The sequence below is a fragment of the Eumetopias jubatus genome, unplaced genomic scaffold (assembly GCF_037043125.1).
Source record: "Eumetopias jubatus isolate StellerSeaLion01/CBP00866 unplaced genomic scaffold, mEumJub1_p1.0 scaffold_4, whole genome shotgun sequence".
NCBI classification, from domain to species: domain Eukaryota; kingdom Metazoa; phylum Chordata; class Mammalia; order Carnivora; family Otariidae; genus Eumetopias; species Eumetopias jubatus.
The window spans coordinates 152943067-153015155 of record NW_028274810.1 but is presented as its reverse complement, the minus strand read 5'-3'; the positions used below and the strand labels follow the sequence as shown (position 1 = coordinate 153015155).

At 38.1% G+C, this 72089-nt stretch overlaps 2 protein-coding genes across 3 annotated transcripts in view; one reads left to right on the top strand and one right to left on the bottom strand.

Moving 5' to 3' along the window:
• The first annotated feature begins 14356 nt into the window (after nucleotides 1–14356).
• DECR1 (2,4-dienoyl-CoA reductase 1) lies at nucleotides 14357–57188 on the top strand. The gene is given in 10 exon segments (XM_028108756.2): nucleotides 14357–14459; nucleotides 29893–30095; nucleotides 32370–32427; nucleotides 32553–32639; nucleotides 33623–33768; nucleotides 50082–50183; nucleotides 54226–54298; nucleotides 56280–56426; nucleotides 56870–56932; nucleotides 57035–57188. Coding segments are annotated over 10 exon segments (990 nt in total). The 5' UTR covers nucleotides 14357–14408; the 3' UTR covers nucleotides 57095–57188.
• A 6436-nt stretch (nucleotides 57189–63624) lies between these two features.
• Nucleotides 63625–72089, bottom strand: part of CALB1 (calbindin 1) — a 20833-nt gene continuing 12368 nt past the window's right edge. For both annotated transcript variants that reach the window (XM_028112095.2, XM_028112102.1), the window contains 8 exons: nucleotides 71098–71181; nucleotides 70928–70984; nucleotides 67851–67928; nucleotides 65264–65319; nucleotides 65139–65178; nucleotides 64960–65013; nucleotides 64069–64140; nucleotides 63625–63738 (listed from right to left, as the gene is read on the bottom strand). In XM_028112095.2, coding sequence (XP_027967896.1) covers nucleotides 63625–63738; nucleotides 64069–64140; nucleotides 64960–65013; nucleotides 65139–65178; nucleotides 65264–65319; nucleotides 67851–67928; nucleotides 70928–70984; nucleotides 71098–71181 — 555 coding nt within the window. The remainder of the gene's footprint in view (nucleotides 63739–64068; nucleotides 64141–64959; nucleotides 65014–65138; nucleotides 65179–65263; nucleotides 65320–67850; nucleotides 67929–70927; nucleotides 70985–71097; nucleotides 71182–72089) is intronic.

Here is a 72089-nt window from a genome sequence, read left to right as displayed (position 1 = left end):
CAACGTAACCCTAGGGGTACACTATAAATATTTTTCTATTATTCATTCTAATTGAAAGCAAACACTTTCTAATAAGGTTGGGAAAGAACACAATCATCATATTGATCACCTCAAGCCAGTTACCTGAGGTCATCTGGCTCTGCTCTTGTAAAGATACCACATGTGGTACAGTCGCTCTAATTGGGGTTATTACTTGGTTGAATTGCAGTAGTCTATTGTTTATTCTCCAGGAACTGTTGGGTCTTTGGAGGGACGTGTATGGTGAATTAAATGGAGATACGATGAGAACCAAAAGTGGCATTAATATCTACCATTCTCCTATATTGTTTTTTATTTAATATATTGACTGTGTAATTTCAGAGGCTCCCCTTTCCCACTTTGACAACTCTTATCCCATAGGCCAAGGAACTGATGTGGGTGTTATACTACCTATCAAGTATGTCTGTTCCAATGATGCATTTAGGACTGGGGAAATGATCACCACATAGGCCCATGTGCTTAATGGACCCACTGTATGCCAGATCTGGGCAAAAACTCCATTCATTCATTATTTGCCTCCTTTAGACCTCTACTCTAATTGGGGACCATAATAATACTCAGAGTTCCTAGGTGTCAATAATGATTGTGTCCAGCAATCTTCAAAATGTTTAGGCATTCTCTTTTCTTCAGTGTATGGTTTTCCAAGGGGATGGCCATAGGTCTCTTTGGGGAAGAATTGGGGGTGAGGTGGGGGTGGGAGAAGTCATTACCATACATTCTCACTACGGTGTTTCGGGGTCCTCCCTCCTTGCATTCCTGCCTCTCCTCAGCCACTGGGCTCTGGATTGATGAACTGGCTCAAGTCAGGAACCTGGGGAAGAGACTGAAACTTTTTATTGAGGCTCCTGCTCTCAGGCTTGTGTTCATCCATCCTTGATTTTTTTTTTCATTGAGCACGCTCTTGTTGGCTAGCTTCTGTCTTTTCCCCCAGGGGTGCCATATTGTATTAATCATCTTTACAGCTCTCTCTAGGTCAAGACCGCTGAGTGCCACTCCAATTCTGCCACAGTTGTACCCTTCTGATGGTTAAGTGCTGCCACCTGGCCTCTATTGTTTCAGGATTCTATTATCCTTGTTGCTATCTTTGAACCTAGTTTGGTGATAGCATCTTTTATCATCAGCCATGACCCACAGAGGAGAGCCACCATTGAGCTTCTCAGTGATGGGGTACCCCTCTCACCAGAAAATTCCTAGTCACTTTGACAAATGGAGCATCTGAATCAGAACTTTGTCATCTGGTGCAATTTCCAGCTTTACAGGGGATAGCCACTCTAGCATGCCCACTTGCCTGAGCATTTTGCTCCCCTGCTTCCACCCTCTGGCATGACAATTCTCCTTCTACTTCTCTCAGTGTGGGTCACCACTTTCTTCAAGCTTCTAAGAGCCATCATGGAAGTACAATAGTCATGTTTTCCAGGATCCTTCCCAGGGCATTCATTCTTCTCTTCCTGATGAGTGCTCCCAAATTAATAAACCCTCCCTTATCCAAATTCATTTTCCATTTGCCTCTTGTTCAGCAGCCTCAGAACACAGTCCCCAAAAGTACTCTCCTTGCTCCTGCTGGCACATGTTGATGGCCCTGCTGCTCCTTTACTGTAAAGCCACTCTCTCCTCAGCAGGCCAAGTCCTTCCCCAGCTGGGTTACACTGTCTTAGCCCTTTATTTTTTGGTTGCCAGAAGGGAAGATGGGACAATGTCAAAGTGATAGAGGAAAATGTATCTGTTGCTTGGTAACAACATAGGTCTGATAATCAGAGCTTAGAAAAATTTTGAAAAAGGTAGCAAATTGCTTACTATTCCATGTTCCCTGTTTCCTGTAGCTTACTGGCATCTGCTCTCACCCCCTGTTCTGTTGTAAACAAACCCTGCTCGATTTTTTTAAGTCTTCATGAAAACTTCCCTCTATGTTTTGCTTTATATTAAACATGGCTCTCACCCGAGATCGGTTTTTCTCTACTGGTTCTAGGATAGTTGCTCCAATATCTCTCCTATAGCTACTGACCAATAGGATAACCACCATATTTTTTGGTCAAGAGGATTACTCTTTCTCCCTAAACCTATACCTTAACTTTCCATTTCAGCATCTTACTCTTCTCCAACTTGCAAAATCTCTCCTAGATAGAATCATTATGTGTGAATACCCACCCTTTATGAATCCTGTTCCTGCTACCTATTGCAGACATATCCATGTTACTTGTCCATTTTCATTGAGAAAATTGCCACCTGCGTGAGAGCTTTCTGCTCTGTCCCAGTTCCTGCCATTATTCTTAAATAACTGTAAGACACAAGTGGAAAACTCACTCTACCCATTAGGCTCACATTTCTTTGACTTTCTCAAATCCTATGATTTTCATCTCTACTTCATACACACAACCTCTTCGATGGCCACCCTTTAGATCTCTCCATCACCAGAAACTTCCCCATCTTTAAGATCCTACTTCTGAGTGGAGCTGCCTAGCCTTCTAGGTTTCTTATATACTTGTTCCATAACACCTGCTTCTTGGCTTCATCCAGGTCTCTCATCTCTTGATCCCTCCACTTTCCCTAGGTGATGAGTCTCCTGTCCTCCAGCATATTTGGGCTGGGTACCGGGATCGGAGCTTGAACTACCCTTACTCACAGCTTGGCTTTCAGTACTAGGAGCTGCTCTCAGAACTACTTTTAGTCTCAGAGCTCTCAACTCTGTACCTCACTTGTGTATGAGCCCTAAGAAACCCCAGCCATGAGCCCATTAATTATACAACCATCCTCTATACTAAAGCTTCTGGATTAAAACTGCCTATCTTTGAAAACGTGGAATCAATGAAAATTCATAAGCTCTAATATCAGCTGAACTATAGAACATGACTCATCAGTCCCACTTCCTGCTTTTTAAAAAACCTATTCTCTGGGGCGCCTGGGTGGCTCAGTCAGTTAGGTGGCTGCCTTCAGCTCAGGTCATGATCCCAGAATCCTGGGATCAGGTCCTGCATCACGTTCCTTGCTCAGTGTGGAGTCTGTTTCTCCCTCTTCCTCTGTCTGCCGCTCCCCTTACTTGTGCTCTCTCTCTCTCTCTTTCTTTCTCTCTCTCTGTGTCAAATAAATAAGTAAAATTCTTAGGAAAAAAATTCTCTGAAATGCTGAAGAGCTATTCCACACCTTTGCTAATATCTACTCAGATCTGGTCATCTCCTGGCCTCCTTCAAAGAATATGGTGTTGTATCTTACTGAGGAAATTCCTGTAAGGACCTCTTTACAATTTCTATCCTACTCTGCCCCTATCCTAGTCATAAAAGAAACTTCTTTTCTTTTAAAATCTATACCTACACCTCATCCTTACCCCCTTCTCTCTCATTTCAGGGTATGATTTGACCCTTCAGTTCAGGATCAATTCCTCCATTTGTGCTCAATTTAAATCCATCTGCTCTCATCTATCCCAAGGCCTTGCTTTATCAGTTACCTCCTTCTCCTACATATTTTCCATTTTTCTCTTTGATTCCTTCACCTTATCTTAAAAACATTTAAAAGGCCATGTTGCAGACAAATCAATGGAACAGAATAGAAAACCCAGAAGTGAACCCACAATGCTATAGTCAACTAATCTTCAACAAAGCAGGAAAGAATGTCCAATGGAAAAAAGACAGTCTCTTCAACAAATGGTGTTGGGAAAACTGGACAGCCACATGCAGAGGAATGAAACTGGACCATTTCCTTACACCATACACAAAAATAGACTCAAAATGGATGAAAGACCTCAATGTGAGACAGGAATCCATCAAAATCCTTGAGGAGAACACAGGCAGTAACCTCTTTGGCATTGGCCATAGCAACTTCTTATTAGATAGGTCTGTTGAGGGAAGGGAAACAAAAGCAAAAATAAACTATTGAGACTTCATCAAAATAAAAATCTTCTGCACAGTGAAGGAAACAATCAACAAAACTAAAAGGCAACCTACAGGATGGGAGAAGATATTTGCAAATGACATATCTGATAAAGGGTTAGTATCCAAAATCTATAAAGAACTTATACAACTCAACACCTAAAAAACAAATAATTCAGTTTTTAAAAATGGGCAGAAGACATGAATAGATATTTTTCCAAAGAAGACATCTAGATGACAACAGACACATGAAAAATGTTCAATACCACTTGTCATCAGGTAAATACAAATCAAAACTATAATGAGATATCACCTCACGCTGGTCAGAATGGCTAAAATGAACATAGGGGACAACAGGTGTTGGCAAGGATCTGGAGTAAGGAGAACCCTCTTACATGGTTGGTGGGGATGCAAACTGGTGCAGTCACTCTGGCAAACAGTATGGAGGTTCCTCAAAAAGTTAAAAATAGAACTAACTTATGATCCAACAATTGCACTACTAGGTATTTACCCAGAAAATATAAGAACACTAATTCAGCAGGAGATACCCAGCCTTACATTTATTGCAGCATTATTTACAATAGCCAAATTATGGAAGCAACACAAGTGTCCATCAACAGATGAATTGATAAGGAAGAAGTGGTATGTGTATATGGAATATAATGGAATATTATATGTGATATAGATATGGAATATCATGGAATATTACTCAGCCATAAAAAGAATGAAATCTTGCCATTTGCAACAACATGGAAGGAGTGAGAGACTATTAGGCTAAGCGAAATCAGTCAGAGAAAGACAAATACCATATGGTTTCATTCATATGTGGAATTTAAAAAACAAAACAAATGAATATGGGGGAGGAAGAAAGGAAAACCAAGAAACAGATTCTTAACTTTAGAGAACAAATTGATGGTTACCAGAGTGGGGGTGGGTATGGGAATGGGTTAAATAGGAGATGGGGATTAAGGAGTACACTTATTGTGATGAGAACTGGGTGTTGTATGTGAGTGTTGAATCACTAAATTCTATACCTGAAACTAATATTACACTGTACGTTAACTGGAATTTAAGTAAAAACTTGGAAAAAAAGATAAATAAAAGACCATCTTGTCTTTCCCCCAAATTTCATTAATTTGGCCATTAATTTCTAACTAATGTTATGCTAAAGCATAGGTTTAATGGAGCTAGGATTTTATTGTCTCAGGATCTCTCACACACAGGTAACAATAAAGGTAGCTCAGTCTCCTCTTACATGTAGGTGGGCTTAAATTATATCCACTTTGCAGTATTATTGTTAGCGTTAAATGAGACACTACACTATGCATCATGGGTTCAAACAAACATTGGTTTCCTTTCCTTTCCTTCCTTTCTAGTTCCTTAAGGGTAGGGGCTGTGTGTAAATCATTTTTGGGTCCCTACTGTCTAAATCACTTTTAAATCTCTAATTTTTACCCTAGTGTTGAACACCTGATATAACTGTTTATTGAGTTTAACTACTCATTGAAACACTTTTGCACCTGTGTCTAGTACTTATGTTGAACTGTGAAAGTAGGTGTGGTTTGGAGAAATGAGAAGCATGTGGAGAACCAGTGATGACTCAGCCTGCATCTTTTTTAGTCTGAAGATTACTAGATAGTAAGGAACAAATGAGTTCTATTTTTGTAGCTCAACCCCAATTCTATTTTATTGTAATTAATTTAGTGTAGTAATTCTATTTTATATTTTACTAGAATAAAAAAATTAACTTCTATGTGTCTTAATTGTTTTATCTTTATATGGGAGTAAAATGGTTATCTATCAAGTTAATCTATAAATTATTAGTAGAGTTACCTGAAGCAGCAGTGGATTACTGGAATAAAATTGGCTGTTTAAGTATAATTTATTTTTTAATTGAAAAATAAATGAATGTAAGATCCCAAATTGACAAGTTTAAGACTTGCCTTTACAGAACGAGAAAAAAATAAGCCTTTGTTTGGGATCATGGGTAAGCTTCCCTTCCAGAGGTCATTCAAGAAGCTAATTAATGATTGTAAAGCACTTTGAAAATATGAAGCTTAATATTCACCTAAAATGTGTAAAATTAGATGAGGTACTCAAACACCAGAGATACACTAGAGCTAATATATTAAAGAAAGAATATTATCTATCAGTTTTTTTAAATCGTAATAGCATTTTACAATGACCTTCTTCCTTGATGGTTACATTTCAAGGAGATGGCCCCAGGTGGCCGATAATTACTTTGCCAAATCTAATTTATTTGTAATCACAGATTTTTAGAACTACAAGTGATTTTAGAGATAGTTTACACCAACACCCAGTTTTATGATGAGGAAAATAAAGTTGATGAAAGTTTACTTGCCCAGTAGCAGAAAGCCAGTCTGTAGCAAAATCATGACAAGCATGTCTTCTGCTTCTCAGTGCAGAATCTCTGTAGATCCCTTCAGCAGCAGCAGCCTGGACCACGTCCTCTGAGCACTAACTGTGCACTAAAACTGCAGTAGGTGAATGATGTTAGCCTCTTGTGACCCTTTCAAGTGAGCTCCAGGAGAAACCAAAAACAAGAATCAGAAAATCAGTCAAGTGGAGGCATGAGGGCAATATTTTTATTAAAATATGATAGAAACATAATGAATGTATTAAGATGACCTAAGGGTCTCGCATGTATCTATGTGGAAATCAACAAACCTTGATTTTTACAACTGAACAAATTATACCATGTGATGTGCAGACCATGGAGAACTGCTTGCAAGCACCTCTACCCTCTACCTTTTTTATATATAATTCCCTGTAAACTGACAAGCTTTGGAGCAGTTTTTTTCTGCTGGGCTATAGTACTCAGTAGGATGAGGACTAAAGCATTTACTAACCCACTTTGAGGGTGGCTTTTCTTTCCAGCTGATACTACCATTTAGCAATCCCCCCTGTGCTATGCAGCCAGGAGTGAATGCTGGATGGAAAACCAGAGGTAGGAACATTATCAATTGTTGTTCCCTTTTCTCAGACTCAGACTTGTACCTTTAAGAATGTTACTGGTCTGATGGCCACCTTTTAAAGTACTCATGAGGTCCCCCTTTCAGGTGAGCCTTCCTCCTATTCTTTAGGAGTGAAACAGAAGCTGGTCAAAGGACTGCTCATGCTCTCTCCAAGACAATGCTAAACAACTCTCTGGCCTTTTCTGGAAGACACGGTTCTTTATTACCCTGGCAGTCAGGCCTGAGCTGATGTAACTATGTGACTTTAGACCTGGGCACTAAGGGGTTTGCTGCAGTTTGAATGTCATTGCTATTGGGAAAACTTAATTAAAACAAAATCTTCTGGCACCCCAATAGAGAAGAGAAACTGTTTTATTATTAAATAAGAGTAAACCAGAATCACAATCTGCTAAACAGATAGCTGAGAGAAATCTCGCCCTTTTAAATAGGCAAGCAGATAAAACCCATTCCATACATGTTTTCAAGGTAAACAATGGCTAGTCTTTGAGTAAGAGGACTTGGCAGCATCGTTTGTCACACATAGTTCATCCTAAATTCACTCGGCAATTGGAGTGACCACTGTGTTAGCTAATAACATTTATCCAAAGGACAAATAAACTTCTCAAATCTTTACGACAGGAGATAGTTTTGCAGGTTGAACTAGGAAATGGCTCTATCTTCCTTGATGGTTACATTTCAAGGAGATGGCCCCAGGTCCTGAGAAAGACATGGCTGGGTTGTAAAGGTGGCAGAGCTTTATCTACCCTTTTAAAAAGGATTTACATACATTTCAAGAAAGAATTTATAATGACAATCTTTCTAAAGTAATGTTCTAAAAAAGGGAGTCTTTTCCCTTATTTTCAATAGGGAGAATTGTCTCTTATTGTAATGCGCATTCCCACCTGGACCAGAGGGTTGAGGTCATGGAGGCTCCTTACCCCCTCCCCTGCCCTTGGAATGTGGGTTTGACTTGCCTTTCCTGCTCCCAGAGGCTGCTCTGAGGACATAGCCTTTGATGTGAGGTGATGTTGAAAACGCCTGCAGGTATACACAAGACTGAGCCCAGTTAGGGCCTCTTTATAAGCTTTCTAAGATTTGGAGGGCAGGTGCAGGGACCCATCTGTCTTGCTGTCCATTCACCCAAGACAAGCCTCATATGTAAGTTGCCTTTGCTATTATTAAAATTGCTACCTACTGACATGGAGTGGCCTGTCTCTTTCTTCAGTCTCATCCTGCCTCTGGGACAGGGGGCTGGTTTCTGATCCACTGTTAGAGCTCCCAGGACACCTGGGAGCTTACACTGCTTAATTGCCAAGCTGATTGAAACTGATTGTCACCCTCTTCAACTTCCTCCCCTGAGGCAGAAGCTGTGGGCCTTGGTTTCATCAAAACACAACTTTGTAAACTTATTTTGGACATTTCATATTAGGTGTCTGTAGAACTCTCTTAACAAAAATATGAAACAGCACCGAGCTTAATTTCTAGACAATCTTGAGCAAGGCATTTTGCAGGTATTTTGCTTTTTTTCTTCCATGGGGAGTTTATCTTCTGGGTGATAATCTTGTTGAACTTGGGGCACCTGGGTGGCTCATTCGGTTAAGTGTCTGATTTCAGCTCAGGTTATGATCTCACGGTCCTGGGATGGAGCCCCGCATTGGGCTCCCTGCTCAGCAGGGAGTCTGCTTATCTCTCTTCCTCTCCCTCTGCCCCTCCCCCTGCTCATGCTCTCTCTCTGTCCCTCAAATAAATAAAATCTAAAAAAAAAAAAATTCTTAATAGTTACAGCCTGTGGTTCCAAGAGAAAAAAGAAAAACCATTGTATAGTGGTTTCAGGGTTTCCCTTAACTCTGCGTTACCTACTGCTCAGTCCCGAAGTGCAGGATCATAGTGAGAATTTTCTGTTGTTTTGTATGTGCCAGGCCCTGTTGCAAGTGCTTTAAATATATTATTTCATTTAAACCTGAGTAAAACCTTTTGAAGTTAGCACTCTTAATACCTGCACTTCACAGATAAGGAAATGAAACAGAAAAAGTTCTTAATTGGCTAACTGTGACACATCTAGTGAGCCTTATAGCTCTGCCTGAGGCCCAGGAGTCTGACTCCCACGTCTATGCCCCACTAACACAGAGAACAATGCAATGGCTGACAGCTGGAGCCCCAGAGCCAGCCTGGGTGGCTCAGACTCTGTCACTGTTAGTTATTAGCTTCTCAGTTTGCCTAATTGTTCTGTGTCTCAGTTTCCAAATGGGGATAAGAATAGTATAAACCACAAATGCCTGTGAAGACTAGGACACACGTAGGGTGCTGAGCGCCGCCTGACACACAGAGAAAGTTGAGAAATATTAGCTTTCAGGAGTAATACATCCTCAGGCATTGAAGTCAAACCCCTTGGTTCCTGCCTAATTGAAATAACTCCTTACATTTGGAAGTGGCCTCTTTTTTTCATGCCCCCAGTCTATTCTTTAGTCATGCTGAACAGTGCTACAAGTTCTCTAAATTATATTTATGCCACTGCCTTTACAGGATGGCAACAGCCTCAATGCTTATTCGTTCAGCAAATATTTGTGGAAGGCTCACTATGTACCAAGCTTTTGATAGAAGGGTGGCTTAAAAAAAAGACACTCACCTCCACACCCTAGTATATAAAAGAGAGGGCAAATGATGTGAGGGTTGGTACCTTAGTGGGGGAAGACAAATATGGAAACAAATACTATGAAGACAACAAGCAGTTTTTTGGCCGTCACCGATGGGTTATATATACTACTGAAATGAATGGCAAAAACACATTTTGGGATGTGGATGGAAACATGGTGCCCCCTGAATGGCATCGCTGGCTTCCCTGTATGACCAATGATCCTCCAACAACAAGACAACCTATTGCTCGTAAATTCATCTGGACAAACCATAAGTTCAATGTGAGTGGCACTCCAGAAAAATATGTACCTTATTCTACCACTAGAAAGAAGATTCAAGAGTGGGTCCCACCTTCAACACCTTACAAGTAAAGACACTGGAAAACCGTTTGAACATGTGAAATATGGGGCTCTTCATGCAATTGCACTTTTACTGCTTACTATTCACTTGATTAAAATTGTTTGATTTAAAAAAAAAAGAGCTGCAAAAGGAAAATTCGGAGCTCTATGAAAATATGTAGTAAGGGCAAAGGTGATGGACCTGGAGCTGGTAAACTTTGGGGCCCCTTAAGCATACAGCCCTTCCAAGATGCCAGGGCCATTTATTTTCCAAAATTTGCAAAAGTAAAATATCGTACCATTAGTGGTTAGGATAACTGTTTTCATTCCTACTTTTATTTGTCTTTGTGCCCTGCTCTCTCTTTCCCTCTCAGAATCATGAGAAGGGTCCCAGGTTTTACACAGGCCTTTGGGGAGACCTCTCTGGTATTCAGTTCATAGTGGTTATTTTTTCCCTAGCTGGCTTGTTCTCTTGAAGTCCAACCCTCTGCCAAGGTGTACCAAGCTTGGTGCATAATCAGTTAAGCCAAGTACCCAATGTCTTCCCTGCCTGAGTATATTTTATGGCTCTTCTCCTCTGACTGGTGGTAAAGTGTGGGTCTACCTAAAATGTGTCCAATCGCCTTTCCTTCCCATGTATAGCATGGTGGTTGTGGTAGGCAAAATTTTTAAGAGGTCCCAATAATCGCTACCACCTGGTATTCACCCCAGTTATAATCCCCTCCCTTTGAATACAGATGGGACCTGTGACTTGATTCTAGCCTACAGAATATGGCAAAGGTGAAGGGACTTTGCAGATGTAAGTAAGGTCCTAAATCAGCTGATTTTTAGTTCATCAAAGGAGATTACGATTATTCTGGGAGGGCCTCACTTAATCAGGTGGTTATCCTTAAAAGAGGGACTGGAGCCTCTCTGAGGTGAGAGATTCTCCTTGCAATCTTGATAAAATAAGCAGTCACCCCAAGGAAGCTCATATAGAAAAATTATAAGTGACCTGTAGAAGCTGAGGGTGGCCTCCAGCCAACAGTCAGCAAAAGCTGTGGGCCTCAGTCATACGGGCACAAGGAAATGAATTCTGACAATAACCTGAATGAACTTGGAAGCAGATTCTTCTCCAGGTGAGTCCAGATGAAAACATGGCCTAGTGGACAACTTGATGGCAGTCTTTTGAGAGCCTGACCATACCTGGATAGTCCTAGAGTCTGTCTAGGACTATCTCTGAGCATATCTGGATTTCTGACCCATAGAAAATGTGACATAATGAATATGTATCATTTTAAGACACTAATGCTGTAATATCTCTGTGGAAACAAGATAGATTCCCATCCAAAATTTAGTTTGGATGTTAAGACTGATGATGCCACATACACACACCACACACCACACACCATGAGAATATAAAAATGTTTATTTATGTTTGGGAGGACAGAGCAGCCCTCCTGAGCTGATCTAAAAATGGTTTGACAGAGCAAGTATTATGGGCTCAATTGTGTCCCCTTCAAATTCATATGTTGACGTCCTAACCCCTAATACCTTACAATATGAGAAATAGATCAAATCATCTAGAGATAGGGCTTTAAAGAGATAATAAAGTTAAAATGAGGTCATTATGGTGGCCCCTAATCCGATATGACTGGTGTCCTTATAATAAGGGGAAATTTGGACATAGAAATGTAAAGAAAGAAAACCATGTGGAGACAGTGTAAGAAGGCACCATCTATGAGCCAAGGAGAGAGGCTTCAGAGGAAACCAATCCCACCAACATCTGGATTATCAGATTTCCAGTCCCCAGAATTGTGGAAAAAAAAAAATTCTATTGGTTAAGCCACTGAGTCTGTGCTACTTTATAGTGGCAGCCCTGGAAAATTAATACAGTAAGGAAAAAAGAGTGGCTTGGGGGGTTTTATTGTGGTTAGGGGCTGGTTAGGGGTCAGAGTGTGGGTATCCATGTGTGAGAAGGGGCTTGACTGCAGCGCCAAAGGAGAGAGTTATCTGGGCTTTTCTGTTCACTTGCCCAGCTGACCCAAGACATAAGAGAAAGGGAGGTATGAGCCTTAAAATTTACCAGCAGTCAACATCAACAAATGAGGACAGATTTTTGTTACAGCTAAGGTGGTGGTAATTTGTTACATTCGAACAGGAAAAAAAAATACAGTGGTAAAGAGCTCAGGCTCTAGGGCTTAACTGCTGGAATCCCATCCCAGCCCTACCACTTAAAGGCTGTGGAGCTTGAGGCAAGTTCCTCACCTACCCTGGTTTATGCCTCTGGGAAATAGGGAAAAGAATAATAAGTCTTATAGGGTTGTGAGAATTAAATGAGGGTGGTGGATAGTGTGGCATCCCATTCTTAGGTCCCTTGGGCCTTACCACTTCAAGGCAGCATGTATACCAACTACAGTGCCTACATTTCTTTTCTTGAGATCTTTCACTGAAACCCTGATGCCAAGTCCACAGCAGAGAAGGTCTGGAGAATCAACATCTACACCTAGCAGCCCTCAGCCATTGAAAAAGGAGTGGTGTGTAAATACTCCAGCTCCCTCATTTCTCAGGTGAGATTTCTCTGAGGCAAGTCTGTTAGCCCATTCAGGCTGCTATAACAAAAACCATAGACTGGGTGACTCATAATCAGAAATTTATTGCTCGCAGTTGCAGAAGCAGGAAGTCTGATGCTAGCATGGTCAAGTTCTGGTGAGAGCCCTCTTCTGGGTTGCAGACTGCCCACTTCTCCTTGCATCTTCACATGTTGGAAGGGATGAGTTAGCTCTCTGGGGCGTCTTTTATAAGGGCACTCATCTAATCACTTCCCAAAGACCCCACCTCCTAATACCATCACCTTGAGGGTTAGGGCTTCAAACTATGACTATTCAGTCCATAGCAGCATGTTTTCTCCATCTTCTTCCAGAGTTTCCTCTGTGGTGTTAGCACTAATTGCCCACAGTGTCTGCTAGCTGAATAACTTATCCTGTATTGCCTGCCTCTTTTCCCTACTGGTGATTCCCAAAGTTCCCAAATGAGTCACTTGCACTGGATCCTTGTTCCCTGATCTGCTTTGGGGGGACCTAAGGTGAGACAATGAGTTAATACTGTAAAGGCACTGTCAATGCCCTCCAGCCAGAGTCCACCAGGGACACACCTATGATCAAACCAGTTGGGTTCATTAATTTTTGCAGCAAGGAAGGACACCATAGTTTACCACGGTGTGTCTAAGTAAAAGGGTGTTAGAAACCTGTTACAGGATTTGGACTTTGGTTGGACGACTAAAGAGATGGTGCAAGGAAGTAGGCGGTTCACCCTAGGTTGGATGCTGTCAGAAAGCAAGGGCAATTTATGAAGGAAGATCTGGAGTGGATCTGGAAGGAAGATAAATTTTATCTGGAGTGAAGGGATACTAGAATGAGGTAAAAGCTGTAATTGGTAAAGAAGTAGTCACTCATTTTAGCCACGAGACAGGTTGTTAGGTATTTTGGTGGGTAACAACCGTGATCTTCTCTTTGTGCTTAGACAAAGTTATAAAGTTGGCTTGCTTTGTCTCACCTTCTGATCTCGGAGTCAAGTGGTGAGGTTGGTATTCTGTGAGATGGTTTATATTTAAAAGGAGATTAGCATGGACTACCTGTGAGTGCCAGGCCAGGTTCTGAATGTCTGCTTTATGTTCTTCTTTCTCACCACTTTGTAAACTCTCACTGTCACCTACCATCAGCCTGAGCTTGGGGCTTCACATCCATCCTCTTTCAATCGTCACAATAATGCTGAGTCAGGTATGAAAAGTCACATTTTAGAAGTGAGGAAGAAAATGTGGTCTGAGTTTATGCAGCACGTCAACAGGTACCTGACATTAAGATGGAGAATGATGTACTAAAGGCACGCCTTGGCTTCTAACCTGTGTATTACTCCCTTTGCGAGAAAAGCAAAGGTGGGACCCTAGGTCAAAGCTCAGCTGCCTCTGGGCGATAGGGGGCAGCGTGTCCCGCGGAAAGTCAAAGCCGCCCAGAAGCTGCACGTTTTGTTAGATTTCAAGCGCTTCGCCCCTGGACAAGGGAGGCTGAGTTTTAAATCCAAGATGTTACTACTCTGATGATGTATGATTCAGCGCCACACCAACCACGAATTAGACTAGAGATACGGGGCGCGGGGCGTCGCAGTCACCGAGAACCGCCCCGGCTCCCCTCTCTCCGCTCCAGCCCCGGGCCACCCCAGCTCCCCTCTCCCGGTCCCAGCCCCGGCCCCGCCTCCGCTCTGGCCCCGCCCCCTGCTCCCCGCTCCCCTTTCCGCCCCAGCGCCTCGCGCCCGCCTGGCCCGGCCGAGCTTCCCGCGCCCGCTAGGCCCCGCCCCCGCCCCTTCCCCCCCTCCCCGGCCCGGCCCGGCCCAGATCCCGCCCCCGATCGGCCCCCGCCTGGGCCAGGCCCCCGCCCCGGAGCCCCGATCGCACTCCCGCTCGGCCCCCGCCCCGGCTCCGGCCCCGCCCCCGCTCCCCGGCCCGGCCCGGGTCTGCCCCGGCTCCGTAACCCGGCCCCGCCCCCTGAGCCCTGCGTGTTTCCCAGACCAAGTCCTGGAGGTCCAAGATGGCGCTGCTAGACCGGGTCTTCCTTGTTCGGGGCCACGGTTCTCGGCGGGTAAGGCGACGCTGGAGGGACTGAGGGCCCGGCTCGCCCCCAGCGAGCGCCCTGCCCGTACGGGTCTCTGGGACGGCGCCCGGGGGCGCGCACAGCGAAGCTTCGACCCCGGGATGCGGGAAGCCAGGACAGGGGATTCCGGGGGCGCGGGGACCCGCGAGGGAAGTGGGAGCCGGGGGATTGGGGTTAAGAAGGAGCAAAGTCACATTCTGCTGTCAGAGAAAGTGTGTGTGAAGTGCATGGTGTGGCTCTCAAAGTTTTCATGTCCCTGGAAGCTTCAAAATTGTGTGTAAATAGGTAGAAAGACTGGAGGACACTGCACACGTTGGCCCTTTGAGGGGTGGGAGAGGAACTGGGGTCCGGAGGGAGCACTGGCCTTATATCCTCATATGAGTCCTTGTTTTATGAGGAAAATCCATTCAGGTGTTAGTTGTGCAAATTAAACATATAATACAAACATATTCACTTAATTTTTTTAAGAAAAAAACCCAAACCCAGCTGTCTAGACTCCCCTTCCTAGAGATAAAGCTGGGAGAGTTGTATCTTAGGCTGGCTTCCGCCTCTATCTCCCCCCATGCTTTGGGAGAGGCAACTTTTCGTTTTGTCAACTTATGTATGTCCACTGGACCCAGAGTCTAAATAAATAATGCAAATGAAGACAGCTGGAGAGGATAAGAACGAGAAAGGAAGATATAGAAAAAAGCAGTAATATCCAAGACAGTCCCTTCCCCCAAGCAAATTAAAAAATCTTAATAAACTAAACTAAACCAAAAAGTTCAATTTCCTTAGCCAGGTAGAAATTATTCTGCCAGCCATGAAAAAAAAACCTTTTTTAGTCCAACAGAATGGGCAGCCATGGTGTTCTTTTTTGAAAACCGAAGACAGTAGTTACAAATGTGAACATGAGGAAATAGTATGGGTAAGTCTCTCAAGTAAGAGAACTTTCTTTGAAAAAGTGGTATTTGTTCAACACTAAGGTTTTGTTGATACTGTTTTCCTGTAAAGATTTTGGTTATAAGTCATTGTGAAAGAAACCTGTGTTTTCTGGCCTCTTCTCGAACTTTCTCTGTGTACAACAGCTCTGTGAGGTAGAAGAGCCTTCACATCGTCTCCCCTACCCCTCAACAAATCATTAGGACTGTAGTAATAGGGTCACACAGACCATACCCCAACTCTTCTGACACTATTAGTACAGTATGAGAGGGAGAAAATGAACTCATTTAAAAATTAACTGTAATCTGACAATTTTGAAATTCTTTTGCTTAAGAAAAATAGAAGTTTTGAGAATCAGGGTTCAGAGCCAGCAAAGGCGCCTTTTGGTGTGTTTTGTTTTCCTGGCACATGCCGCCTTGGGTTTGAATTCCTGGGAGAAGCATTTTCACATCTGTGAAGTGGGAGGTTGTTCCAGGGAACATCCTGTTTTTGTGGGCAAATACTAGTTATTACAATTAAAACTCCTAATTTGAGTATATTTGTTACCAAGAACCAAGAGAAATGTTTCATTTGTTAAACGTCATATTTATGAAGTGTTATATTAAAATTGTGCTGTTTAGCTAGTAGGCCTCAATTCAGTGCAACAAACATTTATTTTGATCTCCACAAAGATCATTATAAAACAGTTTGCAAACTGGCTCTGTGCCCGGCCCTGGGGTTGCAAAGATGGAAAAAAAAATGATCTCTGCTCTCAAGTTGCTCTCAGGAAAATGTGCACACATTAAGTTGTTTATCAGGAAATGCTAACTAAGTGCCTATTAAATGTTGGGCATTCTTTGGAGATAACTTGGTTGAAAAGGTATCTGTACTATCGTTAAACCTCATATATATTTTTCAAGCTATGGATAATCATGAGTGGACATGGCAATCAATTTTGTGGAGCAAAATGCCTTTAAGAAAAATAGAATAGAGTATGAAATACCAGAATTCATCTCATGTAATAAGGTTAAGTTTACTTTGTGAAACCTGGTTTTTTTTTTTTAATTTCCCATTCTTCCTTTTGTGGATTAATTATTAATGTCTGTGATGCACACTGCCATACTTCCTTTCCTTTTGTTTTTATCAAGAGATTATAATAACTTTAGGATTTTTATAAAAATGATACCTGACTAATATGAATTCAGGTAATATGGTTAAAAAAAAGTAACACAAGACCCTAAACTGGCCACCCAGAAATAACCAGTCTTGACACTTGGTGAACATCATTCCAGGTGTCTGTGCTGGTAAAAAGGATGGGTGCATAGGCATAGTTTTGCTTGGATGTATTATGTTTGTTTTCCCCTTAGAACTGAATCAACATTGTTTTCATTGTCTTCTAACACTGAATATTGTCAGGGAAAAATGGAAGGCCAGTGGATTTTTTTTTCCTTGTGTGTTTTGAGTTTTCTTTCTTTTTGAGCTTTCCTATCTGAAAAGCTTAAGAAATCTTTCTGTACCCAACCTAAAATTCCAGAATAGAAGCTTCTTGGAGGCAAGGATTTATATCCTCTTTGTTCACTGCTGTATTTCTGGGCCTAAAAGAGTGCCTAGCATAGAGTAAACATGTAATAAATACCTGTTACATGAATGAATGTGTGTACTGTGTTGCAATATAAAGTGTATTTTTTGCTCTGCTTTATAGAATATATAAATGTCTGAAAAACGGTAGTCTAGTAGGTCACACAGGATATGAGTAGACTGAAAATGCAGAGGTACGTTAGAATGCATATATAAACAAAATGGTGTGTGCCTGGAGGAGGCAGGGAAGGCTTCATGGAGGAGGTGGCTTCCGGGGCTGACTTTTAAAGGAGGACTTGGAATATATGGGGCCTCAAATATGATCTAGACCTAAGGAATAGCATATATCAAGAAGTGAGGGAGCATAGCCTATTTCTAAAAAAAAAAAAAAAAGTGGCTTAATATTGTGGAGTTTAAAATACAGGGTCAGAGAAGAGTGCAGTGGAGATGAGACTGGAGAGGTTGCTGGGGTCAGGGCATGGTGGGCTTCACTCATATGGCAAACTGAGCATTTACTATGTGCTAGGCAGGGTACTAGAGATATGAGGATGAGAAAGAGCTGATTCCTGCTCTCGGGAAGCTTATAATAGAATGACATTATGGTATAATATGGTAAGTATTATGATGAGTGTTCTTGATCTCAGAAGAGGTCCAAAAATAAAGCATCTCTCTTCTCCAGTTTGGAAAACAAAGAGTAAAGATAGAGGCCAAAGTATCATGTATTACCATTCCATGTGAGAGCCAACTGGCCCTGTTAACTGGACTTTCTGAATTAGGCAGACTTGCTGCCTCAGAAGGACAGTAGAATTGCTCTCTGAGGGCAGCTAACTCTCAAGAGGAGGAAGGCTGAAGGCCTAGTCGTGCCCAATTATTGTCTCAAAATGTACCAGTCAGATAAACTATCTCTGGGGACCAGGAAACTAAGGGTGTGGAAAGAAGCCCAGACTTACACTAACTGAGCTCCCCTCTGGGAAGGAAACGTCAGGACTGGGGAAGAAGCATTTCCCACTCCCAGTGGGAGGAGTGTACAATTTTTATGGAATATATTTTGGGGTACACATCTAGGCTGAGACCTGAAGGATGAACAGGAGTTAGCTGAGGGGAGGAATATGAGAAAGTACTAGGTGGGAGAGTGGCTTGTGTAAAGGGCCAGGCTAAAGTGTATAGGTAGAGAGTAGGGAGGCAGGTGGGGAGAGGCTAATGAAGCTAATGAGCAGCCAGTGTGCCACATTAAAGAGTGAGAGCTTTGTCCTGACAGCATGGGAGTGGGGGTAAAAACAGAGGCATGTAATCAGATCTGGGTATTCCTCTCTTCATGGTGGCCTCAGATAAGGAATGGCTGTAGATGCAGAGAAACTCAAAGTCAAGTGATATTTAGGAGGTAAATTGAGAGGCCTTGGCAATTAGGAGGATTGGGCCATATTGAGGTGATATAGCACCATCACAATTGTGAGCAGGGAAGTAATAATTATCAGGTAAGACTTAAGATAGGGAGACGGGAAGTCAAAAGTGATAGGAGTCTGTACTATGGGCAGCATTAGAGCTATGTAGGACTAAAACAAACTGGACTTTGTGGTTTGGATGTACTCTATGAAATTAAGCCCAGATTTCTGTCTTTGGCCCTTAAGCTAAGGGCCATGCCACTGAGAGAGGGCACTTACCAGGGGAACTGGTTACAGGGATGGAGATAAGAATGTTAATTCTGTCTGGGAGTGTTAGGGAAGGCATCGGAACTCTTAGAACTACCTTTGAATGATGAATGTTGAGTGATGTGGGGATCGATTTGGTATAGATAGGAAGGTAGGAAACAGTTTATGTTTGGGGAACCCTGTGTATTTTGTTTTCCTGAGTGCAGATTTCAAGGGGGTAAAGCAGAGGGAAAAGAGGCTGGAGAGATGGACAAGAGTCAAGTCACAAGGACTTGACATGCTGTGTGAAGCTAAGGAATCGACTTCATGCAGCTACCAGGGAGCTATAGGTCGATCTTAAGGTGAAAAGTAGCATGAGCAGATTTGCAGTATTCTGGAGGGCAGCATCGCAGACGGGCTGGAGAGGGGAGACACTGGAGGCCAGAGACAAGAGATGACAAAGTATGACCTCTGTATTTGTGGGTGACAGGAGATACGGACCTGTGAAGTCAAGTGGTGGATAGAGAGGAAAGATACCGACTGGGAGGTAAAATATGTGGGACTGGAGATGAATTGGATGTATCAGGCGAAGAGAAAGAGGCCTTGAAGGAGTCACTAGAGGGAGTCCCATAGATGAATGGTGGTTTCAGAGCTCAAATATGCATGTGAAGAAATTTCAAAACAAACTTCCTCCCAAAACTATAAAGCTAATTTTAGAATATTAAAAAATATGTACATCTACACAAAGATCATTATAAAACACATCAAAAGGGGAGGGAATTTCTAAAGTTAGGGTTGTCTACAGCCCATAATAAAAGGCATTCCATCAAGGTCTGGCAACCCTTTGTTTTAAAGAAAATTCCAGGTAGAAAATGATTAGCATTCTCAGCTATCCTATGCTGTTCTCTCCCTGAGGTGATGATTCACCTTGGAATCAGAAATGCCTGGGTAACCTTCAGTTTGTTTCCTGGAGTGGTGGGGGATGGGAGGGATGGGGTGGCTGGGTGATAGACATTGGGGAGGGTATGTGCTATGGTGAGCGTTGTGAATTGTGTAAGACTGATGAATCACAGACCTGTACCTCTGAAACAAATAATACATTATATGTTAAAAAAAAGAGAAGATAGCAGGAAGGGAAAAATGAAGGGGTGGAATCGGAGACGAACCATGAGAGACCATGGACTCTGAAAACAAACTGAGGGTTCTAGAGGGGGGTGGTGTGGGGGGTGGGTTAGCCTGGTGATGGGTATTAAAGAGGGCATGTACTGAATGGAGCATTGGGTGTTATATGCAAACAATGAATCATGGAACACTATATCAAAAACTAATGATGTAATGTATGGTGATTAACATAAAAAAAAAGAAATGCCTGGGTAAATATAAGTAAGTTAAGAGTAATGGGACAACTATACTTTGGTCCCTTCCAGTCTGGAGAAACACCCACGCTGCATTGCATCAGTGGTAGAACTGCAGGCTTTGGCAATTATTGAATAATGTTGCCGTTTACATTTAGCCCTGAGTTATTTTCTGTGCTCCAAAACTGTATTTCCAACCGCAGGTTAGGTGTGTTCACCTGAATGTCCCACAGGTGTTGCAGGTATGGCGTCTCTAATACAAAACTCAATGTCTTCAATCCTCCAACTTGGCTCTTCCTATGTCAATCCTGTCATTTATAGCAGCACCCAACAAGTAGCCATGTCAACTCTCCCTTCTTGCTCACCACTTCCAGCTGGTTGGCTTCTGAATTCAGGCTGGACTACATTTTAAATTTGTGTGGAAAGTGTTGTCTTTATTTCTCCTGCCCTTGTTACTTCAACCCTAGACCAACACCTGTCTGACTGGTCTCTGTTTCCTTTTAGCTCAGAGTTAAATCTTACTTTCTAAAACACAAAGGCAATGCAAAGAGTAACAGAATACTGAGGTGTAAGGGAGAGAGGTGGAGAAGTCTCTCTCAGCTGAATGGACTTGATGTTTTCAGGAAAGTGGGGGGCCTCTTATCCGCCTTTGGTGAAATAGGTCAACATGTGCTGAGGTTGGCTTTGAGGCAAGAAATACTTGGACCAGACAATATTAAGTACAGTGATAATTTATTATCTCCTCATTTTTGGGGCCCTTCCTACCAGCAAGTAATTTCATTTGCTAACTTCCTACCCCTTCTGATGATGGCATCCAGGTCTAAGCCATCATTACCTCTTGCCTGGTCTGCTACAGAAGCATCATTCCTGCTTCCAACCTTACCTCCTACATTCCTTCTCAACATAGCATGCAGAACAGTATAGAGTAGCCCTCTAAACACATATGTTTCCCCACAGCGTTTATTAGCTTTTAATATGCTAAGTATATATTTTGTTTAATTTATCCCCACCCTCCAAAAATAATCTCTCAAGTAGAATATTGTATCTGTTTTGCTCACTGCTGTATTGCCATTTCCTAGAAGAGTGCCTAAGGCATAGGAGATGCTCCTTAAAAACTTGTTAAAAATAGATAAATGAGTTAACTCCATCCAAATCATAATATGTTTATCTCTAATATTTTTTCATATATGCAAATTCCCAAACCAAAACAAAGCCTTTTTAAGAACAGGGGTGTTATTTTTTTGGCTCAGAAAAGATAGTCATGTTAGTTATGACTAATGTGATGGGCATCAGTGAGTTTACTCAAATGAGAGGTAAGCAGGAGTGAAGTCCCCAGTTCAAAATTTCAAACTGCCTGCTAATTTATCTCCTTGATTTCATCTCCCTTTTTTGGGAAGTATTCGTGAAGCATCTGTTTGGTCCACATCTAACTGCAGGCAGGTAGGAACTATAATAAAAATGGGAAATATACCCTGAAGCTCAGAGCAACTACTTTTTCAAAGACTCATGTTCATTGCTATAAGGTGTATCATTACTTAAAAATGTAATTTCTGTCTTGCTACGGGCAACAACTACATAATTCAGCCTAGCCACTGCAGCTTGGAGTCCAGCTTACTTTCTTTTATATTTGCTCAGCCTTACCTTCAAGTTGCTGTGGCAATGAGATCTGTGAACTGCAGAAGCTTAGAATATCAGTGGCCTCTGTGCAGTGCCCTGCTTTAAGTGAAGGAGAGGGTAGAGGTACTCAAGCAATCCACACATGCAGAGAGCTCGAGTACAACATGGCCTGTGGCAAGCCATAGGTGTGGGTAGAGTTTGGGCTCTTCAGTTCTTTTACAGTCTGTAGGATTGCTATTGGTATTCGTGGGCGGGACAATTCTTCATTCTGCAGCACTGTTTCTGTGCTGGAGCATCAAGTAGAGCATCCTGCCCAGCTCCCTCTTGTATTTCCAGATGGTTCCAGCTAAGAGCCACCTCCACTGTGCTGAAGTGATAGTGGTCTAGACACTGAAAAGTGCATGCAAGGCACAGACATGTGCCTTCTAACAACTGGACAAAATACATTGGGGAGTAGTTACTGGAGGCTTACTGTGTGCACAGACTATCGAGTTGCATTGAGAATGCAAAAATACCCATTTTTCAAAGTCATCCTTTGAAAAATAAGGTTGTCAGGTCTTTACCAAGCTGACATTTTTATATGACAGTCAAGACCCAGTCTGCAAAGCTCTTATCCTGTGAATTTGAGTCAGGATAAATTTATTCTTTTTTTTTTTTTTAAAGATTTTATTTATTTATTTGAGAGAGAGAATGAGATAGAGAGAGAGCATGAGAGGGGAGAGGGTCAGAGGGAGAAGCAGACTCCCCGCTGAGCAGGGAGCCCGATGCGGGACTCGATCCCGGGACTCCAGGATCATGACCTGAGCCGAAGGCAGTCGCCCAACCAACTGAGCCACCCAGGCGCCCAGGATAAATTTATTCTTAAAAAATATTCATGTTAACCTAAACTAACGGGTACTTAGAAACCCCACAAAAATAGATATGTCATGTTTCATTTTCCTTAGAAGTATAGCTCACACATAAGTGTGGAATATATAGTACTTACACTTTAACATTCTTGTAACAGTGATCATATGCTAGTGTTCTTGCTGTAACTTTGTTTTCCTCTATACCCTTATTATATTGTGTGCTTGCATATATGATTTGATTTTGTGGTAACTAGTTTTTTAAAAATATTTATTTGCTTATTTGAGAGAGAGAGAGAGTGTACAAGGGGGGTGGGGGGGCAGAGGGGAAGCAGACTCCTGCTGAGTGGGGAGCCCTATGCTGGGCTCTTGATCCCACAACCCCAAGATCATGACCTGAGCTGAAACCAAGAGTTGGACACTCAACTGACTGAGACATGCAGGTGCCCCTATGTTAACTATTTTTAATAAAAAACTAATTTGTGAACCTATCCAACACTACACAATACAAAAGGATATGTAGTGACTGTACAGAAAGTCCCTCTCCCAAGAGATTAGTGCTATGAATAGTTTCTTGTGGATCCTTCCAACAATTTTTGTTCATACGTCAACATATGTATGAAAATATTTTCATTAAGAGACACCACACAAATGGGAACATTTTATATATATTTCCCTACCTTGGATTATTTTCCTTAACATGTAATGCCTTGCATTGTTGGTATTCAACAAATATTTGTTGCGTGATTGAATAACCATATATTGTTATTAGAATAGAATATATTCTATTAAAAGATACGCAGTATTTTGTTATATGGTTGTACCCTAATTGGTTAGGTATATCTGCTATTGAAATGCTGATAGATTGTTTTCTAGTCTTTTTGATTACAAACAATGCTTTCGTATATTATATGTTTGACTATTCTGCATCCCTTGCATTTCTGAGTCCCTAGAAATGAATTTTGAGATATGGTTGTCAACTTGCAAAAAGCCAACTGGGAATTTTGATAGGAATTGCATTGAATCTGTAAATCAATTTGGGGAGTATTGCCATTTTAACAAAATTAAGTTTTCCAATCCATGAACACAGGGTGTCTTTTTATTTATTTAGGTCCTCTTTAATCTCTTATGAGCTTTTAGTTTATAAATCTTATACTTTCATTACATTTATTAGTAGGCATTTTATTCCCATTGATGTGATTGTGAATAGAATTGTTAATTTCATTTTCATCTTAGTGAATATCTTTGAACATAGCTTTTCCCTCCCACCCAAATGAATGAGTATATCTGTCGGATTAATTCCTAAATGTGGAGCTGCTGGGTTAAACGGTGTGTATATTTTGGATAATATTTTGATATATGTTACAAATTGGCCTCCAAAGAAGTTGCCCCAACTCCTATCAACAGATTTTAAGAGTGACTTTAATAAGCTATTTTTTGTATTATGTATTATGAAATTTTGAACCTTACCAATCTTGTGAGAGAAAAATGATACCTTCTTTAATTACATTCACCCAGTTACAAATATGGTTGTATTTTTTGCATGTGGACTATCTTTTTAAGGCCTTTGCCCACTTTTTCTATTTGCAAATAACTTGTTAATATTCATATATCAATAGATTTGGATTTTGGGGGGTTAAACTAATTTTTAAGATGGCATAATTTAGAGTCATTGGAAGTGACTATTTCAACTTGATGAGACAAGAGGCAGAGAGCTGGATTTGTAGCCGTAGCTCCATAAGACTCTACTTGTCTGCACTTGTGTACTTTTGATGGCTTTGGAGTCTGGCCAGTCAGGTTACAGGCAATAAAACAAGCATTTACTGAATGTCTAATTGGTGTTAGAAACCCTATTATAGTAATGAATGGAGACTGTTCTGTCTTCCTGGGTGCTCACAGTCTGGTGCAGAAAACTGAGATCCTGCTGGAGGGAGGGATTCATTTGGCCCATTTTTAACAGAGACACATGTTCAAAAGTGTCAACAGTTTTTGACACTTTGGCTTGGTTTTGAAGGCTGGTTCTGTTAGGTTGACAAATGAAGTGGGGGCAGTTCAGGCAGATGATAAATCAGGAGCAAAGGCCAGAAGAAAATTTTGCAAGTTTCAGGAGTGCTGCGGGGTTGGTAGGTATTGGAGTATACCTCTGAGTGGTGGAACTGGTTAGAAGTAGGGTCAGGAATGTAGGTTGAAGGTAGGTTGACTTTTCTACTTGAGTGTCATGCTAAAGAGTTTAATTTTTTTTTTTTTGACTCTGGAGGACATCAGTGTTGTTGTTTATTTATTTTTAAGATTATTTGAGAGAGAGAGGAAGAGAGAGCAGGAGTGGGGAGGAGGGGCAGGGGGAGAGGGAGAAGCAGACTCCCTGCTCAACAGGGAACCTGAGGTGGAGCTCGATCCCAGGATCCCGAGATTATGACCTGAGCTGAAGGCAAATGCTTAACCAATCCAGCACCCCATGGACATCAGTGTTTTTGAGGTATGGGATTTTAATGTGGAGGCCCAGTCAATTAGTAATGGTGACAATCATGGTAAAATTTCTAAGAGTTATTTAAATACTACCTTCCTTAGCTCCACAAATTCTGTGTGAGGGTCTGTTAATGATTTTTACAGATTTGAAACTCAGTTTTCTTAATAGTATACCTAGAACATTAAACGATTATTTTTACATTGGTATAAAAAAAAAGAAAAATCATTTTTCCCCTTTCTATTGTGTATTGGATTCTTGGGTTTTATTTAGACGAGGAGTCATGCACTCAAATGCCTCAAGTTCTGGATGGCCCTATAAATGACAGTGGTTGTCCAGTGAAAAGGGTTCACTTTACCTGTGTGTGTGGGGACTGGTTGGAGCTGAGGTGTTGTCTCAAGGGGGCATTAACTCAGTCTTATTAGAAGCTGGACGTAGGTGTTGCTAGAGCTTCTGATTTTTATCTGAATTCTCCCGGTATCCAAATTTTGGCTCAAAAATTTTAAAACACTGGGCAGGCCTAACAAAACATCTGGCTTGGATCACCAATCTGCCTTTATTGTAGGCGTTTATTCTAGCATTCGAGACCAGCCAAGATACTTAGGTAATTTAAGATTAAATCTCAATGCTATATAGTCTTCATCCTCTAGGGAAGAGAGAGTCAAGACTCTTAAAAGAATTGCCATTCTGAGGATTAGAAGTATAATCATTTTTCATTAGTTTAGATGCTATCATTTAGGATCACATGAAGGAGGAAGATATTGTTTACATGATGTGGGAGAGTCATGAGTATGGAGCAGAAGGCAGATGATAGCTGGGTTTTTTAGGGGGAGGGGAGATTTTAAAACTTCTGATAAGTAAATTTGTTTGCCAAAATCAAAGACGTTAGAGAGTTTTAAGAATTTTAGATTTTAAAGCTGTCCAGAGAAAGACAAATACCGTATAATTTTACTCATGTGGAATTTAAGAAACAAAACAGATGAACGTAGCGGAAGGAAGGAAAAATAAAATGAGATAAAAACAGAGAGAGAGGCAAACCATAAAAGAGACTCAGCTATAGGGAACAAACTGAGGGTTGCTAGAGAGGAGGTGGGTTGGGGGGTTGGGGTAACTGGGTGATGGGCATTACAGAGGGAACTTGATGTAATGAGCAATGGGTGTTTCATGGAACTGATGAATCACCAAATTCTACCCCTGAAACTAATAATAAACTACATGTTAACTAACTTGAATTTAAATAAAAATAAAAAAATAAAGATGTCCAGAGAAATCAATCTTGATATGAAAGATACTTATTTTCAGAAGACAACTTATTTCTAGAAAAAATACAAAGCAAGATTTGAAAACTTAAAAGTCTATTTTGTATCCACTTTTTATGACTCGAAAAGGCCAAAATGCTATTTCAGGTTATTCAGGATCCTTCTTTGTAGAAGTAGGAGACCGAATAAAACATGATTCTGTGAGGTCTGTTCATATCTATGTGTCTTAATATTGAAATGAACAACTTGTTTTTAGGCAAACAGATGGATTGAATTTAATTTTTAATAGCATATATGCTATGAATTATCAGAAGGTAATATGAATTAAAATAGCATATCAATTTCTTCACTTTTGGTTTGGTGGGAGAAATCAGTATTGTTTAGATCAAATAAAATACAACAGGTAAGCCTGTGCTATGTAGTAACCTAATACCTTATAGATACTAAGAATTATTATCAAAGTGATTATGTTTTTGCCTCTATATTCTTTCTTCTATTGGGAGGTTGGGAAAATGTTTTAAGATAAACAAAAAAATGTATATGCAAATATTTTATTTATTTACTTAATTTATCTTTCATAAAGCACCACATCATATTCCCTATACAGATCAACACTAAATAAATAAAAATTCATTTTAGAGCCTTGAACAATTAGAACACATTTTTTTCATTTTTGGAATGAAACATTTCATCATTATTTCATCCATCCATAATGGAAAATGACAAACTCACCAGCCTACTTGTGCAAATTTCCTGATTCATCATCTTAATGTAATAGTCCTGGAGGTGGTGGCAGCCTTAAGTAAAACTGCCATTTATGTAGAGAAAGATTATTATTGTAGGTTGCTTGGATTATTATGCTTTGGCAAAAGGATACAAAAAGAAAATGCTTTGTCAACATGAAGCTAAAGGAACTACAATGACCAGCATGGAACATAAACAGATTTACAGATTTATCTTTACCAATTATTTTATACATGTTTTCAAATTCTGTCTTTCAACAACACTTTTTCCTGATTATAAAAGCAAATCATACTTATTGAAAAGATTTTGAAAATACTAAACACCAACCAAACAAAAAGCAAAAATAATCATCCATAATCTCATCGTCTAGAGATGATAACTGTGTAAGGGAAGTAGTGGATGGACTCTGAAGTCAGACACATCTTGGATTTGAGTCGTCTTTTCTACTTACTATTTGTCTTTAAAAGTTAGTTACTTGACTTTTCTATGTTTCAGCTTTTTCATCTATAAATTGGGGATAACAATAGAATTTACCTTATAGGATTGTTGTGAGGTAATACATTGAAAGTCTTTAGTAGACCTTTGCACATGGTAAATATTGAATCTATTACTTACTGTTTTTTTGTTAGTCTTTTTTCCAAGCATATATTTTTATTTATAGTTAAGGACATGTTGTATACTTTTTCCCCATATAACATTGTATCATATGCATTTTCTTGTGTAATTTCCAGTTGATAAACAGCCTTATCCTAAATCATTGACCGCATTACCAGTTGTTTCTTTAGGCTAAATTTCTAGATATCCTAGACCAACTGATGGCAGCCCGCTTAGCTTACAGGAATATTCTAGCAGGAAATGATAGATTCTGGAGTTTTAATTTCCAACCATGACCTGATGGGGAATATCATGTGCCTCTTTGGTGTGATCATTAAGCTCTGTGGGAGTTCAGTGAGTAGTGAGGAAATATATAAGATGCTGATGAGGGAGGGCTCTGGAGCCTGTCAGACCACATTTGAATCTTGGTTTTGTGACTTGGGCAATATTTTTAACTTCTCTAGGTCCCTCCTGTCCAGTGAGGTGTAAAAATAATATCTATTTCATAGGGTGGTGAAGATGAACTGATTTGATATCAAATCCTGACATATGGTAAGCACTTAATGAAATTAGCTCTTTATTGTTTGTTATGTTCAACACTTAAAGTTTGTTTTTATAATTAAATGTGAGAGAATGGCAGTGGTTTTCACAAGTAATGTGAGAATGTGAATTGTAAGACATAAGATAGGGCAATACAAATATTTTTAGTGTAAAATGTTATTTTTCCATTTCAAATGTAACAAATAGTTATCTGTTCTAAATTTATTATCCAGAAGGCAACATAGGAAGAGGCATTTGATTTAATAAACTTTATGAGGAAATTTTAATAATTTTTTCAGTGATTCAAAAATGGAATGTGATTTTTATCCAAATTATTCTTGTTAAAAGATGAATATGCTTTATGTTATTTTTTTTGCATCTTTTTTTCAGAGTGCATCTTTCAACTAGGATCTTTTTTTATTTTTTATTTTTTTATTAGTTTCAGAGGTAGAATTTAGTGATTTATCAGTTGCATGTAACACCCAGTGCTCATTACATCAAGTGCCCTCCTTAATGCCCATCTCCCAATTATTCCTTCCCCCCACCCACCTTCCATCCAGCAACCTTCAGTCCTTCAGTTTGTTTCCTAGAGTTCCGCATCTCTTATGGTTTGCCTCCCTCTCAATTTTCATCTTATTTTTCCTTCCCTTCCCCTATGTTCATCTATTTTGTTTCTCACATTCCACATATGAGTGAAATCATGTGGTATTTGTCTTTCTCTGACTGACTTATTTCACTTAGCATAATACCCTCTAGTTCCATCAGCATCATTGCAAATGGCAAGATTTCATTCTTTTTGATGGCTGAGTAATATTCCATTGTGTATATATACCATCTCTTCTTTATCCATTCATCTGTTAATGGACATCTGGGCTCTTTCCATAGTTTGGCTTTTGTGGACCTTGCTGCTATAAACATTGGGGTGCATGTGTCCCTTCATATCACTATTTTTGTATCCTTTGGATAAATACATAGTAGTGTAATTGCTGGGTCATAGGGTAGCTCTATTTTTAACCTCCATACTGTTTTCTAGATTGGCTGCATCAGAGTCCATTCCCATCAAGAGTGTAAGAGGATTCTCCTTTTTCCACATCCTCGCCAACATCTGTTGTTTCCAGAGTTGTTAATTTTAGCCATTCTGACCAGTGTGAGGTGGTATCTCATTGTGGTTTTGATTTGTATTTCCTTGATGCAGAGTGATGTTGGGCATTTTTTCATGTGTCTGTTAGCCATTTGTTTGTCTTCTTTGGAGAAATACCTGTTCATGTCTTTGCCCATTTCTTGATGGGTTTTTTATTTTTTGTGTGTTGAGTTTCTTAAGTTCTTTATAGATTTTGGATACTAGCCCTTTATCTCATAAGACATTTGCAAATGTCTTCTCCCATTACATAGGCTGCCTTTTAGTTTTGTTCACTGTTTCCTTGCTATGTTAGTGCTTTTTAAAGTTAAATTTAAGCAGAACCCCTGTAAATAATAATACTAGCATTTATAAAGTGCTTGGCATATACTAAACAATGAACTTGGTATTTTACTTATATTTACTCCTGTGATGCTTACAGTGTCCTATGAGTTAGGTTCTTTTATTGTCTCCATTTATAGAAGAAACTGAGGCACAAAGAGGTTAAATCACTTGCTGAAGGTTATACAACTAATGAGATAATTCTGTCCTATGTAATCTTGCCCCAAAGACCATGCTTTTAACCATTCCACTATGTTACTTAACATTCCAGGAGAAAAAGAGTCATAATTGATTAAATACAATACTGATATGTTTACAGTGAGTTTTTTAACCCAAGAATTTGATTAATAATAAATTCAAGAGTAAGTTTTTTGAAATTCAACTATTTTGTGGAAATGCATTTATGAAAATTTCAATTAATCTTTTTTTCCCTTTCAGTTTTTCAGTTATGGAACAAAAATACTGTATTTAAACAATGAAGCTTTTTGGTCTAAATTCTTCCTACCCCTTCAAAAAGCCATGCTGCCGCCTAATAGTTTTCAAGGAAAAGTGGCGTTTCTCACTGGGGGAGGTACTGGCCTTGGTAAAGGAATGACAGCTCTTCTGTCCAGCCTAGGTGCTCAGTGTGTGATCGCCAGCTGGTAAGTCACACTCAGCGAGTTGCCTGGCAAGAGTCTATTATAAAACAATTCTGTGCCATGATTTTGAAAACACTCTTTGCCAGAGTCTTTTGTTTTTCATCTTAATTTTCTACGAAATATCCTTTAGATTATTTAAATAAATTTCCTTGGAAAAATCAGTTACAATTTGTAATGATAGAAATACAGATGGACCGTGATTTACACTGATTCAATTTAGGATTTTTCGACTTTACGGTGGTATGAAAGTGATACATACATTCAGTAGAAACTGTACTTGAAATTTTGAATTTGGAACTTTTCCCAGGCTAATAATATGTGGTAAGATGCTCTTTCATGATGCTGGCATTGAATCGCAGCTTCCAGTCAGCCACTCAATCATGAGGGTAAACAACCGATAACACAACTGTTTTGTACCCAGACAACCCTTCTGTTTTTCACTTTCAGTACAGTATTCAACAAATTTACATGAGATATTCAACATTTATTATAAAACAGGCTTTGTGTCAGATGATTTTGCCCAACTGTAGGCTAATTTAAGGTAGGCCAGGTTAAGCTATGATGTTCAGTAGCTTAGGTGTATTAAAATGCATTTTCACATGATGGTATTTTAAACTTATGATGGGTTTACCAGGGATGTAACCCCGTTGTCATGTTGAGGAATATCAGTAATGATTGATTGTGGAACTGATGATGGATACATTTCCCAAATTCAGTGATAAAATTTTTTTTCTTGTACCTGAAGCTTAAGGTTAAAGTGCTGTGTTGAGGCTGCTCAGTAGGAGTGATTATAGTTACTGCTTCAAAGGATAGTTAGCCTTGTACTAGGATAATGGATATAATCCTTCCATTTTCTGTAAGATGGGCTGATGTTTCAAAACATCTCTTGTGATAAATGTAGGAAGGATAAGGCCATGTAGATGGAATTTCTTACTTGGGCATATCCTGGGACCCTATAACTATGTAAGTCTAGAACTTTAGAGACTGGTCAAAAAAATCTACACCTTCTTCCTATTTGGAATAGTGTAAAATTTTTAGATAAGCTGAATAAGAATCTGAATGACAAGTCACTATGTAATTTACAAAGGGCCAAAGGAATTTCTTTCAGATGTTTCCTTTAATGCAAATTGGCCAGAACATTTTTTTAAATATTATGATGTTTTTACAGATATTAAAATATTATTTTCTTTGTAACACTACATAATTTATGTTTATGGTTTATTTTTCATGTTTATCTCAAGAGTATAAAACAATGCATATAATGCTTTTTTATCCTTAAATTCAGTCTAAAATCTAACAAACTTTATATATATCAGGTTTTATATAATATTAGTTCACCTTGTGTTTTCTTTCTAAAGGAGGCTCGGACAGGGGAACAGAAATTATTGTAATTAAGGAAATAATTTTATTTATTTTATTTTTCATGTTTCTTTTTATTTAAATTCTAGTTAGTTAACATGTAGTGTAATATTGGTTTCAGGAGTAGAATTTAGTGATTCATCACTTACATGTAACACCCAGTGCTCATCACAAGTGCCCTCTTTAATACCCATCATGCATCTAGTCCATCCCTCACCCACCTCCCTCCATCAACCTTCAGTTTGTTCTCTATAGTTAAGAGTCTCTTATGGTTTGCCCCCCCCTCTCTTTTTTTTTCCTTCCCCTATATTCATCTGTTTTGTTGCTTAAATTCCACATGAGTGAAATCATATGGTATTTGTCTTTCTTTGACTGACTTATTTCTCTTAGCATAATACTCTTAGTTCCATCCACATTGTTGCAAATGGTAAGATTTTATTCTTTTTGATGGTTGAGTAATATTCCATTATATATATGTGTATATATATATACACACACACACATACATACATACCATATTTTCTTTATCCATTCATCAGTTGACAGACATTTGGGCTCTTTCCATAATTTGGCTATTGTTGATAATGCTGCTATAAACAACAGGGTGCATGTACCCCTTTGAATCAGTATTTTTGTATTAAGGAAATAACTTTAAATCTGTGTGTAGATATAAAACAACTAGTCTAAAAGTAAATAATTCAATAATTGAGTATTAGATATATAAAAATTGTACAAATTTAACTTTTAGAAAGTGAATTCATTCAAACTGATTTGTTTGTAGATACAGCCTTTGCATTTTGTCAAGATTGCATCTGTTTAAGCTATAGATTCTCTTTGTTTTTTAACCTATGGAATTAAAAAGAAAAAAATATGAAGTCATTTCAGAACTCATGCAAAGTACTGTGTGTTTATTTCTAGGAAGATTGATGTTTTAAAAGCGACTGCAGAACAAATTTCTTCTCAAACTGGAAATAAGGTACATTAAAAAGAGTTATTTAATTCAGATTTAGGAATTAAAGCATGCTTAAATAACTTATTCATGTTTTTGGTTTAAGAAGCTTGAAAAATTTAGGATTCCTTTTTCTCTCTGATATTTTTCAGGTTCATGCAATTCAGTGTGATGTGAGGAATCCCGAAATGGTGCAAAACACTGTGTCGGAATTGATCAAAGTTGCAGGACATCCTGATGTAAGTGTAATGGTGATGAGGCCAAAGTATGAGGTGTTTGATGTTGATGCCACCCACCAAAATGCGCTAAGGATGCACTAAGGAAATAAAATATTGATGTGAGCAAGTGCTGTGTTGAGAAGCATGTATTTTTTGTCCTTAGGAAAGAGCCAGCTTTGCTTAGAGCAGGGAACAGATTAGGTGAACTGCTACACCATTGCCTTTCGGAAATACTTTAAAAATGCATTTACAGTCATATAGAACAAACTTGATTTCACTTTATTTAATAAGATTATGAAATAAGAAGAGCAGTTATTCAAGAGCACAATACCTAGTTTAAGTGATGCATGCTCTTTGCTTTTCCTAATAACTTTTGATTATCTCTATCAGTAGAGGAGAATGATACAAGTAAAGAAATCTATAAGATACTCCAAATTTTTCCTTTTAAGACCTGAGATGTGCATGTGTATTTTGCTGTTTTTTGGTTCACATATTGGAAAGAAGCAATTTCCTCCAGTAGTCTCAAAGAGAGCACTGTTCTAAGTTAGAGATACTTTCAGACAGACCAAGAATACTGAATCTGCTAATAGAACTAGGTAGAATCTTTATTGATAGTGAAGAAACATGTTTATCAACCAAGAGTTTCATTGGGTAAATTAAGCCAAACTGTCACCAGAAATTAAAAGACATTTTGAGATTCCTTGAAATACAGTATAGACAAATGGTAGATATGCTTAATCTGTATTTGTTTTCTTAATGATAGATTCTACCCTAATTTTGAGACAGGGATTAGGATTCTAAGATTTGGTAAATAACACAGGAGATTTTCACAGGCTCAAAAAAAGTAAAACCAAACCAAATCTCATGGTATTATTTTATAGCAGACTATCAACTTTAGCTTTATTGTATTATTTGGATTAATAAGTTTCAGAAGTAAAAACTCTTCAGGGAAAATGTTCTTCCTTATCTAAAAAATTCTATTATTTGCCTTACTCATTTATTAGATTGTGATAAACAATGCAGCAGGGAATTTTATCTCTCCCACTGAAAGGCTCTCTCCTAATGCTTGGAAGACCATAACTGACATAGTTCTAAATGGTACTGCCTATGTGACACTAGAAATTGGAAAGCAACTAATTAAAGCACAGAAAGATATGTTTATTAATTTTTCATATATTTATCGGGTCCACACTGCACACAGGTTCTATGATAAGCCCTGGAATATTTTCAAAAGTCAATAGGACAGTGTCAATACCTGTACAACTCGTAGTCTAATGGAGAAGAAAGATACTAAAATAATTACCACATGCTATGATATGAGCTATAATAAATACATATTTTGTGTGTATTGGAAACCCTGAGACAGGAATGACTAACTCTCCCTAGGGATGATTATCAGGTTGAGGAACAAGGTACAACTTGGGCTGAATTTTCAAAGATCTAGATGTGGAGAAGTGGGGGTGGAAGGAAGGTGGGAGGTAAATGTAAATGTCCATGGAAAGAGGCCTGATGGAGGAGAAAAATGAGGTTTAGGGATTGATGACAAATGTGATGTGGTTAGAGATGAGGAGGGAGAATGGTGGGAAATGACTATTTGGAGGTGGGTTGGGTGTAATTAGGAAAGTTCCCAGTCCCAAAATAGAAAATTTGATTTTAATTCTGAAGGAAATGGGGAGTTATTTCCTATGGATTTCTCTTGAAGGTGTTTCATGAAGAATGTGACTTGATTGGGAAGGATACTGGCAACAGTGTGGAGGATGGAAAAGATTAGGGAAGCCATTCCGAAGGGTTTGACTTTTCTCTTGGCATGTGGCTGCGTGACACGCGGGATAAATTAGGAGACATTTAGCAGACAAAATCAACAGGCCTTACTGATGAGGTGAGAGAGTTTGTGCTGAGTGAATAGTTGGGATGATGATGACATCAGTGTGGTTGAGAACACTGGGGAGAGTAGATCTAGAGGGAAATTCCTGGAACATTTTTGTTTAGTACTATGTATAAACCTTGTAAAAGTTGATGCAATATAAATAGTAAATATGTGTGTAATATATGTATGTATATACTTATATGTCTAGAATCAGTGTATACATGTTCATTTAAGGGACACTTACTGATGACTTTTGTGTAGCAGGTCTTGTATGCCCAAATGACGGAGATGGACAAAACTCTTTCCCTGAACAAGGGGAATGGGTTGGTTTGGGACTTGAAAGTTAGGGGTATTTCTCAGGGTGGAGAGTATTCTGGGCAACGAAAAGGAAGAAGAATCCTTGTGTTCCTTGAAGGATGTCCTTTGGGTCTTGAGGGAAGAGAAGGCTTGGAGCTGGCCAGTTTCCTTCCTCTGGTCAGAAGTCTTTGCCTCATTAGATTCAATTTCTTCTTCTTTTTTTAAACTTTTTTTAAAAAGATCTTATTTATTTATTAGAGAGAGAGAGCACAAGCAGGGGGAGTAGCAGGCAGAGGGAGAGGGAGAAGCAGGCTCCCCACTGAGCAAGGAGCCTGATGCGGGGCTCAATCCCAGGACCCTGGGATCATGACCTGAGCTGAAGGCAGACACTTAGCCGACTGAGCCACCCAGGTGCCCCATCAATTTCTTCTTCTTTACTGTGTGGATAATTTTCAAGCCAGCTGGAGAAAGGATGTAGGAACAGGCAGAAGGTTACTAGAGAGGTGCTAGCTGTTTCTGTGCATGTATAACCTCCATCCTTTCTCCATGCACTCATTGAAATCAAATCCCCACGTCCCTCATTCCCACTACAGCAAAGTGAATTATCAGTTCCATTTGGAGTTTCCATGATTTTTGTTTGTTTGTTTTTGATTTTGTGGGTGGTTTTTTTTTTTTTTTTTGGTGGCTTTTTTTTCCCCCCCAGAAGAGATGGATGATTGGGAAGGGAGACAGAGAAGAATGGGCTGGCTCTTCTCCCTCTCTTTCTCTGTCCAAGGATCCTTGACCTGTGTTTCTTCTCTCTCCTTTTGACTCTGTCTAATTTTCTCTCTCCTTATCTCTTACTCATTTCTATATTTCTTTCTCTGTCTCTGTCAGTTCTTCACTCTTGGTTCCCTATTTTGCTCGGTCTCTCTCCTCTTTGTGTTTCTCTGCCTCATTGTCTCTTTTATTCCTTCGCTGACTCTTGATTTCTGTCTGACTCTCCCTTCGTTTCTCATTATTGTCTTTCATTTTAACAGACTGTGATCTATTTTTATTCACCACATTGGATTAAAATTCTATGGACTTCATTAAAAATATATTAGCTAAGACTTTTTAAAAGATGGAAGCCAGTTTTTATTCTTCCAAGATTCCTGTCGGTTATTGATGCCATAACCTGACAGAGTTTGAAGGACTCGTACCACTAGGCTCTGGAGAGTACAATGCACAGGGTCTGACCTGGTACTAGAGCAACAGTTAAGGAACTCAGGTGTTAATGATCTCTGAAGGATGTCAAAGAGGAAGTCAGTTCAGGGGGTAGGCAATCTATGATAATCTGTGGTCAGAAGTGTGTTTGGTGGTCTGGAATCTAAGAAGTCAGTCAAGGTAAGATATCCAGGGAAGTCAGACTAGAGAAGATAAGGGTGCCAACAACTGAAAGATAGACATTTGCTTGCAGGAATTGTCGATGACATACACTCGGAGAGTGGATAGCAGATGACGGAGGGTCAAGAGAGCAGTGGCCATAGCTAGAGAAGCTAAGAATTAGAAGGACATTATTAAACTATGTTTATAAGTAGCATTGATGCAAAATTAGTAATTATGAACAAATGAAAGATTTAGGAAACTCCTAAAGACATTAGCCCAATGTGCTCTTATAACCACAAAGGTCAGTAAATACGTGACTGATCCTTATTGAGAAGGATATTGAAAATATTATGCTGAGGTCCATTCATCTCTAGGATATCATGTATCAGTGTAAAAATTAGTGAACAGTATGGAAAAGAATACCTAATTTTATTAAAGAATGAGAGAATTTGCAATGAGAAGAGACTACAAGAGAGACTAATACGGGGTTTTATTTAAATCTAGTCACAAAGGATAGGATAAATATTAAATTTTTCTATCAAACCCTAGATCATTAGAAACAAGAGATACCTCTTGAAACTCACAAGAGGTGATTTTAGGACATGTAAGAAGTATTTTTTAAAAAGATTTATTTATTTTTTTAGAGAAAGAGAGAGTGTGGGTGGGGTGGGACAGGGGAGAAGGAGGGAGAGAATCTCAAGCTGACTCCCTGCCAAGCATGGAGCATGACTTAGGGCTCGATCCCGAGATCACGGTCCAAGCCAATATCAAGAGTTGGATGCCTAACTGACTGAGCCACCCAGGTGCCCCAGGACAGATAGAAATACTTTCTTGAGGTAGCACTAATAATACTTTATACTACTGTGGTACTTTTTAATTTACAAAATACTTTCATATTATAGTATGCAAACAGTATGAAATCAAGATTATTACAAGCTGATTAAAGAAAAGAGTAAATCAATGAATAACATAACTTGCATGTATTAATTTTAGTTTGCTAAAATTGAGATACAATTTATATAGTGAGATCCACAGATTTTATATGTTCAAATTGAACTTTTGATAAACTTATACACTTAGGTAACCATTGCCCCAACCAAGACATAGAACATTTCCACTGCCACCAAAGGTTCCCTCTTGCTATCTTCTACTTACTCCTCACTATATATATATATAGTATACTTTTTTTTTTTGAGAGAGAGTGAGCGAGCCTGAGGGAGGGGAGGGGCAAGGGAGAGGGAGAGAGAGAATCCTAAGCCGACTCTGTGCTGAGTGTAGAGCCAACAATCTCATGACCTTGAGACCATGACCTGAGGCAAAAATCAATAGTCGGACACTTAACCAACTGAGCTACCCAGGCACCCCCACTATCTTAGTTTTTAATCCATTTTTATTGGATTTTTTTTTAATTATTGATTTTTAGAAATTCTTTGTTTAATCTGGACTGAATCCTTTGTCAGATATAGTATGTATTTAGAATATTTTCTCCCAATCTGCTGCTTCTCTTTTCATTTCCTTATCACTATCTTTTGGTGATAGTGCAGAAGAAACTGCATTTTGACAAATCCACCAAACTGTTTTCCAAATTGGCTCTAGGAAGTTGCATTCCCAACAGCAATTTATAAGATGCATTTACGCCACATTCTGGCCCACACCAGATCAGTTCTGTTACATTTTAGCCTTCCTCAGTTTGTGTAGTGGTCCCTCATTTGTGATATTAACTTATATTTCTCTAGTAACTAATGAAGTTGAGCATCTTTTCATGTGATTATTCATCAGTTGTATAAAGTCTTTGAAGTGTCTGTTCTAATCTTTTGTCCGTTTTCTTATTAGGTTGTTTGTCTTCTTGGTGTTGAAAATTTATTTAACATATTCTGAATATAAATCTTTTATCAGATGTATGTTTTGCAAATATCTTTTCTCAGTCTATGATTTGCTTTTTCATGTTCTTAACAATGTCTTCTGAAGATAAAACATTCTTAATTTTGGTGTTCAACTTAATGAAATTTTTCTTTTATGACTCATGCTTTTTGAGTCCTAACTAAGAGATCTTTCCTTAACCCAAGGTAACAATTAATTTCTCTATTGTTTTCTTCTAGAACTTTTATAGTTTTCACTGTTACATTTAGGTTATCCATTTTGATTTAATGTTTGCATTTGGAATGAGATAGCAGTCAAGGTGAATTTTTGGCATATATCTGTCCATCCTTTTCTCAGTGAAATACTTTGGTCCTATTGTGGAAAATCAGTTGATGATATAAATGTAGGTCAATTTCTGAGCTCTCTGTTCTGTTCAACTGATATATCTATCATTATTGGATTACCTAGCTTTATAATACATATATCATATATAGATTACTTTAGCTTTACATTAACTTGACATCTGATATTGTGAGTCCTCCAACTATTCTTTTTTTTCAAAATTGCTTTCATTGTTCTGTGTTCTTAGCATTTTCATATAAATTTAGAATTCAGTAATTTTTACAAAAGAGTGTACTGAAATTTTGACCAAGGTTGTGGTAAATCTATAGATTATATTGGGGAGAAGTGACATTTTGACAATAACATCTTCCAGTCCATCAGCATGCAATGTCTTTCCATTTGTTTAGGTCTTTAATTTCTGTCAGCAACGTTTTGCTATTTTCAGTGTGTAGTCTTATATAAATTTTGTTAAATTTCTGCCAAATTGTTTTATATTTTTGGTGCTATTTTAAATGATACTGTTTTCTAAATTTTATAATTATTTGCTTCTAGTATTTAGAAACACAATGGATGGGCGCCTGGGTGGCTCAGTCGTTGGGCGTCTGCCTTCGGCCTGGGTCATGATCCCAGGGTCCTGGGATCGAGTCCCACGTCGGGCTCTCTGCTCGGCGGGAAGCCTGCTTCTCCCTCTCCCACTCCCCCTGCTTGTGTTCCTGCTCTCGCTGTCTCTGTCCAATAAATAAATAAAATCTTTAAAAAAAAAAAAGAAAAGAAACACAATGGACTTCTTTTTGTATATTAACCTTTTTTCTATGAGCTTGCTAAAATTACTTAATAGTTCTTACAGCTTTTTCAGTAGATGCCTTAGGATTTTCTATATTCTTAATAATTGTGAAAAAAGACAATTTTTATGTCTTCCTTTCTAATCTATATTTCCTTTTCTTGCCTTATTTTACCAGCTAGGACATCCAGTACAATGTTGAATAGCAGTGGTGAAAGCAAATATTTCTTCTTGATAGCAGGAGGAAAGCACTCAGATAGTCATCATTAATTAAAAATTTACCTGGAGGTTTTCATAAATGCTCTTTATCAGTTGAGGAAATTTGCTTCTGCATGTAGTTTGCTGACAGTTTTTTAAAAAATCATGAATAGGTACTAAATTCGTCTAATCTATCTTTATTGAGATGCCAATTAGTATGGTAAATTCCATTGATTAATTTTTGAATTTTTAAACAAGCTTTGCATTATGAATCTAAATCCTGTTTGGTTATGATATATTATCCTATTTGTATATTGCTAGATTTGTTTTGCTAAAATTTTCTTAAGGCTTACTTTTTCAGCTTCCAGATATTACTTTTAATAGAGTTTCTTAGAGCCATGACAATGCTTGTTCAGTTCAGGGATGAGCCAGATATTTGAGGGGAATTTATATGCAGTTGTTGCATCCTCCTTTCCACCTGCTCTGGCAGTTCTCAGCTCTGATTTTTGTGAACAGATGATGTATTGGCTACAGCCCTGCCTTTTGAAACTGATCTCATGTTTAACCTACATCCATATTAGATGAGTGTTCAACATGGCATGATATACATCCTATTTGGCTGTTTATCAGAATCTCAAATTACTTGATATTCAAATGAAAATATTGGCCACATATCCATGATTGTCTTTAAAAAACATATTTGTTTGGATTCTATCTAAATAAAACAATTTTTTCTTAAATTTTATTATAGGATAGACTACCCAGATATTATACTTGATTTTGGACTAGCTTTGGTAACTGAGTCAAACGGACTACTTCATACCAAGAAGCTATAATTCCTTCCACATAAGATCATATGAGAATTCTGTAGTCATTACTGCAACTTCTGTAATTATTAAAGATAGATGATGACCCAGTGGGTGTTAGAATACTGAACAAGCAAAAAGCAAAACATTATTTATAAGGAAATGTTTTAATTTTAACCAAATTTTCTTCTTCTCTCTCTCCCCCTCTCCTTCCCTCCTTTCCTTTCATCTTTCCTTCTTTTTTAAAAACACCAAACATTTATTGAGTGCTTATTCTGTATCAGGTCTTGTTCTAAATGCTGAACATTTATTAACTCATTTAATATTTGCAGTGACACTGTAAGATATGACCTATTTTATTCCCATATAGTTACAGGTGGATCAGAGTTAGTCTTTTTTAATAGATGACGTAGATTTTTAAATTCTCATTTCTACAGATAAGAAACTATGGTTTATTAAATACCTAATAAGCATTAACTATTATTGTTAAAATTGACAATTGGAATTTTTTTTTTTTTTAGAGAGAGAGAGAATGTGTCTGAGCGGGTGGGGGTTGTAGAAGGAGAGGGGAAGAGAGAATCTTAAGTAGGCTCCATGCTCAGCAGGGAGCCCTATGTGGGGCTGTGGGGCTCAGTCTCAGGACCCTGAGATCATGACCTGAGCCCTGAGCTGAAATCAAGAGTCAGATGCTTAACTGACTGAGCCACCCAGGTGCCCCTACAATTGACATATTTTTAAAGTCTAGTGAGAAAAAAGAAGGAACTGTAATTCAGTTTAAGTCATAGTCACTAGTTTATACGTGATACTTAGACACTTAGGGAGTTGTGATGTTTTTACCTTTACTCAGCTTTCTCATCTATAAAACAAATTGCGTAATTAATTACTTCTCCAAGATTTAGTAATAAAACAAACTGGTAGCTACAAAAGCTTCATGAAAAATATAAATTGCTTGACCAATGTGCATGTGCTTTTTCATGCATGTGAATAAACATATGGTAGCCTAGATAATTTAAAGAATTTGGTGGAGATAATTTTCAGAGCTTCGGAGTATCTAAGAGTCAGGGATAGTCAGAAGCAGTTCAAGACAGCTTGAACCATGTGAAGCCTGTATGGGGGAGAGGGAGGGAGTGAAAGGTCACTGTTTAGGCAGATTAATCATATAAAATGAGGGGAAAAAGGAAAGAGCAAAGTAAGAAACATCTCCAAAGGAAATTGTGGATAGATGGGTGTCATTGGAAGAATTCCTGAGGTAATCTTACCAGCAGCCTTGTGTAGAGGAAGAGTAAATTGAACCAATTCACTAATTGAAGAAAGAATTTAAAAAGAGAGCATCCTTTGGTCAATAGATATGAAGAAATAGTTGAAAGCTTTGAACTGGGTAAAATACTTTATACCTTTCATATGCTGAGTTTTAATAAATTATCAGAAAACCAAAGGTTTTTAGTGATCTTGCTGTCCTAGACTCCCTAGTGTGTGAACTGTAAACACAAAAAGAAATTTTAAAATATTATTTCCAACCCATTGATACTGTCCTTGGCCAGTTCCTTTTCCCTCACTCTCTGTCATCTAGTGCCCTCACCCTGTCCTATCTCACTTCCTTCCATAACCACCCCTTGTTTGGTTGTTCTTTTACATGTATTCTGATGAGAACCATTTGTCTCTAAGCCGTACAGAATCTTCATGCCCAACTCTAGTTCCACAACTCAATGAAAGATGCCTGTTCAGAGGCCATGATGCACACCTTAGCATTTCAAAATACGCATGCTGCATGTTGTTATTATTCCCTGTTGTAAGTCTTCTTGTCCCATCCACCAAGATTGGAAATGCTTTTACCTAACAGGATACATTACTCATATCCCACATGCAAACCCTTTCCGCCCTGTCTCCATTCCTCTCCCCATGAGTTCCTAACTCATTACTAAGCACAAAGGTGATGCTTCGTTTGTGAAATGAAACATTTTTGAGACCCACAGAAACAAGAGGAGTTGAGGGCATATTTAACACTTCGTTCAGTGACGTCTGTCAACTTCACTACTAGAAGAAAAGAAGACGACTGGTCATTTTGACAAAATCAAGTGGTATGGAAGCAGTGCTCCTTGTTTGACAAGCCAGGAATCGTAGATCAGGAGAAGAATGTGGCTTTCCTATCTTTCAGTCATATGAGTGCAAGTTAAATGCTGTTTAAGTTTTAAAGTATATTAGGACCATATGGGTACCTTTCTGTGTATTGTGTCCATTGCCTTCCTTAGAATAGTGGGTGCATTTAAAGAATGTTTAAAAACATTTCTAGGGGTACCTGGGTGGCTCAGTTGGTTAGGGGTCTGCCTTTGGCTCAGGTCATGATCCCAGGGTCCTGGGATCGAGCCCTGCATCGGGCTCCATGCTCAGCGGGGAGCCTGCTTCTCCCTCTCCCTCTGCCTCCCTGTCTGCCTACTTGTGATCTCTCTCTGTCAAATAAATAAAATCTTTAAAAAAGTAAAAAGTAAATAAAAAATAAAAACATTTCTAGTCATCATTTGGAATTTATTAAGGTAGCATTAGTATCCTTTTTAAAATCACTTTTTGGGGGCGCCTGGGTGGCTTAGTCGTTAAGCATCTGCCTTCGGCTCAGGTCGTGATCCCAGGGTCCTGGGATTGAGCCCCACATCGGGCTCCCTGCTCGGCGGGAGGCCTGCTTCCTCCCACTCCCACTGCTTGTATTCCCTCTCTCTCTGTGTCTCTCTCTGTCAAATAAATAAATAAAATCTTTAAAAATAAATAAATAAATAAAATCACTTTTTTCTAGAGTTATCTTGCTAGTTTGATGGAACATTTAAAGTTCATTTGTTAAAATTGCTTGTAGCAGCCATATGTAGCTTACTTTGGTGTATTATGAAGATAATATAAAGGTAAGGTGATTTGGAAATTTTGAATCCTTTTTTCTTTTAAACTATGTATTTGGAAATTTCTTGGAGAGGCTATTTTACGTGGTGGTTAAGAGTGTGGGCTCTAGAATCACACTGTCTGTTCTCATCCTGGTTATACCTCTTAATACTCGTGTGAGCTTAGGCAAGTTACTTCTCTGTGCCTCAGTGTCTTCTGTAAATCAGGGATAATAGTAGAACCTCCTCCCGAGGATTGCTATGATGATTAAGTGAACTAGTACCTGTGAAGTGTTAAGAACAATGCCTGGCCTAGACTAGTGCTCAGTAGTGTTAGCTATTAAAGAAAATACTAGGTTCCTCCAAGATAAGTGTATTTTTACTACCTCTTTTTACAAGGGGACCATAAAGTATCTGAATTTGAGACCAGGACCTATAATTAAAATAGACTAGAAAAACCAGAGCCCTGATACCACTTATTGTAATTAAACTTTGCAAGTTTCAACCTATACGAAAGATGTGTTTTTATTAAATGTTCAACTGAAATAAGTCTTTACTCAGTAAATAATATATTTTTCAGAAGTTATTTTGTTTTTTAAAGTTATATAATCTTCCTTTGATTAACTCTTAGAGCACTGATGATTTTTAGATTTAAATTTAATCTGAGCTTCTATTGAAAAGTGGCTAAGAGACAGGATCCTCTGTTCCCTAATCCAAAAGACAGAGAAGCACAGTTTTCTTGCCATGATCGGCAGTAAGATTAATTGCTGACAATGATGGAAGAATTGAAACTGCAAACGATATCTCAATTGTATGTTTAGAAAGTATAAGGAGTCCAGTGTTACTTATGTGTAATGTATAATGCCAAGAGAGTTAAGAAATGAGGATGGGGGTGTGAAGTTTACCCTCTGGAGATTAGTACAGTTTAATTGAAGGATCTTAAGAAGAGATACATTCTCAGTGGAGATTGAAGCATAATTGATGACTGAGGGGAGAGCCCAGTGAAGAGAAGTGTTAAAAGAAAAAGAAGAAAGAACCAATGAAAGAATTGTCTAGTTCCAGGAGCTGTGAATCAGAAACACAGGTGGAGGGTCTTAATCTGGGATATGGAAAAAGTTGATGGGTGATGTTGAGAGCCTAGGTGAAATTGCAGATGTATCTTTCCAATGGCATTCACCCACAGTTTGTAACAGTGTTAAAATCCCTTCCTTGTAAGAGTGGAGAAAGCAGTACTAGTATTGAGTTAAGGATGGATGTCTTGAGACAACATGGTGGCTAGGCATTAAGTGATTAATTCGTGTAATTGTCTGGGTGGTAAATAAGCAAGTTAGAGCAGGAGGGAATTATAAGCCTAAAGAATATGAGAGTAAAAAACCCAGAATTTATAATGAGGTCTCAAGGAGCACGTGTAGTATGAAGGTGTGAGAGAACTGGAGGGACGGGATCTAGAGAATGAAGCACTGTATCTGTATTTTGGTATGATGGCAAAGCTCAGGTTGTGGCTCTATTGGGTAGCAGTGAAGGTTGTTGGGAATGGGGAGATCATAGAACTGTGAGATTTCTAATCTTGTCTACCTGGTTGTTGAATTCTATCAGGATGATGACAGAAGTTGGGTTTGAGATGTGACTACAGATGCTTGTGTAGGTTTAAGGCCAGGAGTCAAATTTCAGCGCAATTGGCAGAGTAACTGGGAAGACAAACATCAGTTGAAGTTACAGGTAGTAGTTAAAAAGCTGGATATTATAGGTTTCAAAATGGTGCTTTTTTCATGAGGGTAAAAGAATAATAGGTAGAATCAACAGCAACAATTAATTAATGAGTAATCTGTAAAATCGAATGACTTTTGCGGGACACTCCCTATTTTCCTATTTTACAGATGTTAAATCCTCAGTCCAGAACAGGGAAGTGACTTGGTCACACAGCTGTACAACTAGTAAATAGTAGAATCAATATTCAGGCCCAGATATCTTTATACTATTCTACCTCTGTTGGTTATGGGAACTAAAATTGTTTATTATTTTAATTTTCATACCTTGGATTGAAACTAGATTTTAGAACTTTTGAATCTTTTGAAATTTGACATAATCTTGCATTTTATTATTTTTAATAGACAATGTGATTTTTTTTTAAAAGATTTTATTTTTAAGTAATCTCTACACCTAACGTGGTGCTCAAACTTACAACCCAGAGATCAAGAGTTACATGCTCCACTGACTGAGCCAGCCAGCTGTCTCTGGACTGTGATTTTTAGTGTTTCTTTGTTATTATTTTTTACTGTTTTTAAGTAATGAAGCCACTTGCAGCTTGAAATCTGTGGTGCTGAAGAGTTGGATTCTCTTATTACGGCTCCCATCACTGGGGGTGGTGTAATCCCAGACATCCACAAGTCTCTGATTGGAAAGAAGGGACAACAGAAAACCATTAGAGCATTGTTTTAACTAACCCTCTTCCTCCCCGTCATTGTACTATACCCGGGACAGAAGAAATAATGGGGATATGTGGAATTTTAAAAAGAGGCGGATGGAAAAGCCTAGATAGTTCCTGTTAGACGTGGTAAGAGACATTTGTACGTTCTTAGGCTCAAAGTTTGATAAAGTACCTTTCCATGTGGCAGCACTTGTGTGTTGACTGGCTAGGTTTCTCCCGTGTGTTTTATACAAAAAAATGGAATAGATAAACCATTTTCTACAAAAAAAAAAAAAAAAAATGACAGGCTATTGCTCCCTTTCTCCATTTACTTGACCCCAATAAATAACAGATTCATTTCTGCTTTTCTGCACTGGGATGTTAGAAATTTGGCATTTCCAAACCTCTTCTATAGGAAGTTATTCTAATTTAAAGAATTGGCCTGGGATCCCTGGGTGGCTAGTCAGTTAAGTGTCTACCTTCGGCTCAGGTCATGATCCCGGGATCTTGGGATCAAGTCCTGCATCAGGCTTCTTGCTAAGCAGGGAGCCTGCTTCTCCCTCTGCCTGCCACACCCCCTGCTCATACTCACTCTTTCTCTCTCTGACAAATAAATAAATTAAATAAAATCTTTAAAAAATGAAAAAATAAAAACATAAAAATTAAAGAATTGGCCTTTCTTCAAAAAGAAAAATATATCAATGACTAACCCTGGGAATCTGAGAATTCTTTATTTTTGAGCTTTTAGCACCACTGTTCATTTTTTTTTTTTTAAGATTTATTCATTTATTTTAGAGAGGGTGCATGAGTGGGGCAAGGGCAGAAAGAAACAGAGAGAAATCCTCAAGCGGACCCCACGCTGAGTCGAGAGCCCAACATGGGGCTCTATCCCAGGACTCTGAGATCATGACCTGAGCCAAAATCAAGAGTCGGACACTTAACCAACTGAGACACCCAGGCACTCTACCACTGTTCGTTCTTTAAAGTCCAGCTGTGTTGTTCTACTCTGCAGCATTAACCCAATTGGGATAGTACAGTTTCAAAATTTTACCTCCTTCTTACACTCAGAGGCAGCGCTGTCTCATTCTAAGCCGTGGGCGACCCAGATCTTCTAGGCTGAGAAAATAAAACCTAAAGGGAGAAAGAAGAGAACAGTGTCTTTCAACTTCAGTATCTGAATTATATAAAATGGTTTAATTCTTCCTCTTTCACGCCTGAATAAACATTTGTTAAATCTGAATCAGAAGTTAGAGCACTTTCTACTGCAGCATTTGCTTTATATAAGTAATTATCACTTTTTAAAGTAGTTTTTATGATTTTGCTGTAAGAGTGATGCAGTTAAAGCATCTCTTGTCAATGTTCTGTAATTGTGTACACAATTGTTCTACATCCCTCCTTTTCCACAGAGTGATTTTGAAAGCAAAGTAATTTTCAGAGCTCTGAAAGAAACAGAGTTTGATATAAAAAGGAGTTACCATAATGATTAACCATTCTTATTTCTCATACTCTCAAAATGGCACTCCTGCCCCACTTTTCACCCCTCATGTCATCCAGGATGTGCAGTTTTGTTACTATTTTGGAAAATGCAGAGGGGAAGAGAAACTAAATATTTTTGGAGGAGGAATAAAATGTATCTGAATATTCTTCAAATTATTTTTCTTATCTTTCAAACTTGTAGTCCTTTAAACTTCTTAAAATATGTACTGCTTTATAAAATATATATAGTTTCATCTTTTGCAAATATTAAACTTGCAATATTTTCTAGTGTAGAGGCTAATTAAAAAATAGAAAATCACTGATTTCTTAGCAGCTAAAGATTATTATTTTAAACTTTCATTCATTCATTCAATTTATTGAGAACCTATTATGTCCCAAGCACTGTTGATTACTGTAAGTTTGGTGTCACTTTTTAATATAGCTTTATACAGTTATTTTCAAAAGCAATTTGGAAAACAAAAAATGTAAATGTTTACTGACACATTTACTGTTTCTGACAGCCATCATTTCATCTGAAGATTTGAGTTTCTATTTACTATCATTTTCATTTCACCTAAAGAACTTTTTTCAGTATTTCTTGTAGTGCACATCTGCTGGTGTTGAATTCTTGCAGCCTTTGTTTATCAGAAAATATCACTTTTATTTTTGAGGCTATTTTTGCTGTGTACTGAATTCAGGGTTAACAGGTTTTGGTTTTTTTTTTTTCTTTTTCAGCACCTTCAAGTTATCATTCTATTGTTCTCTAGCTAACATTGTTTCTGATGATGTCAGTGAATATTTTTATTATCTGTTCCCTTATTTATGTTGTTTTCTGTTTCCTCTGATTGCTATTAAGATTTTCTCTTTTGGGTGCCTGGCTGGCTCAGTTGGTGGAGCAGGTGACTCTTGATCTCAGGCTTGTAAGTTCAAGCCCCACGTTGGGCATAGAGATTATTTAAAATAACATGTTGAAAAAAAGAAATATTCCCTTTATCCTTGTTTTTGAGTGACTGATTACAATATGCCCTGGTATGGTTTTCTTTGTATTTATCCTGCCTAGGATTTGTTTAGCACCCTGGATCTATGGATTATAGTTTTTGCCAAATATGGAAAATTTTCAGACTTTTTTTTCTCCAAGTGATTTTTTCTCCACAAGTTTCTCCAAGTGATTTTTCTGCCCCTTCCTTCTGGTCCTTCTGGGACACCAGTTGTACACATGTTAGCATGCTAGATACTGTTCTACAACTCACTGAAGCTCTGGTTGGTTTTTTCCCTTCCCAACTATTTTCCTTCCGCTGGTCCTACATTTTGAATGATAGGTGTTGCTTTGTCTTCAAGAGCATGTATCTTTTCTTCTACAACTAAGCCCATGCATTTAATTTTTCACTTTAGATATTGTATTTTTTTGCTTTAGAACTTCTATTTGGTTTTATTTTTGCATTTTGCATTTTACTTATTATACTCATTTTCCTTGAAATCTTCTAGCATGTTTACAGTATCATTTTAAAGGTCTTCGTCTGCTAATTCCATCTTTTCTGTTATTTCTGAGGCTCTTTCTATTAACTGATTTTTCTCCCAGTTACGCTTCTGTCTTTTTTGTGTAGTAAGTTTTGATTGAGAGCTATGAATGTTATGTTGTTGAGTGTTGTATGTGTATTAAAATTTTCCTTTGAAGTGTTTTGAATTTTATTTTAGCATATAGTTAAGTTACTTGTGGATCAGCTCCATCATTTCAGTGTTCATTTTTAAGCTTTATTTGGGTACATCTAGAGTAGCCTTTACTTTTGAGCTAATTTAACTCTTTTTTTTTAAGATTTTATTTATTTATTTGACAGAGAGAGACACAGCAAGAGAGGGAACACAAGCAGGGGGAGTGGGAGAGGGAGAAGCAGGCTTCCCGGGGAGCAGGGAGCCCGATGTGGGGCTCAGTCCCAGGACCCTGGGATCATGACCTGAGCCGAAGGCAGACACTTCACAACTGAGCCACCCAGGTGCCCCTAATTTAACTCTCCTAATAAGGCCTGGCCTTTCTGAATTCTCCACTGAAAGTCCTGGATGTTCAGTGAAGCTGCCCAGAACTCACTCATCTCCCAGCCTATGTGAGCTCTGGAAATTGTTCAGCTTATAGCTCCCTGGCGGTTCTTTGCCTGGTCTAATGAAATCTCCCCCTAAACATGTACAGCTTGATTTTTGGCCAAAGACTCGAGGAGATACTCTGCAGATTTATGGAGCTCTATCTCTGCATACTTCCCTCCCTGGGGGAACTCTCCTCACAAATTCCAACTTGCTCAGTCTCCCCAAACTCTGTTCTCCATCTCCTCAACTCAGTGAGAGTGCTGTGTTTTGCTCGTATTTCTCCTCCTTATCTCACAGTCTATATAGTGTACAGTATGTGTATGTGTATACATATATATACAGTATGTGTATATTTGTAGTTTATACCATAGTATATTATGTAGTATATAGTATATGTATAGTACCTTTAGGCAAAAATCTGGGGTGACCTTAGGGCTCATTTCATTTTTCTTCTCTCAGGGATCATTGTCTTCCCTGCTTGCTGTACAGTATCTAAAAATAGTTGTATCATATAATTATATATCTTATACAGTTTTCTTGCTGTTTACAGGGGGAGGGCAAGTCCATCATGGCTGGAATTGGTCAAGTCCCTGCTCATATAGTTTTGATTCTAATTTATTCTTAAGATTTTATTTATTTATTTATTTGTCAAAGAGAGAGAGAGAGCACAAGCAGGGGGAGTAACAGAGGGAGAGGGAGAAGCAGGCTCTCCATTGAACAGGAAGCCCAATGTGGGGCTCATCCCAGGACCCTGGGATCATGACCTGAGCTGAAGGCAGATGCTTAACCGACTGAGCCACCCAGGTGTCCCTGATTTATTCTTATTTAAGTGGGTGCTTAGTTAATGGAAATCCCATCCAGCTGATTATGCAGGGGGTTATAGGGCCGCGCCTCTGAGTTTTGGGTCACCGTCTTGACTCACCTGCCATAGGATTTCAGGTAAGCACAGACTGGGCCATCTTGAATGACAGCAAGATTAGCAATTTTATTAGATTACTCTCTCATTAATTTAGGGCTACTGAAGTTTAAAAAATGCTACATTTTTGTTAAATCCTCTTGAATCAGATCCTATCCTTGTAAATCATATTTTCCTGATGTGAATTGACTTAGCTGTATTGTTAATTACTATATCCTTTTCAAATTTCAGGAGTAGCATTTCTTGCTATTACAACCATCTATGCTGAAAGTGGGTCAGGTTTTGTAGTACCAAGTGCTTCTGCTAAAGCAGGAGTAGAAGCCATGAGCAAGTGAGTACTACTATGATAATCCCAGTACCGGAGATAGATAATGTACTTTGGTAGTTCATGGAGCTTAATTTCTCCTTTCTAGTCTCCATCCAGAGAAAAGTAAAACAAAGATTAACTTGGATTCACTTGGAAACAGACGTTCTAGCTCTTGGATAAGTCTTATTTGTCTATATCAGCACTGTCCAATAGGACTTTCTGCAGTGATGGAAATGTTTTATAAATCTGCCCTATCCAGTTGCCACATATGAAACACTTGAATTGTGGCTACTGTCACTGAGAAACTAAATTTTATTTAATTTTAATTACTTTAAAATTAAGATTAGATAGCCAAATGTAGCTAGTAGCTGCCATATGAAATAGCACAGGACTATAGCCTTTTTGCTCTCCCATATATCTTTATCGGTGCTGTTTCTGATTTGTGTTAAACACACCTCCATCCTTACATTGTACCTGCTGTGCAAGATTAATAGGACTAACATAAACCAGTGACCACTTGCCAGATCTTGTGGCCTTTTCTCAGCAGCATATGATTGCTTTTCAAATCTATTCCCCATTGGCCTTTTCTACTGTTTTTGTTATAATGTAGGTTCTCATCATGGCTTACTGTAATAACCCTATAATGTGTTTCTCTGCTACCAGTCTCTTCCCTCTTTATTTTTTATTCATCTTCCCACCAGAATCATCTTTCTAAAAATATGTCTGCTTATGATACTCCCTAGCTAAAATCTTAGATCATTTTTTCATTATTATTTGGAATAAAAGCCAAACCTTAGTATGGTATTCTAAATAAACTTGTCCCTGGCCTTCGTTTATTCATTGATTAATTGGATAAATGTTTATTGCGTTCCTTTTGTGTGCCTGGCACTGAGCTAGGTCCAGGGATAGGTTATTGATAGAAGTAGAATAGTTCTCATCCTCCCCTGAGTGGATAGCATTATACTGTTTTTCTTGTGTTTTAATCTCTATTGAACTGCTCTGTATTTCCTTAAATATGCAGTGTGTTTTCATCTATGTGTGGCCTATGCTGCTGTTGGAATTTGCTGTGATATTTTCCCTGCTTTCAAGGCTCTCATCATATCACCTCCTCTAGAAGGTTTCCTCTCATTGCTTTAGAACAGAATTAGTTATTCTCTGCTCTGTGCATCCCTAAAACTTTGTTTATTCCAATCTAGTGAGACTAACACACTAATAAATAAATGCTATCCATTGTTATAGAGTCTAAAATGAAGGTCATGTACCAATATGGTAAGGACACAGAGAAGGACATGCAAGGCTGTTTTCGAACATATTGTTAAAGCCGTGTGACCTCCCCACTGGGATGTGAGTTCTGTGAGGGAGGGACCATACCTTATTCATCTCAGTATACTTATTTCTCAGCAGGATCTGGTGCGTGGCTGATGCTCAGTGTTTGCCAAAACATCATTGTTCTTTTCTTCCAGTAGTCCTAAAGTATTTTTCAACATTGAAATCAGTAACACATATTTATTTGAGATAAAAAGACGTATTACTATACTTAGCAGTGGAATCTTAGTGTAAATAGAGGTAATTACTTTTTTAATGTCAGGTGGCATTGGAAATAGGAATTAGAACTTGACTATTTTGGCATCATTTGTACAGTATCAGTATTTGTCTTGTTGGGACCTTTGATCTTAGAGGTTTCAGTGTCGTGTCCTTTAAGAACTGTGATTCTGTGCTGCTTGTTTTTTGTTTTGTTTTGTTTTGTTTTATTGCGTAGCGTATTGCATGGAGTAGATACTCGGTAAATGTTTACTTACTCTCCAGCCTGAGTTCCCGTCAATCCTCTTCTCATACTTTATAGGACACAGTCATACTGGATGAGGCCTTGTAGGTCACCAAATACTGCATGTTGTTTGTACCTTTGTCCTTTACTCATACTGGTCCATATACCTGCATTGTCTTTTTTCTCCATCCGACACCCTATTATCTCCCATCCTCTTTTCCTCCCCCTTGCTTCCCACAATAAACTCCTAATCCTTCTTCAAGTGTCAACTCAAATATCACCTCTTCCAGGAAGACTTCCCTCTTACTCTCAGTAGACTTAGGGTACTTTTTCCTATAAGCAGTCATGGTGCACATTACACAGTTCTCAGCACAGTAACTAGTTTATTATACAACTAAGCTAACCTCCCTTGAGAGAGAAGGACTGCTGTCTTGAGAGGCAGAGAGTGCCTTCCTTTGAGGGTAAATAACACTTACAAAAGGTTAACACATAGTAAATACACAATAAGCATCTGTTGATTTAACAACACAATGGCTGACATATATCGGGTGTATTGTGCTTTGTATCTCAACATGCAAAACAAGCTAATGAGGTGGATTTGTTATCATGTTATGGTAGTTCTTCAGAATATAAGCTAATTTAACGAGAGCTAGGACTGGAAAAAGTGTGTCTGTTGCACCTCTGAGCAGAGATAGGATGGCTTTTCCTCTAGGCAGGTTTCCTTAATAGGTTGCTCAGTTTTTCACAGGAAACCATAAACTGTGCTCAGCTTGTAATTCTGTTATGACCTGAAGTTGCTACTTCCCTAGCAGTTTGGAGCAGGTGCACTACAAGTACGTGCCAAGGGTAGGTATAGTCATGAATTCTGTCAAAAGCATCACTCAGAAACAATTTTTATGTATGATTTGCCTGAAAGAGATGCAGTCCACCCATTCTCTAAAATGCATCCATGGAGTAAAATAGATTAACAGACTGTACTTGGAGCACTTGCCCCTTATCATATAGAATGAGTTTTGCTGAATTGGCCTTTGAAGTGATCTTGTCAGACTATATTAATTGGTATCTTACAGTTTCATAAGACTTATCTCTTTGTATCTATTGCAAGGACACAGTATTGTCTTACTGTCTTATACCGTTTTCATTTTAGAAGTCTTCTTGAAAGAAATTTTTTTTTTTTTTTTTTTTTAATCAGGAACAATTGTGCTTTTTCTGAGAAATTGCCTTGCCTTTCCCTCATGGGCACTGCAAAGTGTGTAGCTGATTAGGGCTTACCTTTTTTGCATTGCATCTTGGAAAGAATGGATGCAAATTTGTGACCCACCTATTGTGATTGTATAGAATGGCACAAAACATTTAGGTATTAGCTCCATTCTTGGCTCCTTTATCTTTCCTTATCCATTTTTCAATTCCTTTCTCCTTTCCTGCTTCCTTCTTTTGTCTGTGTCTCTCTTTCCTTTAAACGATTTTATCTTCCTCATTTACGTTATATGTATTTTTTAAAGTTGTTACCTTAAGTCATTTTTTAAAACGAGATTCAGTATATATACACACAGAGGTACATATGAGTATAAAGTCCTAAAACGAGTTTAGATAATAAAAGTTAGACCTGTCTATCAAGTAGGCTTTTAAAACAGATTGCTTCAAGTTTCCATGTTTGCTATTATTGTTGTATTTTGCTTCATGATATTTAGTAAGATTTTGTTAGATTCCTATTTCCCTTTGAGTGCAGTGCAGCAATTGTATTAAAGCCTCGTTAAACATGGATGCGGTTAATATTTTATATCTATGTAATCCATCTCTTGCTTAAAAGTACTCATGATGTTGCAAACATTGTAATGCAATGTACTATATGTAAGTAGTACATGTTGCACTGAACTCCAGAAAATATGGGGGAGGGGCATGATTCTCTCACCTCTTTATGCTAAATTAGGATACTTATTCTAAAAATGTATTTTGTTATTAGACTTAATTCTAAAATGTAAGTGGTAGGTCGTATAGCATTGTGATTAAGGACACTAAGATGCAAATGGTAGATATTACAGCAGAGTCATTGAAGGCACGAACTCTGGAACTAGACCACTTGAGGTTTGTCACTAGCCATATGACTCAGAGCAAGTGACTTAATCTCTCTGTGCCTCAGTTTCCTTGTCTGTAACATGAGGAATGATAATAGTACCTACTTGTTGGGGTTGTAGTCTCTGGCATATAGTAAGCATGCAGTGCGTCTGCATTATTAGTATTTTTGACATATAGTATAATATTTTAGAATATTAAAATATTGGTGTTTATTTTAATTTTTAGGTTTCTTGCAGCTGAATGGGGTAAATATGGACTGTGATTTAATGTGATTCAACCAGGGCCTATAAAAACAAAAGTAAGTTTTAGTTTGCCTATTATCTCCTGAATGATTAAGGAATGAAATATTGACTGACTGTTGTGTGCAGGACTTGTCAGAGATGCCTGAGTTTGGATCCCCAGTGTTAGGGTAGTGGGCTTTACCATTATCCAATATAAATAAGGAGGTGGGCAGGAGTACAACAGCTATGTAACTTCTTGATAAGATCTGTTTCAATGTCTTAATCTTCTGGGATCTTTTGTGCCATCCATTTTGGTATTTCGTCTGATTTGCTTCAGTAATCTGTTATTAACCTATATTTCTTAATCCTCACCATATTTTATGGATTCTTACTTTGATTGACGTCTCTTTTTTAGTTCATAGAAATGTAAGTATATTTTTATTTTAAGAGATGTTCTAGAAAGTTATCATACAGGCTTGGTCTTGCTATAGTTAGCATTTTCTTCGACTCCTATCTGTGCCTTTCACTTGCAAACAATTATGCATGTCATTTAACTCCCATTTCTCTCTGATTACAAATCTTTCTGATGGCATGCTTTTCTCCTCTAGTCAGTAATGCTTACAGATACTCATTGCAACTCATAATGATCACTAATGCTCTTATAGTTAGAAGGCCCACAGGTTCTGTGTTCTCTCACATTGCCCCAGATAACTTCACTCTTACTTTTTGTTTTTATGTAAAGCAAGAATTTACAATCCCAACTGACCTGTAGCTCCGAAGGCCTAGGTGAAGTATGATAACTTGTTTTGGTTGTATAAATAACGTTAGAAAATAGTGCGGAGGAGCATTTGGATTGTAGGTAGCTCTGGGTGTTATATGGACATGGCTGCATTCGTTTATTTAGCAGTTTAAAGGGTGGAAAATGGGAAGAAGAACTACTTGAGTGAGTGAATCTTGATTATCTTGTTTGACACTCCAATAATAAAGAATCTAATACAATTAATGGGAAAATAACTCAAAAGCATACATTAAAACACATGATTCAGGGCAGCCCTATGCTGAGCACTCTCTGAAGAGAAACCTGGAGTCACAGAAGCTTCTTTTTAGGACCTCAATCTCCAGGAGAGATCACCTGCATTTTATTTATTTATTTAAAATATACTTATTGAGGGACTGCTATGTGGGAAGGTACTGAAGGTGCATTTGTTACAGAGTACTTGTCATCAAGGAGTTTACAGTGTAACAGTACAGGAATCCGTTGTACACAAGTAACAAGCATGTAGCTTTAAAGAGATTAAAAGAAAACGGAAGTGTAGAAACTCCATAGCAATCCCGACAGAGCCAGGATCAGGACCTGTTGCTACTCTTTGTCTCTGCTAGTTTATACCCGCCCAGGGAGGACAGGAGGGCTGGAGGGCTCACAAGGAGCCTCCTGAGAGCTTGCTCTGTCTCTCACCTTCTTCTACTCTTTTTTTAAAAATCAGTGCACATGCATACTTCATCTTGGTCTGCACCTTCACATCATTAACAGAAGGCAGACATTGGTTGCCAAATTTAGTTACAGGGTTTTTTTTTTTTTCTCAAGGATCTACTTGTATTTAATATCCCTACATACTTGTTTTCTTCCTTTCTAATTGTTTTGAGAAGAAAGAAGAAAAGGAATTTCCTTTTAAAGCTTTCCTACTTGAGTCACTTTTCTGTGATTATTCAATCAAACATCAGTACCACTGTATCCACCACACTAAGCATGTACAGATTTCAGAGTACTATCATATACATTTTCTCACTTAATGCTTACAACAATTTTGTGAGGTAGCTAAAGACAGATCTCATTTTATAGGTGAAGGTAAAAAGGTTATATTTTCTGGTGATTTTTTTAGTCAGTATTAGGTAAAATGACCTGTTTTGAGCTGACATGACTCTGGAAGAATTTGGCAAAATTCTCTATTGTTTACAAGGCCTGGGGCATGAACAGGCTGCCATAGTAATATTCCATTTTATGCAGACTTGCTTCTTAAATTTTTTTAATGCAACCTAACTATTTTCTTAATTTTTAAGGGTGCCTTTAGTCGTCTTGACCCAACCGGAACATTTGAGAAAGAAGTGATTGCTAGAATTCCTTGTGGTCGGCTAGGAACTGTGGAAGAACTTGCAAATCTTGCTGCTTTCCTTTGTAGTGATTATGCTTCTTGGATTAATGGGGCAGTAAGTATTGTTTTCTCTTGACTTTTTGGGGAGGTGGATTTGGGGTGAGAAGGCATTTTGTGGAACCATTCCTGACAATATTGAATATAAATATGATTTAAAATAATTTTTAGGCTGTAAATAATATAAAAATATTAATACAGATTGTTTAGGCTATGGAATTTGTTTGTTGATAAATTAATTTTATCAAATGCCAATTACTCTGGTAGACATGCCAGATGATCTTTACTATTGGGTAGAATTTGAAATTGTGGAGATGGGGGAAAGAGGATTCTAAAATGAGTAAATCAGATTAAGTTTAATCATGACTTTTCAAACTTTGGGTTTTGATTGAAAGTGCCAAGGAGATGTTCTATTCAATTAAGATGGGAAAATGGCTAATGGTTCAGAAACTTTTCAAAAGGAGTTAGTTTCAGAGTTTTTGTTTTTTTTTTTTTTTTCAGGTCATTAGATTTGATGGTGGAGAGCAAGTATTTATTTCAGGGGAATTCAACAGTCTGAGGAAGGTAATGCCATTTTATGAATATAATATAATATTAGCAGCTAAGATACCAAGCTTTAAAAATTTGCAAGAACCATATAAAATTGCCTTTTTCTGTTTGTGTTAGGTTACCAAGGAGCAGTGGGATGTAATGGAAGGACTCATCAGGAAGACAAAAGGCTCCTAAGACCACTCTGGCCTTCATCTTGGTTACAATGGAAATGATGCAATCTATGATCTTTTGAATCATTTTCAAGTCTAATAAATTGTTAATTAACAAACACGGACTGAGTATGTATCATGTGCCAGGCCAGTGGTAGTTAGACATTGTATATTCAGAGATACGAAGGATGGGATATTTTCCCTTCAAATTTTTTTTAAGAATTGAAAAAAGGCAAGTAAGAGAAGGCTTTGGTAGAGGTAAAATGCTTGGAAGTGCAGTAAAAGCAGCAGATATTATAACCTGGAAAAATCAGGAGAATCTTAATGGTGGAAGTAGCCTTGAGTTATGTATTAAACCATGCCTGTGGTTATAGGGCTTAAAAAAAAAGAAGTAGAAGGTATACGGCCAATTTAATGGACTCTGCCTTTCCATTATATTTCCTTTTCACTGGACTTGTGAAGTATCTTCTGTAGAGAGCTCAATATTAATTCAAACAAACTTTTGCCGGGACCTATTTTATAGCCTGGCGTTTTATTTAGTACTGAGGATACAACATGAAACATCTACAGCCTTTGCCTTCTTAAAACATTATCTAGAAGGATAGAGAGACCTATAAATAATTATTTGCGATGCGATGTGATAAATATTATTCCAGCAGTGCAAAAGTGTGAGGGAGGAAGTAATTCATTCAGTCTCCAGAGTGTAGAGAAAGTGACATTTAGGAGATCTCATTCCACCTCCGCTTTAAAAGAGGAGTAGATTTCTCTAGGTAGAGAAAATGAACAAGCTTATAAAATATATTTGTGTATAACTGCATTTCATTTCATATTTGGTTTGACTATTTTATCATCCCAAGAATCAAATAATAAACCCACAGTCTCAAATGTATATAGCTATAATTTTGAGCTTATATTAAAAAAAATGGTCTATTTTGCCTTCACAGGAATCACTCATAAACATGCTCACCAGACTCTCTCCATTGCTCAAATTACCAAGAGAGGGGACCAACTTCCATCTTAGCTCCTTTGAATAGATCTGCAAAGGAATCTAGTTTTCCTGTTTGACTATATATGCTGTAAGCCCCACATGGAAACACTTAACTACATTCAGAGTTAATTGTGTACATAATTTACATTAAATCGTGTATATAAATAGGTAATGTTGTAGGTTTGCAATAAGTGGCCTTGACATTCTCCATCTTACTGGGCTTTTTAAACACATTTTTCTTCTATTAATCATCTCTTAGTGTTTGCTTCATTATTATATATATATATATTTTAAGATTTATTTATTTAGGAGAGAGAGAGCAAGGGTGAGGGGTAGGGAGAGAGGGAGAGAGAAACTTTAGCAGACTTCCTTGCTGAGTGTGGATCCTAGGGCCCTGTGATCAGGACCTGAGCCGAAACCAACCAAGAGTGGGACACTTAACCGACTGCATCACCCAGGTGCCCCCTCTTTGTTGTATTCTATTACAAATGATGAATGAGGAAGAAAAACTTGTAAGCATGGAAGAGAAAGCCAGAAAAGAGAAGTTTTTCAATTGATTGAAATTTCTTCCTAAGAAAGAAATGTTTTTAGGAAGTCTGAATGAGAAATTATTGATGAATAGTCACTATATTTAATGATAAACCTTGGGGCTATGACCATATCAATGTTTCACCTTAAGAATTGTTACTTTGTCATTTTACTTAGTATCTTCTTGAAGGGTCTTGCTTCCAATACCTAATGGAAGAGTTAGTACTCAGTAAATTAAAGTGAGGACTGTTGGTAACAATATCACCAATCTTATAATTAATAAATGAAAACACCTCCAGGAAATGTTTCAGGCATGCAGTAACAGCTGTTAATATATTGTTCTTGTGCAAAAAACTAAAGCAGCAAGAATTTAAGTGACTTTGAATAATAGAATTTAGAGCTGGGAAACCTTAGAAGATACGTCTTAACCCCTTCATTTTATAATTGAGGAAACTGAGAGCTCGGTGAAGTTATGACTTGCCTAAGGTCACTCAATTAGTCAAGGTTGTTTCCTTCCCAATTTGACTATTTCTTGGGATCATAATTTAAACCAAGAGGCAATAACAGGGTCTTTATGAGATATAGCTCTATTGCAAAGGCCTTCAAGGGGAAAAGCTTATAAATTTATTTTGTTCTTGATCAATTTTATTATTTTGTTTATTGGACATAAAACTATTTATTAGGCTTTCATAAATTTATTCTCAACTTCAATCCCTTTAGCTTGAATTTTCTTCTGAAGCCTTACATTTCTCAACTGTGAGGTAAAATTATCCTTGTTTGGAAACAGAATAAATGATGCTTAGTATAAAATCTCAATTTGCCCTGGCTGCAGAGGAGCTCTTGCCTGCTCTGCCTCAAACACGCTCTCCCCTGGACCCAGGCTCTGCCACGGCAGCTTTCTTTCTGTTCCTTGGGGTTGTTTGACCTAGAACCTTTGCACTAGCAGCTTCTTTGTCATAGGAATGTGCTTTTCCTGATCTTTGGAGGGCTGGCTTCTTCAGAGAGGCTTCCCTAAATTCCTGCTCACACACCATTAATTTTTTAAAACTTTATTTGATGTATGACAATGTACACAAATCATGAATTATCACAAAATGAATACACTTGTGTAACCACCACCCAGGTGAAAAACAAAACCACTAGGAATCTAGAAGCCTTGCTTGTCTCCCATTGTGACTTCCCTTCTATGAAACTAGTGACTATCTTGACTTCTAACACCACAGCTAAGCTACTTTTGTTTATATAAGTAGAATCACACACACTATGTATTCTTCTGTTTCTGGTTTTTACCTGTGTACCAATTGTTTATGTGCATTCTCCTTGCTACATAACATTCCGTTGCATGAATATACCACAACTTATATATTAGTTCTGCTACTGGAGACATTTGGGTTTCTAGTTTGCAGCTATGCCAAATACAATGATACTGTAAACATTCCTCTTTTTTTTTTTTTTTTTTTGATGACAATACAGACCTTTCTCTGTCAGGTTGATAAAACCTAAAAGTGAAATTGCTGGGTTATAAGGTGTGTGTATATATTCAAATTTGGTAGATACTGCCAAAGTGCTTTCCAAAATTATCTTGATTTAACTTTTTCACTCAGCAGTAAGAATTTCCATTGTGCCACATCCTCACCAATACTTAGCATTCGAAATCTCTTTAATTTTAACCTTTCTGATGAGTGCATGGCAGTATCCCATTTGTTTTAATTTGCATTTCTCCTAAGTACTAATAAAGTTGATTGCTTTTATTTATTTTCGCTATTTAGAGATCTTTTTTATTTGTAAAATGCCTGTTCAACTTTTTTTTTTAAGATTTTATTTATTTATTTGACAGAGAGACACAGCAGGACAGGGAACACAAGCAGGAGAAGTGGGAAAGGGAGAAGCAGGCTTCCCGCTGAGCAGGGAGCCCGATGTGGGGCTCAATCCCAGGACCCTGGGACCATGACTTGAGCCGAAGGCAGCTGCTTAACGACTGAGCCACCCAGGCGCCCCCCGCCTGTTCAACTTTCTTACACATGTATTGGGTTATGCTTTTTAAAATTTATTTTTGGAGTAATGTTTATATATCTCTGGATATGTACCTTTGTCAATTCTACGTATTATAAATTGTTGGAGGAGGTCATCAAGAGGACATGACCGCTGGTTGACCCGAGAGCTGCACCTGGGGTATCAGAGGCTTCTCACCCCTCCCCCACCGTTGGAATGTTGGTTCCACGTGCCCTCCATTTCCAGCTGGAGCGTTTTTTCAAGGACACAGCTGGAGACAGCAATGCGTAGTTGAAACCACCTGGATGGTATAGACGTGACTGAAGCCAGTTAAGGCCTCTATATAAGCTTTAAGATACCGGTGGCGGGTGTGGGCATTTACTTGTGGGGTTGCCCAAGACAAACCTCCTAAGTAAGTTCCCTAGCTTTTTAATCTGGTACCTCTCATTTGGAGTGGCCTGCTTCTTCAGTCTCTCCTTGCCCTCTGCCTATGGGGAAAAATTTCAGATTTCACCTGGAAAACTTCCGAGGTTTTTCGCCAACCCAAATATCTTCTCACATTCTCATGTTTGATTTTTCATTTTCTTAGTAGTGACTTTTTGGGGACTAGAGTTCTTAAGTTTTTCCAACCTATTTTTTCATAAGTTGTTGTTAAGGAGTCCAATTTTTCAATCTGTTTTCTTTTTTTTTTTGTAATTGGTTGTTAAGGAATCTTTCCATGCATGGTGGTTGGGAGATATCCTAATACGTTGTTGTTTGCATACCTTTTGCATTTGGATTGATAATATACCTGCAATGAATTTTGCTTGTGATATGAGGTAGGCATGTATGAGCTATTTGTCCTGTCAGATTCATTTTCCACTCTTCTCTCTGTTTTCTGCTCCAGGAGGCAGGCCTTCACTTAAAGGTAAGTGGGACTGATTTAGCTGAGTTGTAAGAGTTTCTTTCGCTGATAGTGCTCAGGAGTTAAAAGTTCACCATAATAGGCCAGGTGCTGGATTTATGACCATTATTATTATTATTGGCTCTCTATGAAGTCCCCCAGATATACTCTTCTCAGACTTTATGTAGCTGTTGTTTTTCTTTCTTTCTCGGTGCTACAATTTTAAGAGTACCAAACCTGCTCTTATTTTGGTGTATACTTCATAATGAACAGCTATGTCATCTGTAATGAACAGGTGGATGTAGGAAATCTGTATATCCCTCCTACTTCTTTGGAGAAGATCTTTCATGAAGAACTATTTGATCATGTCAGTTGGGCAAGGAACTCCCCAATACTTGGATTTTTTTAGGTTTCTTTGTGAATCTTGATGTCAGAGGCTCCTGTTAAGGCATCCAATAATTCGCTGAATCAGGCAGATGGACATTTATTTAGATTTCTTAGGCCATAATAACTTGAGCATCCTACATTTTCACCTGGATTGATTACCGATTACATGTCAACTGACTTTTTGAGGAAGAAACAAGAATACAAGAGATTAATTTTCCTCTTTATTTATTCTTAGTTGTTAAATTCAACCTAAGGTCAGTGCTTCCATTTACACACTAGAAGCAAAGCCAATCTAACACATGACTTGATAAATTTTATGTTTTGGCAGGTCTCTTTTCTGTTCATCTTTGGGGGAAAGAGATACTTTACTTTTATTTTGTTTGTGATTTCTATGAATTGAGAAAAGTAGTGCTGAATTTATAGAATTGGGGACATTTAAATTGACCCAGAGCCATTAACTCTTTGGTGGTAACTTTATAAATTTCATACAGACACATATCTCTTAGCTCTTTGCTTCACAATCAAAGAATCAAATTACCACCCATTACATGTCAAGTGTAACCAGCACAGGATGTTCCAGCTACAAATCTATGAAACTGACTTGGATGTAGGTCAAAAGAGTGTTTTAGAATCTCCCTTGCTAAATAAGTTAAATGATTACATTAGTATTTCTCTTAGGATGTTCTTTTAAACTCATTTGAAACTATTTGCAGATAGAAATAGAGCTATCTTGAATGCTGATCTCAATACGAAATATATAGAATTTACAGACTACACAAAACTATTGATATAACATTCAACAATCAGGGTGCTATGAATTTTACATTAAAATTTAATTATGTAGTAAAAAATAGAGTTGTTATAGCTAGAAAAAAATATTTTCGGAGGCAGCAAATACCCTTGGTGGAAACGGACAGTCCTACATAGAAAGAAAATTCATGAAGTATGCAAAGTAGACACCAGGATACTTGGCATATATAATTTAATCAGAGATCACACAATATGACATAAAAACAGCAATTGACTAGAATATAATCTGCAACACATGAAAACAGTTTAGAAAATGGATTAAGGTCATACTCTCTGACAGTAGGCTTCTTGGAAATACAGATACAGAATCAGACAGATTTATGTTTCATCTGGTGCTACCTTTCCTTGTCATCAGATTAACGAACCAATAGCTTGGTATGGATTCAAGCAGTAGATGTATTGTTGATTAATTAACTAAGTCTTGTCTAGTGAGACTGTTAACCTCATAGAGCCACAAATAACTAACTATTGATCGATATTTTGGTATTTTTAGATGCAAAAGCACATTCTTCCTAATAATTGGAAATACAGCTTAAGACTATTTTGTGGGACAGACCTATGATTGTCTGAAATGGTAACTTGTTAGGTATAATTCTAATCAGTGACAAATGTGCATTTACACATCAGAGACTAGAATTTTATAGATTAATCCTAGTGGAATTTTCAGGGAAATCTTGTCCAACTATATTTATGAAAGCAAGAATATATTCGGTTATTTTTTTTTTCAATTGGGTCTATTGGCTGACTTAAGCCTAAGACTTTCTCCTTTTTCAGTCATGTAGTTACAAAAACTGTACATTACAAACATTGTAGAAACAAGCTGAAAAGAATGTGCCACATATCCTGGGTAATCATCTATATGCAGTTAAATTTACAGATACAAAAGAAAATATAGCCTACTCCCTTATAGTGCACAGTTATTTTTTAGATACAATGTATCGCTAGTAAATGGTCATGGTCACCAAATCTAGTTGTCTCCAGCAGAGAGAATGAGAGCAAGATCCGTTCGGTACAGCTTCCCCCCATCCGATAAAGCCATTATGCTTTTCTTGTATGTTGGAATATTATTAATATCCAGATCCTGTATAGAATATAGATGGCATTGTTATCCAGCTAAATATGGAAGTTAACCACTGTCAAGTGATAAAATGTAGGATGAAAACTGCTTGTTACATCAATCCATTCAGAGCTAGATTAAATTCTTCCCCAAATGTGAATAATCGCAAAGTTGTTTTAAAATCTATTTATCAGTTATACTGTTGTGGACCAGTACCAAATCAGGTTAAGAATTGAATTCTACTTCTGCTGCTCTATAAATCTTTAAAGTAGATTTCCAAAAAAGGATGTGTGGTACTTCTGGATGGATCCTTATAGTCTGCTTAAGAAGTAAGTGGCATGGTCACTAGATTACCTGTTTATTCTTCTCACACAGATCCTTCAGTAAAGCATCCAATTCATTTTCATCTATGTATCCATTGCCATCCTGAGGGAGCAGAAATAAATAAACCAGTATACAACCAACTGGACAATAATGGGGAATGTAATAAAATAGCTGATTCTTCAGAAAGTCTCCCTACTGCATACTTGGCAGATATTCCAACATCTTAATGTCAGACCCTCAAAATTCTTAATTGCTCCAAAGGCCCAAAATACATGTGAATTGCCTCTCATGCAGCACCTTACATTTATAAAACACTTTGAACTTTTTGAAGTACTTTCATATATAATGTTTCACTTTATGTTAACAGTATCACCTCCTGTTGAAGTCATTAGTTGGCCATAAATATGTCCCCCAGGACCCTGAGGCCTGGGGAAGCCATGTGCTAGCCTGCATCACACCAGGTAGTGGCAGTGTTGTGCCAGAGCCCACAGACGACAGGTTTGGTCCAGGAGGAGAGAAATTAGAAGAAAATAAAGGATGGTAACTATTGACAGATGTTACCATCTATTACATGGGGGAGGATTCTGATGGATATTTTCAACTAACTTAATCCTCATCCAGCCCTGTAAAGTGGGTATGATCTCCAGATTACAAATGAGGAAATTGAGGTTTAGAGGAGTTTGGTATCTTTTTCAAAGCCTGAAAATAGATAAATTGTAGCAAGGGACTTGAATCAAGATTCATCTAATTGGGACATACTGTACTACATTTCCTATGACAAGAATAAATTGGCTGAGTAATTTTAATAGCTCATGTTTCTTTTAATATGGACCTTGAGTTTGAGGGTTTCCCCCCTGCCGCAAGTGAGGATCTTCCAAATTCTTCTAAACAATCAAATTATAGATAAGAAAGAACTTTTACCTGATCATATAACTCAAAAGCCTTATTGAACTCTTTCCCACACATTTTGACTCCCTGGATGATAAAGAGAGCAAAGGTTAAAATGCTACTATTATATTTAATTGCATTTCCCTTGGCAAATCTCCCACAGCCTAACTTTTCAAGGAAAATATTGTTTATGGTAGGGAAAAGAGAAATACCTGAAATTTAAGAAGAAAATTCTCCTGTACAGGTAGTAACCTTTTGAGAGAGAAATATTAATAGATTAGATTTTTTTTGGACGAGGATCAACTTATTATAATACCTGTATACTTCCTAAACTCACCTGGCCATCTCAGTTAATTCCAGCTTCCCATCATTATTTGAATCAAATAATTTCAGCTGAAAGACAGAATGTTATTATTGTAACCACTGAAGAATGATTTATTGCAGGAAGAAGAAAATTCAAAGTAAAGCACTTTGAGTTATCAATTACTCATATAGACAGTAAAATTCTAGAAACTAGCTTTTATTAAACTTGGAGTGCAAATTTTCAGTTCTTTAAGTTGGGTCAATTGCCAAGGTTTGTCAGGACAATATAGAATAGTCAAACAGGGTAGTAGTGATCTTAGTTAGATTCTAGAATACCGTAATTTATATTTCTTGCAAATATGTATATTTGTCAAGATGTGGGAGAGATGGTGTCTGGCAGTATATAGCATACTCTAGAATTCTCCAACCAATGATATGAAAATAAATATTTGTCTCCCTCTTTTAGAGCGTAAAAGTACAAAGAGAAGCAATAGGCAGATAGTATGAGTAAATTCTTAGAGAACAGAATTTTTGACTAATTTTCAGTTTTATTTTCCCTTGGATACTAGATACCTCCTCATCACACTTACATTCACATCCTATACCAAGACCCATCCAGATATAAGTAACCTCATACCCTTATCCAGGAAGCATGCATATTTTTAGAAAGTAGCAACTATTGCTTATACTATAATACATGGAGGGCCTATAGATGAGCTGTATTAAAATGAAGTTTGATGCTACACAACATTATTTTTGTTTTTTCAAAAAGGAATATGATCAGGGTCATAATGGTTATAGGTTTAGTGAAGTCTCTTTAGGGAGAAAAAGAACAGTCTATGGTTTGAAATGTAAGAATTCTTTGTAGGAGGGAGATTTTTTCAGGGTCTGATACTGACACGTTTTATAAACTGTTGACCGTAAGTTCTGATATCATCAAACTGTCTACCCAGACACTGGACACTTGATCATGCAATTTAGTGTCCATAGGGGAATATTTCCCTATGTATATATTTAAATCTTAATTAGTTCCCGATTAATTTGCATCTCGGATTTGAACTGGTTTAGGACATTGAATCAGATATGCCAGGCCAGTCCAACAGGGGGAAAACTCCCATCTGAGTAGTTTTTAAAAGACTGCTTCAAATTTCTACCTCAAAAGGAGTCTTTGCTTTAAATAGACATCCCATAAGGCTGGCACAAAACAAAATTTAGGAATGTAGGTTATTGTCCATTTCCCATAAGTGGATCAAAGAGGATGCTTCCTTGCAATGAAAAATTTTTAATTGTTTTGAAATTAAAGATTAGTCCCACTTTATAATATTCTATAGTGAATAAGACAATAGTAAAGTTCTAGTGGTTTCTTTTTTCCCCCCCTGCATAAAAGTAGGCTGACAGGTTGAAAGTAAACCTCATAACAGGTTTATAATCAAACCTTGTATAAAATGACTTTCCAGGGTAACTAAAAAGTCTAACTCCTTTATAAATCTAATAGAACATAATTTTTATAATATACACTTGTTTTGTGGGTTATTTATGTAAATTTGTAAGGTAAGAATTCACTGTACCTTTACAGTACTTAAAGCATATATAAATATATGTACTGATTTGGACAATTTAAAATTTTGCCTGAATTTCAAAAAATTAAAATGTTGCCAAAATATTGGCCCATAGCTGAATCAGTTTGGCAAAGACTTTTCCTATAGTCTAATGCTATGAGTCAAAATGAGGAAACTACTACTTGAAATTAATGAAATTCATGGGCACTGGATTATTCTATCTAGAACTTCATAAATTTTTTCATCCCTAAAACATTGAAGGTCTATGTGTAAAGCAGTTTCCTTGGCTCTATTATCAATATTCTTTTCTTTTAAGATTTTATTTATTTATTTGACAGAGACTGCAAGAGAGGGAACAAAAGCAGGGGGAGTGGGAGAGGGAGAAGCAGGCTTCCCGCTGAGCAGGGAGCCCGATGCGGGGCTTGATCCCAGGACCCTGGGATCATGACGTGAGCCGAAGGCAGTCACTTAACCAACTGAGCCACCCAGGCGCCCCTCTATTATCAATATTCTATAAGAGATCTTGGTTACGCTATTTATCATAGCATCAGTGTCAGGGTACATTTGGAACTCCTCACCCAAGCACCAAGACAGTATTCTAAAATACCCATTTTTTTTTTTTAGTCACTCAATGAATAAAGTAGCAGTAAGTTTTGTTTCAACTCTAACAAAATTTATGATTTTGTGAGTCATGATAAAAACGGATTCAGAACCTCCAAAATGTTTTTGGTTATCTAATTTATATATCTACAATGTAACTTCCATGTGTATAAATTATATAATTTAGTGATACACTGGCTTTGTAAGAAAAATGAATGATCTTTTGATAGATATAAATTATCTACCTCCACAAGAAAGGAAATGCTCATGTGTTGAACCTCAAATCCAATGACGACAGCACTCAGCCTTACAAGGTGTAAACATCCTTAAGTATTTCACTTTTCAAGTGAAATGATACCTGTATACAGGTATACCCACATGGTTTATTTCATCCTCCATAGCCTTGAGAATTAACAAGAACAGTAATATAGGGTTTTGGCTACTATCTAAGATCAGTCTTACCATTAGGTCTGTATACTCAGCTAGCTTTGTATCATCAACAGTCTTGTTGGCTTTTTCCAGCAGGTCCTTTAGAAAGTTCTGTTAAGACAAAGAATACTCAGATAAATGTCACAAGTAACTTACAGTCTGTTTCCATTTCAGCCTGCCTTGAAATGGAACGTCCCAAGAATGCAAAGAAAGCCTCTTTTTGAGGCTAGAACTGGGTAAGGAGAGGACCTTAGAAGGGAGATTATTCCACTTGGTTCACTTGGTATTCCAGCCATGATGCTGCCTTTGACAGGTACGATATCTGCCTTTTACTGAGACCTGATCTGTTGTGGTCTGTTATACTGCTTTTATGACTTCAATTAAATGTGTATCTGGATTGCACACTGTGTAGGAATGTGAGTACAAGCTTGTCTACCAGCCGGCCCAATGGGTGCATTTGTACATAATGATGTCTTCATAAAATCTCATATGGCTTTTTCCTAAGAAACACAAGGGCCCTCTCTCTGCCTTTGTAACATGAGGGAAAATTATTAGTAAGCCAGATGGAGAGCTACCTCTAATTTCAAGTGCATTTTCTGCCTCACAAACTGTATTTTCACATCAGCTTATAGACAGTAGGAAGCTTGTTTCTCTGAAGGGCCAGTCACGTAGCTTTTGGGCTGAATGCAGTCCCCAAACACCTTGGTTAGAATGCTTCAGCTGGCTGTTCAGACTAAGACAGTTGGTCACAGATGATGATCTCTAATCCTTGAAGGGTATGAGAATCATATTAAAATAGAGATTACTGTGGGAAGGATGAAGAAAAGATAATTATTAATTTGACAGTTGGAGTTTAGGAGGGAGTTAATTTTAAACAGAAATAAATCAAAAGCTTTACAAAATCCACATAAATGACAGTGTTAGCACTTAGGCATATAATATTCAATTTTGTCTAGTGCTGTTCATTTGTGACTCCTTTATTTTTTTTAAAAAATGAATTAATGCAGTTATGGAAAACTAAGTAGATACTGTGTTTGGATATATTGAGGGATTGGGTTTCTTTGGTTCTACAGTGGTTTATCTTCTTCCCAAATGTACCTGTTCTGCTGGGCTGATTTAAACTTTATTCTTTTTGAGGAAGGAGACCTTTTTCTTGGTTTGATTAAATGTATTTTCATTTCAAGCATTCCATTTCAAATCCAAAGTGAAGCATGGAAAATTCAAAGTTATCTATTGGGGGTGAATTTTATTTTTGAGCCTTATGAGTCTTTTGTCAGAGATTAATTGGGTTAAAAAGCCTCACCAGAGACTAAAATGGTGGTCACAAAAATAGCCTGGGAGAAACCTCGGGACGCTGAGATTCAAAGTCGTGTCTAAGAGCAAGTGATGTTTTACTCTATTATGGATCTTAAAATTAGCTTTCTTGAAAGATCCATTAAAAAAGAATACCAACTTCTCTTCAAAATTCCCCAGAGAGGAGGACTTCTATTTAGAATCTCTTTCTGAGAATAAAATGTAGAACAAAGAAGGTCAGTATTAGAAATGAGCTAAGGTTTTCATGATGAACTTGAAATGATTTTTAAAAGATTGTTTTTTTTGTCCTATGGAATAAAAACACAATAGCTTAACTGTCACCTTGTGAGCTCCAGGTTGTGCTGCAGGTTTGTATAAAATATATTGTTTTCACATTAGAAATGTTTATATTTCCAAGAGGCTGCTGTTGATTGTGTTTTAGCAATTTTACAGTGGTGCAAATGTCCCAGTTCCATCTCTAAAATTGTATGTGACTATATGACTCAAGCCGTGTTAAACCATGATGAGGAAACTGGGTTTGATATTCCTATTTCTACAGTTGACAAGAGGAGAGGTAGCTCTTGATGACTGAAGTTTGGAAGCATGTGGTGTTGTGGCGGAAAAAAATATTATTAGCATTATCCGATAGTCTAGATTCTTTCATAAGCAGCTAGGTAACATTGAAAAATTATCTAATCTCTCTGAATTTCAGTTTCTCTGTATAACGGGAATAATACCTCTTTGCAGGTTTTCTGAGAGGATTAAATCTTAAAATAATTTCAAGCACCTAATATTATACCTGCCACGTAAGTATTAATTTGCCTCCCTTTTAGTTACTCTTTATCCTGAAGGTGGACAGAAGAGGGTCTCTGGACCGAGAAATCTTAGGGTCGATTTAAGGAAACGAGAGAAAGAAGAACGTTGCCATACTTCTGAAAGACTAGTAAATTATTGAGTTCATGAATAATACAATGTATTGTACCTGGTGTATTTCACAAAATCTTTCAGATACAGAATTTTACTTGAGTTTCACAATAAATCTGAGAGGAAGGTGTTATTGTCCCCATTTAAAAGATGAAAAAAACCAGACAGAATAACTTGGTTTTTAAATCTCTTTGCCTTCTCCTTTGTGTCCTTTCCTCCCCCACCAGCTCCTCTGTACATCTGGGAGAGATGAACTCACAAATTCATTTTCAAAGTTACAATCTTTCAGAAGTTAGATTATATTAGGACTTTGTTGTTCTTGTTGAGAGGCAGGAGGTTTTATGGAATGGGTAGGAGACTTGGAGGCAGAGGAGTTTGGGTTTAAATATTGCAGCCCAGCGTCTTCTTTCTGTGTGGCCTCCGTATATCACTAAACTCCTCTTAATTTTTTTCCTCATAAGGGTAGTACTAATCTCAGAACTCTCACAAAGATTAGATAAAATAATGTGCATAACATATAGTAGGTGTCCAACCATTGTTTCTTTTCTCTTGAGAGAGAAATCTATTTATATTTAATTTATGAAGTAAAATGGCAAATTTCAATGAAAAGGAGCATCTTATTTGGCTCAGGATATTGTTATATCTGTCTATCTAGCATAACCATTTGTTTATACCACAGAAAATGCTAATTTTTTTGCATTGCTGAGTAGAATTTGAAAAAGTACTTGAAGTCCCTTTTTTTAATCGGGTACTTCATTAACAATGTGGAAGAGTGGGTGAAAATGTGCCATTGCTCAACAGAAGTTTCTTTTGTGGGAGGTTTTTTAAAAAACGTTGGAGTTCGTAATTCTATTTAAAGGGAAAAAAGTTAGCACAGGTTTTTGTTTGCTTACCTTAAGCTCCTCAGTTTCTATGAAGCCACTGTGATCAGTATCATATTTTCTCCATGTCTGTAAGTAATTTTGGATAAGGAAAACCAAACACATTAAAAAAAAAAGCGAACAATTTTCCTACACTAAGCAGCTTTCTGAAGACCTCCCTCCTGGACAGAGGTCTGTTTTACCTTCATGAATTCCTCACAGGACTTGAGCTGCTGGCCTCGGAAAAGCAGCAGGAAGTTCTCTTCTGTGGGTAATACGTGAGCCAACTGAAAAAGATTTAAAAAGTTGTAAGGGAAGCAAGCCTCTGTCATTACTTCCTGCTAAATTTTTCTTGAATATACTTATTAGAGGCAGTTTTATTGCCTAGAAAACTAGGAGAGGAAAAACGTTTGGGTTGACTTTCCCTTTCTGATACATTGTTCCCTCAGAGAGCCATTGTCTTTTCCAATGCTTGGGTGGCCGTGCGTGATGGGGCTGTCTGGTCAGTGAGGTGGCTGCAGCAGTTGTGCTCAAAAAGCTCAGATAGCACTGGTTTGACCACTCCTCCTCTGCTGGACATCCACGCAGATTCATCCCAGTGGCTTGAACCCTTCCTCTCTTCTGTGCCACAGAGCAGTGTTGCTCTCCTCAGGGTGCACAGAATGCGGTATATGTGGGGACATATATGTCCCATAGGAGGAAAGAAATTATGAGAAATGCGAATGTAGGGTAAAGGAAGGAAGGGAAAAAAATGCATTCCCAGATCTGAGGGGAAAGCCTAAGAGAAGCAGGGAAGATAAACTGAAGACAGGGGTGCCTGGGTGGCTCAGGGGGTTAAGCGTCTGCCTTCAGCTCAGGTCATGATCCCAGGGTCCTGGGATTGTGCCCTGCATCGGGCTCCCTGCTCAGTGGGGAGTCTGTTTCTCCCTCTCGTTCTGCCCCCCCCAAATAAATAAATAAAATCTTAAAAAAAAAAAGATAAAGTGAAGACAGTTATAAGGCAGTGAAAAGAGAGGTGGAAAAGACAATTCAGGATGAAGAGTGGAAATTGAACAGTAATAGGAAAAAACAGTTCTCAAACTGTTGGTTTTAGCTAAGAGGATGTCCACTGTCAGAATCCAGGGCTTGGGTTTATGATCTCTATTTCATGACCCTATGACCTGCCTCCTTAGTTCTCATTTTGTAACTTTAGTAC